The sequence below is a fragment of the Silene latifolia genome, chromosome 6 (genome assembly GCF_048544455.1).
Source record: "Silene latifolia isolate original U9 population chromosome 6, ASM4854445v1, whole genome shotgun sequence".
Classification (NCBI taxonomy): Eukaryota; Viridiplantae; Streptophyta; class Magnoliopsida; order Caryophyllales; family Caryophyllaceae; genus Silene; species Silene latifolia.
This window is the reverse complement of record NC_133531.1, coordinates 5,885,878-5,957,966: the sequence shown is the minus strand read 5'-3', so window position 1 is coordinate 5,957,966 and position 72,089 is coordinate 5,885,878. Positions and strand designations below refer to the sequence as shown.

General features: G+C 38.0%; 4 protein-coding genes and 2 long non-coding RNA genes across 6 annotated transcripts; 4 read left to right on the top strand and 2 right to left on the bottom strand.

Annotated features, from left to right (window-relative positions):
- The first annotated feature begins 13,569 nt into the window (after positions 1-13,569).
- Positions 13,570-16,050, top strand: LOC141586149 (uncharacterized). The gene is made up of 2 exons (XR_012519471.1): positions 13,570-13,713; positions 15,792-16,050. It is a non-coding gene; the product is annotated as an uncharacterized LOC141586149 (long non-coding RNA).
- Positions 16,051-20,643: 4,593 nt separating this feature from the next.
- LOC141587441 (uncharacterized) lies at positions 20,644-21,603 on the top strand. Its single transcript, XM_074408927.1, has one exon. It carries the CDS (start codon positions 20,644-20,646, stop codon positions 21,601-21,603), a length of 960 nt encoding a protein of 319 aa, XP_074265028.1.
- Positions 21,604-27,335: 5,732 nt separating this feature from the next.
- On the bottom strand, positions 27,336-31,792 carry LOC141586152 (uncharacterized). The gene is made up of 5 exons (XM_074407283.1): positions 31,340-31,792; positions 28,914-30,789; positions 28,759-28,819; positions 27,917-28,140; positions 27,336-27,694 (listed from the first exon to the last, which is right to left on the bottom strand). The coding sequence occupies exons 1-5, from the start codon at positions 31,452-31,454 to the stop codon at positions 27,640-27,642; spliced, it is 2,331 nt and encodes a 776-aa protein (XP_074263384.1). The 5' UTR covers positions 31,455-31,792; the 3' UTR covers positions 27,336-27,639.
- A 6,140-nt stretch (positions 31,793-37,932) lies between these two features.
- Positions 37,933-41,811, top strand: LOC141586148 (uncharacterized). The gene is made up of 3 exons (XM_074407280.1): positions 37,933-38,088; positions 38,712-40,401; positions 40,513-41,811. The coding sequence occupies exons 2-3, from the start codon at positions 38,719-38,721 to the stop codon at positions 41,482-41,484; spliced, it is 2,655 nt and encodes an 884-aa protein (XP_074263381.1). The 5' UTR covers positions 37,933-38,088; positions 38,712-38,718; the 3' UTR covers positions 41,485-41,811.
- Positions 41,812-46,357: 4,546 nt separating this feature from the next.
- LOC141586147 (uncharacterized) lies at positions 46,358-52,080 on the top strand. Its single transcript, XR_012519470.1, has 3 exons — positions 46,358-46,719; positions 47,913-47,983; positions 51,645-52,080. It is a non-coding gene; the product is annotated as an uncharacterized LOC141586147 (long non-coding RNA).
- A 3,398-nt stretch (positions 52,081-55,478) lies between these two features.
- LOC141587440 (F-box/kelch-repeat protein At1g57790-like) lies at positions 55,479-56,531 on the bottom strand. Its single transcript, XM_074408926.1, has one exon. It carries the CDS (start codon positions 56,529-56,531, stop codon positions 55,479-55,481), a length of 1,053 nt encoding a protein of 350 aa, XP_074265027.1.
- Between the last annotated feature and the right edge of the window lie 15,558 nt (positions 56,532-72,089).

The following is a 72,089-nucleotide window of genomic DNA, read 5'->3' as shown; positions in this document are numbered from 1 at the left end:
TCGCCTTATCATCAAGCTTAACATCAAACAACTCGTCAAATTTTTGCCATGGGAAGGAGCCTTCAGGAAAGAGCTCTCCGATCACTTCCCTGGCGGCTTCTTCGGCTAGGTCCCGGTATTGGGCGCACATGTTAGGGAGGACGACGCTTTGGAGCGTCTCAATGTCCAACTCCCTCTGGGCGATGATAGCCCTCGTGTTCCGATGCGCCTTCGCCTGGGCCGTATACAGGGACTTCCATTCCTCCCTCTTCTCAACGGCAAAAAAGAAGGCAGCCTGAAGCTTGTCACGCTCCTCCAACAGCTTAGCGGCATCAGCCTCTGCAGCCTCAACCTTGGCTCTCTCAGCAAGGACCGCCTTTTCAGCGTCTTCCCTAAGTTTTCGCTCAGCAAGGACCGCCTTTTCAGCCTCGACCTTGGCCCTCTCGGCTTCCTTTTTCGCAGCAGCGAGCTCAAGCTGAGAGCCGCTCAAGGCGTAGGGCCTTCGGCCATGACCTTTTCTTGCTCCATAATATGAGCACCGGCCATATCAGCCCACTTCGCCAGCATCTTCCTAATCTGGGCAGGGGAAGGCTTCGGGGAGGAGGAGACGACGGCGGCATTCTTATCACCCGTCTGCACAGACTGCTTCTCTGATCGTCGTTCGGAGGACCGGTGAACAAGGCGGTTGATCTACAAAAAATTCGGACAAAGCATCCATGTCAACGTTCATTGACATGCCGGAGAGCCTTTGTCATCGAACGCCTAATGAACCAGCTAAATCTGAGCCACAGGTTAGATCTGTACCAGGCTTGGCCTTCTTGGTTGGAGGACCCATTTCTTTGCCGGCCTCGGTAGCAGTAGCAGCGGCAGCAGGCCAGCAGCAGACGCTGTCTCTTTCCTCTTACGTAAAAAAGGAGATTCCTCTGCTACGGTGACCTCCTCATCGGTAATGTCGACGACCACCACCTTCTCCTTTTGGACCGCAGGGATTGAAGGTTGAACTGAAGTTGACGCCGTCGCCGCCATGGACGTCGCCTTTCGTTTACAGCGCGGCACTTTACTGGCAACCTTCGCCTGGGCCGTCGTAGCATCTAGGGCCTTCAACTGCTGATCCATGAGGTCGTTTGGCGCCGGTATGCGATCACGTGTCTCGGCCTTAGGATGCAAATCAACAACTTTCCCGTCCTTGTTGAGTCTCAACCTCTTGAGGATATCCTCAGACAGATCCGGGCCAAAACGGTCTGCAAAAGAAATGAAGCAGGAGTTAAACGAAAGAAGTGAAACCAAAGTTCAAGTACAGAAACATAAAAAGCAAAGGTGGGCCTCACACCGACCCTACTCACCCCGTTCGAGGGCCGGTATGACGCCGACGTGGCAGAGCAGCTCATCCTGAAGAACGATCTGCGTCGGGGGCATCCATCCCTTCGACGTGCCATCCTTCTCGGCCTCAAACAGCCTCATCGCCCGCTTCTCATCCTCATTAAGATAGACCTTGCTGGCGTCCATCTTGAGCTTACTCCGGGAGACATACTTTTCACGCTCCCCCCGATTCTCACACCGCAAATTGACACGGTGCTGAAAGGACCGGGGCAAAGGATAGTCCTCCGGAACCTCAACGTACACCCACCGCCCCTTCCAGTCCTTACAAGACGTCAGCTTGGAAACGGTGACGAAGCCCGGCTCGGTCTGTATGCTGTACCACCCCGAGCCGACTGCGGTGGACTGTCTAAGATGGTGAAGCCGGCGGAAGAGGTTCACCGTTGGGGCCTCCTTCTTAAAAAGACAGAGCCACACAAAGCCAACAATCGTCCTGATGGCCAACGGATGCAGTTGGGCCACGACGACGTTCATGGCTTTAATTATGGCCATAACGTATTCATTCAGAGGAAACCGGAGCCCATACTCCAGGTGTCTGATGTATACGCCGATACAGCCCTTGGGAGGGCAACAGACCGCCTGACCTTCCCCAGGAAGAACAATTTTATACTCCCTGCCAAATGAGTAATGGTGTTCAAAAAGCTCAGAACCGGAGCAGCTAGCAAACTTATTTGTCCAGGCACGACTAGGACCGATCGAGCAGGCATCACCGTGATGCAAAACTAGCGGTCTCTCTACGGCAGAAGGGGTCGCCTCATCATCAGTACCCTCGGAATGGGTCCCTTCATCATCATCCTCCTCAAAACTCTCCAAAAATTTTGGGTCAACCTCAGGAGAAGGAGACCTAGGGCCCCCGGACCTTATCGGGATGGCGGCCAGTGCCTCCTCTTCATCAAAACGCGACGGGGAGCCCCCCGACGCAGGATTACTAGGTCCGGCATCAGCAGAAGACATGACAACGAATATTTAACAAGAAAAAAGATTGAAGAATTTGTTTGATTACCTTGGAAGGAAATGTTACACCGAGTAACGATTCGAGAAATTAGAAAGAGAAAGGAACTCTGCGAAAGAAAAACTAAACAAGAGGAAATTTTTGAGAAAATGAAATTTGGAAGGCCAAAATGAGGGGGTAACTGCCCTATTTATAGAGCAAAGCCCACTCAATCCGACCAATCAGAGCAAAGCCCATGAGGCGTCAACCAATCAACGCCGAGCCACGTGTCAAGCATGCAGCAAGGGAATGTCAATCGACAAACAGTTACAAAACTTCTTCAACACGCTCCTTGACAGAATGCCAATCGACGTGTCTTCTTCAACACGATCTTACGTATCTACTTGCCAAACGGCCCGCTGTTCAACCAAACTTGGCAGCACCGGCTGGGGGCAATCAAAAGCTCTGGCACTCTCAACCCAGGTCTCAGCCAGGGCCATTTTCTTTTCCACATCTGATGTCCATTACACATCCATATGGAGGGGGGATATGGTATGATACGGCCTGAGCAGAACCAAGCCAAGGAAGAAGAAGCCGATGGAGAATTTCAACATGCGCAGAATATACGCTCAACACACATCGGAGCCCATACCACGGTATAGACTACGCTGGGGGCAAATTGATGGGGCATATTCTGCACCCGCTGACCGAGTCAACATATTGAGCAAGGTCAAGGCCAAAAGACAGCAAGTCAACGTATTAGACAGCCTAGCCGATGCAGCCTATCGGCCTGTCACTTGGGTCCCGGCCAGGACAACTAGCCAGCCGGGATACATATCCGCGTACTCATATCCAAGACCCCTCGGCCGGCCTGCCATGGGTCCATCGGCCGAGGGTAGAATGGTCTTTCCACCTGCTAGCCACTTGGCCACTTAGCCACTACGTGACAAAAGGTGAAAGTCTATAAATACTCCACTTCTCTCATTGAGAAGGGGATCCGAAATATAACATAAACCACTCATAATCTGGTATAAACTCCCTTATCTCTCTACAATATACTTTGCCAAGTATCACACAACTTAATCCCTTTAAGTTTACTGACTTGAGCGTCGGAGTGAGTACGCTCGGTACAAAGCCGAGCCCTCAGTTTGTTCATTGTTTCAGGAGAGGCCGAAAGGAAGAGTCAAGCAAAGTCATCATTCAATAAGCTCACGTGGTAACAACACTGCTCCGTAATCACACCCGGAACAGGTTGTATTTAAGCATTTAATACCTTTTCAAATTTGGTATTAATTTAGAAATTACAGAATCAATTACACATGAATCCATGCAATTAATGCATATATTAAGTGTTTATTTTCTTTTTTAGTTTTTTAAATATAACTCATTGGGTTGTATATAGCATTTTCCTATTTTTTATTGGTTCGAATCACATTAACATTAAACCTCTTGGTCATGACTTGATTGCATAATGTCGAAATTGAGTAATTGGGTAAACCAACACGACATCGTTTAAATTGAATAAGCCGCACCAATTTGTCCATCACACTATATGTTTGCGTCTCTGTCATAGCTGCATTCTAGTTTTATGTAGAGTTACAACTAATGAACACACTACCTTTGTTAATTAATTCAAGTACAAATTCACAAATTCTCATTTGTGACGCGTCATAATCCTGTGACAGAAAAATGTGATCAATTTATGATAATATACGACTATTATCTGATAAATAATAATTTGTTGATGATTACCTTTTATTATCAATGAGAATATTTCCTCCGTCACAAGAAAAACCAATTAAATTGCATATTATGGTATAGCCAATAGGCTGTTAGCAACATATTCAAAAACAGTAGATTCCGACTAATATGCTATCATATGACGTTTACCAAAAAGACAAGTTTTTTTGCCAATATCAATACATTATGTTTTTATCTAGGGTAAGATACTTGCTCCGTTTTAAGATTAAGTCCAATACACCGACCCGTCTTAATTGAGAATTTACGATCCCCTTATACTAAAAGAATAAGAAATCTTCAAAATTTTCCCGCCTAAATGAATATGATTATAATTTGATTATAATTTGACTGCGGCCATTGCTCTATACTCCGCTTCGGCAGTGGATTTGGCAACAGTAGGTTGCTTTCTAACTTTCCAGGAAATTGGCGTGACACCTAAAGAGACGAAATACCCGGTCAATGATCGTCGTGTCAGTGGGCAACGCGCATAGTCAGAATCCGAATAGCCATTGAGCTGGAAATCAGTGTCTCGATGCATAACTATTCCTTTCCCTAGATCTTTCTTCAAATACCGTATAACCCGGAGAGCAGCGTCCCAATGCTCCTTCCGTGGTGTTTGAACAAATTGTGACAGAGTATGAACGGCATATAGTAAATCTGGCCGGGTAATGGTAAGGTAAACCAGACGCCCTACCAACCTTCGATACGCTAATGGATCCTTCAATAAGGGACTTGTTGAGAGAGCCAACTCGTGATTCTGGGCAATTGGTGTGTTAATGGGTTTTGCTCCTTCCATTTTGGCTTCTTTGATAATTTCCATCGCGTACTTCCGTTGACAAAGAAATAAACCTGTCGATCCATGGGCTACTTCGATGCCTAAGAAATATTTTAATTGACCCAAATCCTTAATTCCAAACTCCATGTCGAGAAAATTTTTCAAATCATCACTGACCTTTATATTATTGCTTACTATGATCATATCGTCTACGTAAACCAAGATACCAAGAAAAATTCCGGCCTTTTTCATAGTAAACAGAGAGTAATCTGCTAGCGATTGTATGAACCCATATCCCTTTAAAGCATCCGTCAATATAGAGAACCAATTTCTCGACGCTTGTTTCAAGCCATACAAAGATTTTAAAAGGCGACATACTTTTCTCTTGCCAGTCGCTTCGAATCCCTGGGGCAATTTCATGTATACCTCTTCATTCAAATCCCCGTGAAGAAAAGCGTTGTTAACATCTAATTGAGCAATATTCCACTTTTTAGCTACTGCTACCGCCAGTAGAAGTCGAACACTAGTCATTTTTGCCACGGGTGCAAATGTCTCATGGTAATCCACTCCTTCGACTTGAGTGAAACCTTGAGCTACTAATCGTGCCTTGTACCGTTCTATGGTCCCATCTACCTTGTGCTTGATTTTATAGACCCATTTGCACCCAATTGGTCTTTTGTTATCTGGGAGATCAACAACTTTCCAGGTGCCATTATTTTCGAGAGCCTCAATTTCACTAGCCATTGCTGTTCGCCATTCTTTGTGCTTTACGGCTTCAAAATAGTTTCGAGGCTCCTTAATTGCATCGATGGCCCCAAGAAATTTCCTGTGACAAACGGAAAAACAACTACTTGTGACATAATTAATTATTGGATAACGAGTACCTTTCGAAGATGACGGAGCTTGAGACGGGTGAGCGGTCTTTGTATTAATGACACGAGTGGATTGACAAACATAGTCCTTTTTCCATGCCGGCTCAAATTTCTGCCTTGCACCTCGTCCAAGTGTCGTCTCTTCGGATTGACTCTCCCCCTCAACACCATGGCCAGTAGCCATTCCCTCATCTGGTTCATCACTAATCAGGCCATCATTAGGCTCCATGACAGAGTCGTGCTCCTGACCTGTCACATCCCCTGCAAAATTTTTCCCTGCTTCTCTTGACTCGGTTGGTGCACTCTCAATAATAGGGATTTGAATATTTAATTGAGGGATGTCTAAGGAAGGATTATCAAAGGAGTTTGATGCGTCAGTATTAGCTATCCTATTTTCAAGAGAGGCTTCATTATTTGTAATGACATACGGATAAATGTTTTCATAAAATTGCACATCCCTTGAAACAAATTGACGTTTGGTTTTCAAGTCATACATACACCACCCTTTTTGAGATTTCGGATAACCAATAAAAACGCATCGAGTCCCTCGTTCTTTAAATTTATCCTTTGGCCTTTGTTTATTGTGGGCATAAGCAAGACAACCTAGTACCCTCAAATTCTCAAGATTAGGAACGTGGCCATGTAAAAGCTCATAAGGTGTCCGTCCGTCTAGGAGTTTCGTAGGGGTCCGATTAATGAGGTAGGCTGCAGTCAAAACACATTCCCCCCAGAATTCGATAGGTAGATTAGCTTGGAAACGAAGGGCCCTCGCTTTCTCTAGGATATGTCTATGTTTCCGTTCTACCCATCCATTTTGTTGAGGGGTGTCAATGGTACTAGTTTGAAAAAGCATTCCATTCTCACTGTAAAAATGTTTTAATGGTCCCGAAAGAAACTCGGTGCCATTATTACTTTGGACAACTTTGACCTGTGCCCCAAATTGCGTATGCATCATTTTACAAAAATTTTGCATTAAGTCACAAACCTCCACTTTATCCTTCATGAGATGAACCCAGACACTACGACTATGATCGTCTACAACAGTCAAAAAATAATGTGCTCCTGATAAACTACGAACATGGTATGGTCCCCAGATATCGCAATGGATCAAATGAAACAAAATATCATGCCGTTTATTATTAAGCTTAAAACTCGAACGTGTTTGTTTGGCACGGCAACAAGGATCACAAACGAATTCCGAATCAAACAATAAAGGTTTCTTAATTAAAGTACTTAAAAATGGATAAATATGGCTTGAAGGGTGACCTAATCTCCGGTGCCATACTCGACCTTCATGAACAGCTACTCGAGCGACCACCTCTCCAACTCGTGTCATGTAATAAACACCGTCTCGCGGCTCACCCCGTCCAATCTCCGTCTTCGTAGATTGGTCCTGAATTATGCAATAATTAGAATTAAAAGTCACAAAGCAATTATTTTCACGAATGAGTTGAGGTATGGAAATTAAATGACAGGATAAATTTGGAACGTATAAGACGTCTGATAGTTCAAAATCTTTATTGAGAACAACACGTCCATGTTCCTGTGCTATGATTGTGGACCCATCCGGCAACCCAACTGTGGACGGCGCTCCTTTCCATGGGCTCACAAGCAATTCCCGACAACCTGTCATATGGTGCGAAGCACCGCTATCTAACATCCATTCATTTAGACTAACATGATGCATACCTTTCAATTTTTCGGTACCCGTAGTTTGAGCAGTAAGAAGAAGTCTTAACTGATCCATTTCATCAGACGTGAATTCCTTCTTGGAGGACTCTGCTTCACAGGTGCTAGTAGCATTAACAACCTGGTTGTTATTACCGGATCCTCTTCCACCACGGCCCCCACCTCGGCCTCCACGCCTGCCCCTGCCACGTCCTCTACCATTAATTCCGAGTTTCTCCCAGCAGTTCTCCTCTTTATGGTACCACTTGTTGCAATATGTGCACTTTGGTGGTTCGTACTCCTTGTGCTCTGACTGGGCAGAACTGTCACTGCCTCTCCCTGCTCCAGTGCGAGCACTCATGGCTACTTCAACAGCTGGTTCTTCTCGGATGCGGGTTACAGCCTTATGGCGCTCTTCTCGCAGAACCAGTCCGTATACACGATTGAGGGAGGTAAGATCATCGTCCATTAATAAGTTGGAACGAAGATTATCATACAAGGCATTATTGAGCCCCATGATAAATTGATGTACCTTCTCCTCCTCTTTTTCTTTGAGAAATTCAGCAGCTGCACCACAAGTACACGCAGGGACACGGCTATAGGTGGCTAACTCATCCTAGATTGATTTTAGATGAGTATAATAATCGACGACGGAACGATTTCCTTGTCTGCACTCCATTAAATCACTTTTGAGTTGATGAATTCGGGGTGCATTACCAGCGGCATACCGATCTTTAAGTTCTTTCCAGATTTCAAAGACAGGGACATTCCAAGCAATACTTGGATGGAGCTTTTCGTCTATCACTGCCCGTAACCAGGCCTTGATCATGGCGTTGCACTGACGCCAAGCGACCACTTCGTAATTATCTTCTTCTGATCCTTCGGGTTTCTTCACGATTCCTTCAACAAAGCCTAACTTATTCTTTGCGTCAAGCCCGTTCTTCACCGCATCAGCCCAGAGATCGTAATTTTCACCATTAAACATCGTGTGAGTCAATTTTAGACTCGGACTATCGGATGGATGTAAATATAGGGGCGATGACAGAGGTATAATTGTAGGCGTAGAACTACTGTCGTGCCCTTTGCTGTCTCCTCCAATTTTTGTCATTTGTTTTGTGTAAAAAAAAATAATAATATAAAATTAAGAATGACGGATGCAAGTTTCAAACCTGCTCCGATGATACCATGATAAACTGAGAATGATGCGTAAAAGCTTGGCTTATAGCCGTGTATTAATAATAATCAAAAACAATGTACAAGGCATCCTTATATACAGTTCTACCAACAACTAGGGTCAAAACTAGTCCTAGAAAAGATCCTACAAATAAGGAAACAGAATAACAAAAAACTAACAAATATATCATCCGAATATATCGAGAATATCCGCCACATATCTCTATATTACGGTTGATATATTTCCATAGCTATCATATGACGTTTACCAAAAAGACAAGTTTTTTTTGCCAATATCAATACATTATGTTTTTATCTAGGGTAAGATACTTGCTCCGTTTTAAGATTAAGTCCAATACACCGACCCGTCTTAATTGAGAATTTACGATCCCCTTATACTAAAAGAATAAGAAATCTTCAAAATTTTCCCGCCTAAATGAATTTGATTATAATTGGACTTTCATTATATCATATCTGTAGGGCTTTCATTATATTATATGTACAACTGGATAATAATGAACTTTTCTTTTTCCACCGATTAATACAAAACATTAATAATAATTAATTTTACAATTGAATTTCAAATTGGGTTAAATATCAGTTGTATAATTGTTATTTTTGTTAATATTCTTATTTAAAAAAAACGCGTATTCGTGCGGGATCTATACTAATTATGAAATAACACTTTCTTATTTTACCGTTTTAGGATTTAGGATCCTGAGAATAATAGGAATGACGGCGGGGTGACAGTATAGATGACGCAGTACACTTGTTAATATTATTGGATATTGATGCATCTGGATTTCTAGAGCATGACCTCAGAAATTTACCAGGTGTTACAATCAATGGTCTTGTACTTTCCAACTGTAATCATAACTTCATCAGTTCCCAATTTCCCATATTCTTCCTGCGAACTCACTCAGAAGTTGACTTCTCCACTATACAACATTTTATTTTCACCACACATATTATCGTCTAATGCAGACACTATTTATCTTAAGCTAAAAATTGTTTGGTTCAGACAATTAGAATGGCAATTAGTCTTGGGGAAGACGGGTCGGAGCAAGTGACAGATAATGTCACTCACAAAACGGATAGGGAGACAAGGTGGGGGTACCCTCATGTGCTTCTCTCTCTCCTCTGTTTGGGTCATTTGTGAGGGAAAATGGTATCCGTCACTCCAAAGTGACGGATACGTGCCGTCACAAATGAGATTTTGTGTTAGAATGTAATGAAATAGATTCTAATACTAATAACTCACAAAGAGGTATAGAGTTGTGGGGTGTTTGATTGACTCTCTTGATATTAGAATTCATTTCATTCCATTCCAATTGTTGTTGTTTGGTTTACATTTAAAATGGATTTCAAATCATTTTGTTTTTTTCATTATAGATAACATTAATAATTTTATTTATGATTAAAATTAACTATAACAAAAGCAAAAATCCAAATTACTCCATAAAAATCCATTGAACATTCATATAATACGACAAAAGCAAAAATATTCTAAAACCAAAAAAAATCCACATAAAATGTTTTGTGAAAAATACGATAGTCTAAACATTGCACGCATCAATTATTGTCATTTCGAGGCAAGTGTGGGTGGATGAGGTTAAAAATAAACTCCTTCCATGCATCATCCGGACTCTGGTAAAAGAGAGAGATCGCTTGGACTAGACGCCAATTTTTGTGAAGCTAATAACGCTTCATACCTAGTCAACCCTTGAACGCCAAGTAGCTCATTTACCAAATATTTCTTCTGATTTTCCAATTCTTGCTCACGAACCATAATATATAACATGTTCATGTTGTTGAGTGGTTGATAAAGCATTAACAATAGTAGACATATGAACATTTTTCCACTCATGAAATCAGATAAGTTTGAAGACATATCTTTGAACGAAGTAGTCAAAATGTCAAATCCACAACATCTGGCATCTTTCTCTTCTTTGTTTTTTTGTTTCTTACTCTCCATTGGAATTTTCAATGTCTTTGCTTTCTTACTCTCCATTGGAATTTTCACTGTCTTTGCTATCTTTCAATAACACTTCTGGCTTTAGATTGTCTCAATGTTAAAATACTCTTCTACACTTGAGGTGATATCTGTGACCTCTATATGGTGCTAAAAAACTCTCACAATTTGTATACCCCCGTCAACCAAGTAATAGGAACCTTCAATTTATTAAAAAAACAAAAAGTCATTTCAATTTACAATTGAATATATAATTATTCTTTTTTGTACTAGTATCATTATTTAGTTTAACTACCTTGGGGAACCTTTAAACCACGAGGCTTTCTAATAGCATCTCGAAGGACACGACCATCATGAGCAGATCCTTCCCAACCAGGTTAAGCATATATAAACTCCATAAATGAATTACATACACCTAACACATTCATAGCAATTGAACCCTTCCTCGTTCGATATCTTGGTATATCCCCACTTGGAACTTGTACACTAATGTATGTGCCATCTAAGGCTCCTAAACAGTTCTACAAAACAAGTATATGTGAACGGGCTTAATATTTACAATAATTATTAGTCTTGTAAAAAAAATAATGCATTTGATTAAATAAATTGCAATACCTGAAAATATTTCCAATTACCATCTTCGCATTCTTCCATTATAGGCTTTGGCTTTTTAAGTAAGTGACTATGTAATTTTAGTACAACAAGGAGACAACGATGAAAGTTTCTAGTCACACTTTCTCCACTTCTGAAGAAATGATTTCCTATCGTCCTATTTTTAAAATGATGTGCCAATGTATATAAAAACATGGCAACAATTTCCTCTAGTGACATATTTCGAGTTTCCTTCAACTCTCCAATAACTCTAACCATCTCACAAAGCACGTAAAATGTCCTTCGATTCACACGAAGTTCGTTCTTACAAATTATATCACTATGCTTAATTAGTGTATGCAAGTGTCTTTGCCTAAGACGCCTTTTTTCATCTTTAGTATATCGAGGATGGTCAATTATACGAATAGTCACGCCATCATACACAATACTAGATATAGAATAATGACTATATTAATCACAACCAAAATAGTCAATAACAATTCGATTTGCTTCTTCTTCCTTCTCCTTAATAAGGTCAATTGAGAGGGAGGCATTTCTGAAACATATATAGTAACTATAAGACAAATGAAAAAATTGAATTAATGATTATGTAACCATGAATTATAATTACCCATATATGAAAAAAATTATGATGCAGTTACCCATAAAAATTGTCAGAAGCATACACATTCAATCCAAGTATAAAGTTGTGTACAGAACAAATTATGCATAGTCATATTTTCGCTTAAAGAACAAATTATTAAAAAAAAAAAAAAGAAGGAAAACAAAAATTCATAATCAACAAGCAGTGCAACGTACATAGTATTAATCAAACAAAAAAACAAACAAAATTAAAGGATATGAATACCTGACGTACATATGCCTTAATCAAAGTAAATAAAAACGAAAATTGAAGGCAAATTAAGCATACCTAACAATGAAGTTTCAAGGAATATCAATGGAGAAGTACTTTTTTTTTTTCGCTCTAGGGTTTGGATGGGGTGGAATGGATTTAGAATCCTGAGATGAGACTTGGGTATGAAATTTCAAGGGGTTGGAATAGATTTAGAACCCCTTTGTATCAAACTCCATTCCAAAAGGGGCTGAAATCCATTTCAATCCATTCCAAATGCCCCAATTAAACACCCCCTTAAAATAAGTTAAATACATGGGTTATGATAAATACAACACTTAAGAATAAACACTTAAGATATGCATTAATTACATTGATTCATGTGTAATTTATTCTTTAATTTCTAAATTAATACCAAATTTGGAGGGTATTAAATGTTTAAATACAATCTATTGGGTTGTATATAGCATTTCCCTAAATATATATACTCTTTTTATTCCAATTATTTGTTGTGCTATTCCATGTTGGAGTGTCTCGGTCAATTGTTATTCTTTCTATTTTAAAAATGAATTTGATGAACGATTTAATCATTCATACTCAATTTATTTCACTTGTCATTTAGTAATTAGCCTCCTTCCATTTTCTTGGTCTTTGTGCCAAAACCGAAAGACAACAGCTGACCGGGACGGGGGAGAACCAAATTACCCTACTTATTGCCTAAGAAATGCCAAAATTTGTCTTTATTACTACCATATATGATATAACAATATTTGACCCATCTTAAATTTAAGACAGATTGTGTTCGTCCTAAGAAAGACTACTGTTTTCACAAATTAATACTCCTTCAATTCCATATTTTGTCGTTTAATAATATAAATTTTTTATTTTATATATCTTGTTACATTTCTTCACGTATTACATGTTATTTCATTTTTAAAGCACTAATAATTAGTAAAAGAGGTCTGCCATTAAATTTATGATTTTTTTTTTCAAAAAGCATTTACGACACCTCAATAATAATATCGCACCTTTCAATACTATCTTATTTCTTGTGCAATAATCTAAACGACTTATTAAAAAAATTGATGAGTATTCTATACTTAACAGATTGTCAAAATAAATTAAGATACAAAATGTATAATAATCATATTAAAGCCTTTTCCTATTGAACTAATCATATTTATAAAACCATCCTATATTGCCGATAGTTTTAATGAATAAGAATATTTTGGGTAATTCATTATAATTGTCTACGATTTAAAATAATTTGTCAACATCTTTAGTACTTCAGTGCTCCACCACAAATAGGATTATACATCTAGTTGTACTATAAGTATGGTACAACCATGGTATAAGAATACGAGCTTATATGTATTCTTTCTAAGCTACTTTAAAGTTATGTTTTTAATGTGTAAATGGATGAGTTCAATACTTTTTAATAAAGCTCATATTCTTTAACATAAAGCTCGGATACCTTATCACAAAGCTCAAATTCTACACCGTACAACATATACAACTGGTTGTATAGTCCTTGAATTGCTCGGGCTTGAAATAACAATCCAACAAAATAGGAAAAGTAGCAGCCCAAAACTGAGGCCCAGACATAAAACCATAATCATAATTCACATCAGTCGATTTACACATTCCGAAGAGAGAAAGTGCGAGAACGCGAATTGGGAAGAGAGAGAAACGATGATTTACAGAAAATGGAGTCTTTTAACCACCACCGCTGCCATCTCCGGCAGTATTATCGCCGCTGTCATCGCCGGAAACCTAATTGCCGTTAAGTCTCTCTTACTATAATCTTTATTTAAGCAATTGTTGTTCATGTTTTATTTGATTAATTCTAATTTGCGGTATTCGTTTTGCCTTTGATCGAATTTTTGTGTATTTGTTTAGTGATTGATTGATAATTGAGATTATACATGTTGAAGTATCATCCAATTTTAGTAATTGTTCGGATATGTGATTTTGTTTGTGATCGGACTCAAATTCCCTTAACTTGCCGGTAGGGTTTGTTGTCGGAATTTATACTCGCTCCGATACATATACCTTCCGTGTTTTTAATGCGAGAGGTAAAAAGTACTCCCTCCTTTCCGATCATTTGTTTACCTTTGCTTTTAGCACAAAGATTAAGGAGAGGAGAGGGGATCATTTGAGGGTAGTGTTATTAGATGACACAAGTCGAATAGGTAAACAAATGAATGAGACACCCTGGAATGGAATAGTTAAACAAATGACTGGGACGGAGGGAGTAGTGTACTAGTAGGCTAGTAGCAGTTAAAAGTATCAATACGACGGATATGATCATTTTAATACTACTTTGTAAGTTTCCTAGGGTGAAGAATTCGGTAGATATTTGTGAATTAGAGGGAGTATTTGTTTCTGTCAGGTGTTTTAGAGCTTAGACGGTGGGTTTCATGTTGAGGATATCCGAGGCTAAACGCTATGTTGCAATAATCTGTCGTGAATTGTGATGAAATAATAATATGAGTGGTCATTGCTAATGACCTTCTCTGCAGCCTTCTCGTTTAATACACCCAAAAAATGAGGTCTATATATTTTGGTTAAAAAGTGACAAACAATAGTAAAAAAATATACTCGTACTTTGTTAGAGGAGAAGGGTGAAAAGAGAGAGCCCGTGTATCGAATAGTTGAGTTCAAAGTTATTCTGGTGCCAATGGTTAGAGCCCATTTTGATAGGGTTTCAAGGATTACGTGAAAGGTTAGAAGGTGAAAACATTTATTGCCTGGAAACTGATTTGGGATAGGATGAAGGGAAACAGGGGGAGGGATTGGGATAAGGGGACGGCTGTTTAGATGCCATCGCCTGCTCGTGAACCCGAGTCTGCACTGCATGATCTTTCCCCTTTTGCTTCCCCCTCTTATATCTGCTAAGAGAGGCGCATTACATTGGGGTGAAAAATTATGTGCAGCAAAACTTGCTCATAGTCTAGTTTAAACAGAGTTCGTGGATGTTCAATCATAGCATCCTAGTACTTGCAATGTGATTGAGATTTCTTCTGCTTTGTGTTATTGTGTATAATCTGGTAGTCTAACCGTCGGATTTTGACATGAGTTGGGTTCTTATGTGTCTACTTTGCGAAGTGGTTTGCTTGTTAAATACCCACTCGGTCCCGGTCGTTTGTTTAACTTTTCTTTTAGAACAAAGATGAAGAAAAGAGGAGGGAACCATTTGTGTTTCTTGTTATTGAATGACAAGCGGACAATAGTCGATGTGGTAGATTAAAGTACCCAATAGAAGCACTCCTAATATAGAAAGGTAAACAAATGAATGAGACGCACAAAAATGGAATAGATAAACAAATGACCGGGATGGAGGGTAGTGGGTTTGACCTATTGATATTTACTTTGGTATGTGGTTTATTTCTTTTTGAGATATTTTAATGTGTTTTTAAGATAGTGTTGGGGGTAATCAGAACATTTTATCTCAGTGCTCCATAGTAGTCAGTACAGTAGAGTAGTAGACAATGTTATCAAAACTGAGTAGAAGTGTGCAAGTGTTAAAGACGGAATATCTTAACAATGTTATTCATTACTTGCCATTGCTTATCATCGAAGCTAATCATCCGCCAGTTAGATGTCCTATTCCTAACTTCGTCAAGATATTGCTGTCGTTTTGACTCCTAGACTAAGGATAGTAGCCATATTTGTATTAGTTTGCTTGCTGGAATGAATAGTTTGCCTTAAACTTTCTGGAATAATGCCTCATCGAGTCATCGTTGCATGCTTTTACACCGATTTTGATATTACTTTAGTGGAGCTTTAACAAAATGGCAACACTTGGTCTCCCTGTAAGCATAACGTCGTTTTTTCCCCCATGGTTTCACCACTTGCAGGACCCCTTTCTGAAACAAGACCAGAAGATGAAGATTGAAGCTTCGTCGAAGTAAAAGATTGTAGGAAATTGTGATTTCTGTTGATGGTTTTTTGGGGCCTCATGTAAGTTGGGAACATCTAAAGATGTGATTTAATTGTCAAATAAATTTGCTGTTTTTACTGTACTTTGTACGGAATTGTTGGTCTTCATACCTGATTACTAGCTGATATTGGAAACGAGAGATGTTTTTTTCTTTTAAAAATTATTGGATTTTTCTACATAGTGCCCCTGTGTTTTTTAGTTTTTCCACGGTACCCGTCCACTTTTACTACTTCCATGGTACCCCTAACTTTCACAAATAAAAACCTAACATAATCCTAACCCTTGTATCTAATCAAAGGGCTCAGTTAAAGCGATAACATGGATGTATATGTTGTTTATCTTATACTGAAACTATTAACTATGATTAACTGTTAAATTCAACAACGGGCCTGGGCCGCACCCAAACTGAGGAGAAAGAGTCCACAACTTAGGCCCAAGAGTGTTCCACTCTAAAACCAATTGGCGATAGAGGGAGTAGCCCCTTGCCTTATAAAGTGGTAATTATTCTCCTCTTTTCACACAGACTGGACAAATTCATTCAACTGAGCAACTTTGCTCGTCCAGCTGCAAACATGGCCCAGTATTAACTTAGACCGGACAAATTCAACTGAGCAATTTTTTGCTCGTCCGACTGCAAACTTTGGCCCATGAAACCCAGGTCTTTAGCCATGGGCTCTGATACCATGTTAAATTCAACAACGGGCCTGGGCCGCACCCAAACTGACGAGAAAGAGTCCACAACTTAAACCCAAGAGGGTTCCACTCTAAAACCAATTGGCGATATATAGAGTAGCCCCTTGCCTTATAAAGTGGTAATTATTCTCCTCTTTTATCAATGTGGGACAACCCTCACATGTGGGAACTTCGGATTTCTTCACATTAACTAACTCTAATTTCACCTAATCTACCTCATTATCTTCTTCAATCTATTTCTTAACCTCCATTATCAAGGCTTCAATAATCCAATTCACCACCAGTCCACCACCCATTACTCATCCACTCCATTTTCAACCGATGATCAACATCTTAGTAACCAAACTCCAACTCACTCTTCCACCAACCTCCTCTAAACCTTTCGCTTTTAATCCTAAAAAGCACCACAAAAACCTTAATTAGCAACCCCAATCAATCATTAAACCATAGGATTGCTAAAAAATACTTTTTCTCTCTCTAAAAAATCTAGGGAGCTGTAACTCTCTTTGGAGAGCTTTCAAATGTACCTACGCTAGCTACCTTCATCGTCTCTATTACCAAAATCAATCTTTTTCTATCCCTCAAAATACTCTTTCTTCTCATTGGGCGTCCTATAGCCCTGCAAATTCCTTTTGCTTTGAGATTCTTGCAGGTATCTATTAAGTTGGTAATCATTTTATTTTGGGGGCATTAATTGGGGCTCCTAACCCTAATTTTTTGTCAGAAATTAAATCAGCTGCTATTAACCAAAAATCTTTCCATATTCCTCTCCATCATTAAGTGCAGCTGATCTTTATTGGCCTCTAATTAATTTGGTCAGCTCGAGGTTGTATTCTCCGTTAATTGGCTCTTCGTTAGTTGCTAATTGACAAACGGTGGAGATTCCTCTTTTGAGTCTTTTTCGAGGGGTTTTATCAATCTATTTAAACAACGAGTATGGTCATTGGTTGTTCATACTCATCTTCACACTTTATTAATCTTGTTAATCCAAAAAAGAAAACACGACATAAATTCCAAAAAAACGAGTTTGTTAACTGTAATACTTCTAGCTTTTCTTGTTCAAAAAAACCCATCAAACAAGAGGATGGAAGCTGAAAATCAAGTTGGGGGTTTTGGTCATGGCATTGATGAACCCGGATATGAAATACAGAATAATGTTGTTGATCATCATGGATACAATCAGGAACACGCAACACCTGAGTTCAATCCAGCGAATCCTCTTCACGCTAACATTTGGAGATATCCCAGGTCTGGTGGGGTCATTAATATTGACCTGTTTGAATCGAGTCGACCCGAGACTTCGGGGTTGTTGCGTGTTGGGGTTCTTGGTGGACTACAGGTTGTTTGAAGCACCACTGATCAATGACGTGATCGGAAAAAGTGGACCACCAAGGGAGTTTGAAACGCTTTTAGAATGGGTGAGGTATATGTCTTCCACTGTACCGAACCAGAAGACATGGAAGCTTTGTTGCAGAGGACGACAGCAACGATTGATGGTGCGGTTATGGTTTTTTCGAAATGGTTTGCTGATACGGTTCCACGCACAGTAAGATTCCCATATGCAGAAGTCTGGGTTAGAGTTTGTGGGCTCCCTTTCGAGTATCTGGCCATGCAGGTTGCACACATTGCTGGTAAGTTGCTGAGTCACAACTATAAAGTGGAACCCTTTCATTTTGTTCCTGACAATGATTACTTAAGGATTAAGGTTCACATTCAATTGAATGAACCTTTGATGCCCGGATTTTTCTTGGCAATGGCGGGGGGGTACCTCTTATGGATTCAATTTCGATGCGAGGAGGTTTTTAAATACTGCATAAAATGTGGTAAAATTGGTCACAAGAGGGCTCAATGTAGGGAGTCTATAATGACGGTGATGTCAGGGATTAATGGTATGCTAGATAAATCAGTGGAGAATGGTTTTCCTGTCTTTCAAGCTAACAGTACACATACAATTGTTCAACTTGGACTTACGTGCTACCCCATCCACCACGAAGTACTTGTCTTCCAAAGTCAGGTTAGGAAATGCTAGGGGAACTCAGAGGAGAAGAAGGAGGTGGGAATCTCCTGAGAGGGCTGTAGATTTCGACCTAGGCATAACTCCTGGAGGGAGAGTACTTCCGGGGATGGCCTTTGCTGTCACTGCCCAACCCTTTGCAGGACCTGTCGTGTTTCATGGTGGTAATGAGGTGGGTGGTCAAGGTACAGGAATGGGTCAGGCTGTAAATGGGGAGAGAGAGGCTGCTGCTAATACAGTGACTAATGTGCAAAATACCCATGGGGCTGGTGGGTTAAATGGGAGCAGAGTTCAGAATGATGTGGCTATGACTGATGCACAAGTGGTAACAGGGGAAGGAAATCAGGGACAAACACAAGATAATCAGATTCAGGATACTGTGATGGGCAATGAAAATCAACTACCCCCTGGGGCTGGTGGGTGGTTAGAGGAGGGGGATGCCAATACTGAGGTTTTCCATAGTGTAGGGGAGGAGTTGGAGACTCGGGGAGAATTTAACATTCTGCAGCAAGGTGTCTTTGAACAGGTACAGGCTGAGGATCCTTATGTGCTGTATACTAACCACAACAGTCTGATTGGGGCTCTAGACCGTGATCAGAGAAACCAAGCACCATCCCGAGCGGGTGAAGATGATCCGGGGCGGGCACACATAGAGGATGAGCACAGGGGCTACAATCAAACCTTTGACCCACCTATGGAGGGGTGGCCCACGGTGTATCATTATGTCGATGGGTCCACCGGCGGGTGGGACAGGGATCGAGTCGACTACACGAAAATGAAGAAGGCAATGAAGATTTTCTAATGGCTGCAATGGAGGAAGATAATGCTGGAATGATAAATCAAGGAAATGGTAACAATGAAAATGATGCTGCAATCAATGAACATGAGGCTCTGCCAATTGCTGATCCCTCTTTATCAGAGAACATGCTTGCATCTGAGTCCTTGGCATCAGAATTCTACTCTGATGGAAGGGAAGGGGATGAGGTCATTATCATCTCATCGATGATAATACGAGGTGAATACTTGAGAATTTGTTGTGGGTGGAGGTTCGAGATGGGACCTCTTATCACCACTTCTCATGAAGCAACCGGGAATGACATGCAAATTCAAAATCGGCAGTATCCACCCCTTTCTTTTCAACGGCCATTATCGGTAAAGGTAGGGAACTGGATGAGGGTCTTCTAACCTGATCCTTGGGAGAAATTGGTTGAGGCCGAGAAAAACAAGACGAAATCGAGGTAAGGGAAAGGAGCCAATCGGTGATACTTTGGGGTGAAGTTGTTTGATATACCCGAGGTAGGGGCCAAGTCTAAATTGTTCGCTGCATTGCCTGTTGGCAATTCTTCTGATGGTTGTATGGGGTTGTTGGATGTATATCATATTTCTGAGATGAAGGATGAGTACAGGGAGGAAATCAGAGGGGCAAGGAAACGAAGATGTTGTTCTGATGCTGGGGAGTATATTATACCAGAATCTGCGAAAAAATCAATGGAGGCAGCTAAGGAATACTTACGCATGATGGCGAAGAGGAGATGCTGGAGTCCAGAGCTTGAACAACACAAACAGGAGCAGCAGCAACCCACTTGGGGTTTCAGGGTTCATGTGGAGGATGTGGTGATGATTGAGTCTAGTGATTCATCCTTGCCCTCTGTTAATGGGGGAGGTGTTGAGGTCGACTTTGATGGCTTTGCGGGGTTGGGCCTTCACAACCCCTCTCACCATGAGGGGCTTGGTTTGGAATTGTAGGGGTCTCAATAACACGCTCGCCCCTACAATTCCTAAAATAAGAGCGTTGGTAGGTAGTAAGTTTTATGATTTTCTTTTTTTAATCAAAACTAAATGTAATGCTAGTAGAATTTTCCCTATGTTTAGATCGGTAGGCTTTGACAAGTGTTTTGGGGTGGATGCCGTGGGGGCATCGGGTGGGCTTTGGGTTGGATGGCGGAAAGAGTCTCGTATGACTTTGGTTAAGGCATGTAATCACTTCATCATCCTTTTAGTCAAAAAATATAACGGATTAGTGTGGTATCTTGTGCTCTTTTATGGCGCTCCGAGTGTCCATATGCGTGCTTCCGTACTTCAAGAGGTGGAGGAATGGATTGGCACTTGTAATGCTCCCTTTCTTATGGTAGGGGATTTTAATCAAGTCGAATATCGATGTGACAAATTAAGTTTGAATCATAGGCCCATCGGGGGAATGGATGAATTTTGTTTGTGGAAAATTCGCAATGAGCTCTTGGACATACCTTTTAAGGGACCATGTTTTACGTGGTGTAACAATCGGAAGGGGGAGAAGCGGGTTTATGAACGAATTGATAAAGCTTTTGGATCGAAGGATTGGTTTACGATCTTCCCACATACTGGACTCAAACACTACCCCATCCAAATATCGGATCACGCGCCTATTGAAATTGATTTGAATCTTATAGCCATGTCTGGAAATCGACCATACAAGATCGATGCGTGGGTGCTTGACCATGAAGAATGTATGGAAAAGATCCGAGTAGACTGGAAAAGAAGTGATAGGGGTTCGGCGGCGTATCAAGTGACTCGGAAACTATCAAGAATCCGTATGGGTGTTAAGCGTTGGGCACTTGATAAACGGGCCGAATGGAGAATGAAATGGGATGAGTTTGATCAAAGATTGGAACATGGTATGACTCTGGCTATCACGGGGAATGGAGATGAGGAATACACAAGAGTAAATGAGGAAGTGACAGAATTTGCAAGAGCGACGGCGGCTTTTTGGCGACAACGAGCAAAGATGAAATGGACGGTTGATGGAGATACGTGTACAAAATTCTTCTTCAATTGGGTAAAGGGCCGGGCAGGAAGAAATCATATCCATGGGATTAAAGATCTGGATGGAGTTTGGCACTATGAAGAGGACCTAATTCGAAATGAATTCCAGCAAACTTTTATGGAGCTCTATTTGTCCTCCAACGACAACCTGGAGTGGCGAGAAAACTCCGAGTTTGATCCAATCCTCAATCACCTGGAATACTCTTTTTTCACAGGATGAGTTAGACCGGCTATGTAGACCTTTCTCCGCTAAGGAAGTCCGCACGCCTGTTTTTCAAATGGGAGCGCTCAAAGCTCCGGGTCCTGATGGCATACCTGCTATCTTCTTCCAAAGGTGCTGGTCTATAGGGGAGAGTATGGATCAGATATCCGATCCGAAACCGACTTTCGGTTCGGATATCCGATCCGAAAATCCAAAATTTCATTATCCATTATCTGATCCGAAATGATCGGATATCCGATTTTTACTATCCGGAAATATCGGATCAGGTATCCGATTATCCAATATTGATCCGAAAAATCCAAAATTTCATTGTTTACCCGCAAAATCTAACATAACTTGCTTCATTATCAAATTTGTGAAACACAAAAAATCGAAATCAATGCATTCAATAGACAAACAATAAAGAAAAAATATCTTACATAAAATTAGTATAAGATCTGAATTTTAATATATGAAATAAGGGGAAAAAAATATGTAGTGGTGGTTGTTGCGTCGTCGGTGGTGATGCAGGTGGTGATAGAGTGAAGAGGTGGATGAGTGAAGCAGATGGAGTTTGGGAGAAATATGTAGCGGTGGTGTTCGATCGACGAATAAATGATGGACGAATGAAGCGGTGGTATGTGGCCGTTGTTGGCGTTCTCACATGCGGCGGCGTCGTTGCGGTCGTCATGAGTGAAGGAGTCAGATCCGGCGTCGCCGAGTTGACTCGCTGGTGTTGATGGGTCAAAAGTAACTAGTGGTTGATGGAGTGATTTTGTAATGCTCTTTCTTCATTATTCTTCAAACTTGATTTAAGAGATTTGGGTAAAATAGAAGGAGAAGATGAGGAAGACGCACATGGTTGATGGAGTGATGTATAAAAATGAAAGGGGATTTTAGGGCTTGCACTAATGTGTGTTATTTATATGGTAGACTATTTTGTTAAAAGGGCCCAACGTAGAAAAACTAGGAAAATCACTTGTATTTGAAGGCCCAAATGTGATGGGTAAAATATTATTTTCTAGAAAAAAAAGTTAAAGGTTAAGTTTGGATCGGATACGGATATCCGAAAATTTTTGGACTACTATCCGATATCTGATTCGTATCCGAAATTTTCGGATCGGATATCCGATCCAAATGTATTTTCGGATCAGATATCCGCTTTTTCGGATCAGATACGGATCGGATCTCGGATTAGTTCGGATAATCGGATTTTTTGCTCTGCCCTACTGGTCTATGCTCAAGGGTGAATTTACAAAGGCTATTCTATCGATTCTAAATTCTGGGAGAGTGTTTCGGGAACTCAATAGAACTTTTATCACGCTTATCCATAGTCCGGAGGGGGTTACGGACTATCGGCCTATTAGCCTTTGTAACGTGATGATGAGAATTGTGACAAAGTGCATAGCAAATCGGTTGGCCAAAGTGATGAGTGCACTCGTCAGTGAAACACAAAATGCTTTTGTCCCAGGAAGGAACATTAGTGACAATATACTGGTGGCTCATGAGGCCATCAATAAAATCTCGAGCCATGGAAAGGGGAGACAAGCATTATGTGCCTTCAAAGCAGATATGAGCAAGGCGTATGACAGAGTCAGATGAGATTTTTTGGAAGCGGTATTGGTAAAATACGGTTTCCCTCCGCATTTGATTTCACTTATGATGAGTTGTGTCACGACGGTGAGTTATGAAATTCTGGTAAATGGTGTTCCTTTACCACAATTCAGGCCTAGATGTGGTTTAAGGCAAGGGGACCCGCTATCCCCTTACCTTTTCATTCTGTGTATGGAGGTACTGTCCCGAAATGTTAGACACGCACACGAGCTTGGATTGGTACATGGTATTCAATTGGTTAAGGAAGTTAGCCCTATTACACACCTCTTTTTCGCAGATGATTCAATCTTCCTCTTCAAGGATAAGGGGAATTCGGTAACCCATTTAGTGCAAATCATCAAGGAGTACTGCGACGCGTCGGGTCAAAGGTTGAAAGTGGATAAGTCAGGGATTACATTCAGGTCAGAGTACTACTTTAGCCAAAGCCCAGAGGATTATGAAGGCTTTTGATATCAAGAAGAACAATGGTATTGGGAAGTATCTGGGTATCCCTGCTGAATTTAAAGACTCAAAACAAGGCATTTTTAACGCTCTTATTGAACATGTCACCAGACGCATTTCTTCATGGAATGAGATTTTTCTTTCACCAGCTGGACGACTTACTCTAATCTCATCGGTTCTATCAAATCTTTCAAATTACTTTCTATCGGTCTTCAAAATACCGGTAAGTGTGGCAAAAAAGATTAACTCTATTTTGGCACAATTTTGGTGGACGGGATGTAGGATGGGGCATAATATCCACTGGTGTAGCAAAAAATTTTTGAGCCTACCAAAAAGTGGGGGTGGCTTGGGCATTCGAAATGTGAAATGTCTTAATCAAGCATTATTCGCTAAACATGGGTGGAGAATCGTTTCTGGAGAATCATCTCTTTTCTGCAAGATTTTCAGGCAAAAGATTTTTGGCACACAGGTGATCCAGCAAGGTATGACCCCCCTTAGGGGCACCAGGTGTTCATGGGGTACACGTAGCATCCTATATGGGTTATCTGTCATCATGGAGAATATGGGGTGGAAGCCTGGTTTTAACTCGAAGATCAATGTCTGGACTGCAAGATGGGTGGGGGGAGAGAGACCGGAGCCCAAAGAAGACTGGCTAAACCTTAGCAATGGATTCCTTGCTAATATGCAGGTACGGAACCTGTTCCAATCTAATGGTAGGTGGAATAAGGTCTTCATTGAAGGGTTGTTCACTGAGGAGTGGGCTACACGGATCCTTGCTATACCAAGGTGCGAAGTGAGAAGCGAAGATAAGGTTTTTTGGCCGCTCACAACAACAGGCAATTATACGGTAAAGAGTGGATATGGTTTAATATTTACCGACTACATAGACAAAGTTGGGACGGATAAGGACAACTGTAGACTCAGCGATCGAGGACGACTGTTCTGTCGGAAAGTGCTATGGAGGTTGCCTATTCCACAGATGTGGAAACTCCTACTCTAGAAGATTATTACAAATGTGCTTCCGACCGGGAATGAGATCATGAAGCGGAAGATTGATGCGGATCCGTTCTGTGACATGTGCAGAGGAGACCAGCACATTATGGAAACACCTGAACACCTTTTCAGGGACTGTGGTCTCTCAGGAAGGATCTGGGCTGGATCGGTTCTAGGCATTCGGGTCGATGGTGCAGGAGGCATTCCAATTTCAAATTGGATTTGCGACTGGATACACTATTTACAAAAAAAGGATGAGGGGATGAACCAGGTGATCCATGTTGTGGCAACTTTGTGGGGCTTATGGACAATGAGGAACAAAATTAAACCAAGATCAAGCGGTCAATTCGCATGTGATCACGAATATGGTCTACAAGGTTATTGGGGAGAAAGTACACATCTTGTGTAATTCCATGAACTTGAGGCAAAATCGGAGTGATCTGCGATGTGAGGAAGAAGGATCCCTCCAAAGGGATGTGGTCGATATTCGCAACGGCCATCCTGTGTGTGTTGTAGGCAAGTCATCCGGGTGTACGGTGGTACGCGTAAAAGTGGATGCTAGCTGGAACCAGACTTTTGAGGCGGCTTTCGGGTGGATTGCTTATGATGGCATGGGGCAGGAATTAGGTCGTGAGAGTGCACGCACCGTGAATCACCACCGCAAGTCAAGCCCTGGGGTTCGGGATATCGTGGAGTGGGCACGTGAAGAGCAGATTTTACATCTTGATATCTCGTCGGATTGCTTGCAACTTATCAGCCAAATAGCAGGAGTGGACAAGGATAATCACAGGATTGCAGGGCTCTTGGAGGACCTTAGGGGTTCTTTTAGTTTCTTTCACTGTATGTTTCAATTTTATTCCGAGGCAGATGAATGGCATTGCGCATAGCCTTGCTAAGCAAGCCATGAAACTGTAGAACCTTCTTTTACAGCTGACAAAAAAAAAAAAAAAAAAAAAAAAAAAAAAAAAAATCAATCATTAAACCACCACGGTCATATTCGTGCTCGGGTCGTGCTTGGTCCATAGGCTTTTCGTGCATTGTCCGTGGGTCGGCCCATGTGCTTTAATATTTTTTTATTTTAAAAAAAAATGTTATATAACTGCTTTTTGTTTAATAAATGATGATTAATGGTTTAAATATATATATTTTATTAAATATTAATGGACTTTTTGTTTAATAAATGATGATCAACGGGTTATTTTTCGGGTCGGACCGTGCCAGGCCCGCCGTGCTTGGGCCGTGCCGTGCCTGGGCACGGATTTCTGAAGAAAATCGTGCTAGAGCCCATCTCAAGCCCAGTCGTGCCGTGCCCGTGCTTCTTCGATTTTCTCACCGGGCCGGGTCGTACCGTGCTATGCACAGTGCCGCCCACCAGCCCGCGACCCTTTATGCCGACTCTAGTCACTGCTCCGCAAATACATGTAGGAATGCGAATATGATTGGCAACTTCATCCCACATAGTTTGGGCCCGTCATTTAACCCCGGCCCGGCCCAATCATTGCACGCGTGCTGGTTTCTTAGAGCTGGGCCGGACCAAACCCGACCTAGCCCGGCCTCTTATATATACTCGTATATATATTTGAAGGATTGAAATTGAAATTGAAATTGAAATTGATATTGCGAGAGAGTAAATTGAGAAGAGAAAGAAGAGATGCATAGCGGAGCAGCGATGTGGGTCTTCGAATGTGCTGCCGTCATGGCTGCCGCCACCATAATCGCTGCCCCTGTCTCTATTTCCGCCACCTGGTTTGCCGCCTTGTATACCCTTACCGTTAAGTTTCTCTTAATCAATTTACGCAATTGTAGATCATATTTTATTCGATTAATTATAGTTTGCGGTATTCGTTTTGCCTTGAATCACGTTTTTATGTTTTACTCCGTATTATTTAGTGTTTAATGATTGAGATTAACATGTTAGAGTATCATCCGATTTTAGTTATTGTTCGCCGTTAGTATTTGTTTAGGGTGTCAATTTACGGAATTTCTACTTATTAGAATCGGAGAGGGGGAGAATTGCATAAGCGTAATTGTATTATTGATTCACCTATTACCTTCTTAATACCTAGTTCACAATAGAAAGAAAGCGGATCCACTTTATACGATGAATATGATTATTTTTATACTTTTCTTATTTAGGTTAAGAACTCGGAAGATATTTATTCCATATTTCTTAGTTTGCTCTCCGATATGAATAATTCAATTCATGAACTATACAATTAGTTGTGTATGTTGTATTGTGGAGAATTTGAGTTTTGTGATAAAGTATTGAGTTTATCCATTTACACATTAAAAACATGAAGTTTGAATTAACTCAGAAAGAATACATATAAGCTCAGATTCTTATATCTTGGTTGTACAATGTTTATGGTACAATTGGATGTATAATCCTATTTGTGTGAATAATTTGGTTTACAATTTGTGGGATTATGCCTCATTGTTGCATACTTTGTTGATTTGGTTAATGTTTGTATTCGCTGGGAGCTTAACATTATTTTTTTCCCGTGGCTTCATCGCATGCAGAAAGGGCGATCCCAATCCCAGAGGCCCATAAGAAGAAGAAGAAGCAGACCGCGGTCCAAATAGATAATTGTAGAAAATTGTGGTTTTATTTTGGTGTCGCCTGTTAGTTACTGTACTTAGTCGGGAACTTTTAAAGATGTTATTTGTCGGCGAATAAATCTTCCTGTTTCACTCTGTTTGAATTTGTAGGAAATCAGAGTCAATCTTCCAAATTATTTTGTTATCCTTGTGTTTTTTCACAAGTTACAAAAAAAATCGAAAATAAACGGAGGGTAATTATTTACCTTCCATCATCTTAACAAATTGCAGCATCTGATGAAATAGTTTTTCATATAAATAAATAGACAAGATGAAATCTAAAAGAAAACAGACGTTTAACAAAATTTCAGGTTCTCGGCGACAGTGCTCACATTCTTGCCTGTACGGCTGTACATGATCCTTCTGTTGGACGTGGTATTTCCGCGAATGTTCAAGAATAACAACACCCTAAGGAACTGCTTTCGGTGCTCTCATCCCGAACCCATGTTTCACCTTCTCAACCCTGAACAAAATTTACCATCAGATAAAATTGATCTGGGATACTTAGACTCCGACTCAGCTAACTAATGTCATGCACAACTTTTGATGCTGACGGTTTTCAAACCTAGGTCGTGGTCTCATCAATGACTGTACAAGCTACGCTAACTGTACTATCATCTGTGGCTAGCATGTTAGTAATTCAGAGATACTGACAGGTAGATAGATGGAAGAAGATAAAACATACGTCGGAGCAAGTTTGCCGAGGTTGACAACCTCTTTACCGGTGTCTTCATCAGTAACTTTGCCAGTGATGTCGACAATGTAAGATCTATCTTTTGAAGCTGGAAGTCCTCTGGTTGAAAGTAATTCTAAATCTTTCTGATGAAGTTCTCTCCCATTTATAAACACACCTGTATTTCCAGCACCACATTTGTCCGGCATTGGATAGTTGAACTCTTCAATCAACGGCTGCAATTGTCGGAAATTTCCTAGTCATTAGATCTCTCAAATTCCGACCCGACCCGACCCGTTTTTTCAAGGTCAAGACCCGAGAATTTCAACCCGGCGACCCGTTATTTTAGGTTCAAGACCCGACCCGAACGGCTCGACCCGTTTGGTTAAAGGTAAAAATTTTATATTATATTTGAAAAAATAATTAAAAAAATTATTTTTTTATATTGCTTAAAAATACAAACACAATTAAAAAGTCAATTTTATATAACTTTTATAATATTTAATACTAAAATAATTATTAAAAAAAACTTTATTTTAATAATTATGTCAATGACTCGGTATAATTAATGTAAACATTGATTTTAAATATGTTGTACATTTTTTTAAAAAAAAAATTTTGATAAAAAAAATCATTAAAAAAAGGCGTTAGAAATTATTTCTTGACCCATATTCTGACCCTAACCCAACTAGTAACCCAGATAACCGACCTGTCTCTGGCCCGCTCGTATTCTAACCCGACCCGTATGACCGACCCGCCCGACCCATTTGACAGGTCTACTATTCATGCAATCTGAGCAAAATGGAACTACAAAACCACTAAGAAGATCGTAGCCAAAAAGACTGTAAACTTACAGGAATGATCCCGAGACATGGCCCACCAATCGCACCCCAAAATCCAGCGCGGTAGTCATACCTAGCGAATTACAAGTTTAAGAAACCATGTTAATCAAAATGTAAGCCTCTGCAAGAGAAATGGGATAAATAAGTACGACTGTACGAGTAATTACCAGTATTGGCCGGAATATACTGGACCAGCCAGCTTTTCCGCCTTCTTGATCAATCTATCGGGTATGAGATGCCCATTAACCACGACATTCTTTTTTACACTTTCAACGGTCTGGTTTGATCGGAAGCTCTTTTTCAAAATTCCTGCAAAGAACGAATCTCCTTTCTTAACTTTCACCTGATCATCTTCTTGGGATTTATCAGATGCAACAGTTGATAAACTTCTGTTTGGATACTCATTAGACGGTACTTCCATTTCAGTTGCCAATGACTCCTTAAGAGAATAATCGCGCAAGGCGTTCTTGATTGTCAGAACCCGCTCTTGTTCAGACCGACTAGTTGCCAAGTCGTCTGCTGATAAACGTTCATCCTCGGAAGTAGTAGCAGAAACTGAGTGAATGCTATGTGTTTCTTCAGACTTTATAGAACTTAAACTATGACAAGTAGATGAGAACGAAGGATCTCGATCCATAGCTTGAAAATCATAACCCGAGTTGGCATAATCTTCGGAGCAATAACTACCATTATCCCGCTTCAAAAGTTCAGGGAGTTCCTCATTAACATTGTCCGGAGTTTCAGTATGTGTTTGTTTCACAGATAAATCAACAGAAACAAGTTTTTCATCGACAATGGCGAAAGAGATCACAGAAGAGCATGCAGCACACGACATTCGCCACTCGCTCATCTTGGTAATCGCCTTTTTGGGTAGTTTTAACAACTCAAAGCAATTCCTACATGTTACAAATGGAGCCCCACTAGCTACAGGACGGTATCGGTGTCCCTTAGCTAGGAACCCCCTTTGAGGGCGAACAAGACCATTTTTTTCAAATTTAGGGTCACTTGACCATCTTTTATGAGGCGGCTTAGGTTCACAAGAACTCCCTAAAGTAGGCATATTAACAGGCTTAGAATTATACCCTTGTGATCCAAAAGCACCACGACGTTCACGGTTGTATGGGACTTGTGGTGGAAGTTGATGTTGTTGGTCATAACATCTATAACATGAACAAGAAAAGTGATGACGAGTCGTATCATATGGGTTTGACTCAAAGTAGTCTTGCTCAGGATTCATATAATGATGGTGATTCGAGACCCTTTGTGGAGGAGGTCTCCTCGACATTTGAGATTCATAAGGATCTTCATATCTAGGAGAATAACCTTGACCGTGGGTCGGGTTATGGTAACCGTGAGTAACCATATCAGATCTCTGGTGCAGCGGAAATGGCTCACCAGAAAACTGCTGATTAGGAGCAAAACCCCGTCTTGGGATCCTGCTATATGTAGATGGATGATCATTAAAATAATCCTCTGATTCGACATAAGTTTCAAGAGGCGCGATCCTGTGTTCTATAGGACGTTTTCCATGGAAATTGTTATTGCCAGTCTGGACTCTACTCAGCTGATCCTGCAATTCCTCCAATTTCCGTAACAGCTCCTCTCGTTCAGGTTCGACATCCTCAACTCTAGTAGCTCTACGCGCTTCTCTTTCATAACTAGAATCTAGACCGTAATTGGATGATGTTTGACCGACATAGTTTGAGCTCGAAGGCCTCATTTCTTCAAAATAGCCGCGTCTACTCCCAAACCGATCTCTCTCCCTTATATCACTCGAACCCCCCTCAAAAATCCGACTAGGTTTCCTCACAACATTGCCATTTTCGACATGGGCTTCCAATTTATTGACCTTAGAGCTTAAAACCCTATTATCAAGTTCAGTTTCGCCTACATTCACATTTTGAATCATGATTTCTCGTTTCGAGATATCATTCTTATAATCATTCCGATCAAACTCAGTTACAGCATTACTTATACTACTCTCACAATCCTCTGACTTTTCGAACCCTTTACTACTACCTTCCATATTTCCCTTCTTTTTTGCTGCATATTCACAAAAACCCACCAAAAACAAGGCAAATTATAATTAATTACAAATCAATCACTCCTAGATCATACAATTCATCATGAATTTATAAGCTAACACAGAAATTCAATTCAATTTCAACCGTAAATCGGAGGTTTCAGGAGGGTCAGATGTACGCAGCCTTACATTTAGCTATTATTATCTTCTCCCTCTGTCTCAATCATTTATTTACATTTTCTTATTCTTGGTCGGGGTATTTTAATCAAATGTAAATAAATGATCGGGACAAAGGGAGTAAATAATACATTTACTCATTTTAGTACAAATGATCATATACAAATTCTTATTTGAAGGTAATGAAAATTTACCCTACTAGAGATAATGTCTTTGGATCGGTTTCACACTTAAGACGGTTTTAAGAGAGACTTACTAAAGATCTAGTCTCTACTAGAAAATCAACGAAAAATATAGAAAATCCATACTCTTTTCGTCTCAGGTATTTGTTTACTTTTTATATTCAGTATGAAATATTTTAATAAAAGGTAAACAAATGATCGGAAAATTTACCTCGGAGAAAAACACCACAGGCACCACACTGATAAACAGAGTAATCTGGGAGCTCAGGAAGAAGTTTTTCACATTTTGGACAACGTACTAACCTCACTTTTGAGGTTTCCTCCATTTTCTATGATCTCTTTAATCCTAAATTAATACAAATCTTTATTGTGAGTATATGAAAATGATGATCATTAATTAGTGATCAATAAAACTTTATAAAAAAATAAATTAATGTGATTGTAGAGAGAAATGTTGGGTTTTTTTCTAGAGGGAAAATGTGAACACTTTAATTGAAAATTGACTTAACAAACATTAAATTTGGCTTCAAGCTAAAGTTTAGAATTGAAGGTTACATAATTTTGAAATTATGGTACAACTGCCAATTTTTGTACTTGTACTAATACTGCCAATTTTTTGAAGAAAAATATGCACAGTTTCATGCTGATATTTTAATGTTTTTATGACACTAGATTTATAAAAGCGCTTACACCATTTATTGTTTAAGATGGATATAGCTGTTTTATAGTTAAATTAATGCCGAATTTAATAACCAAAATTGTTTGGGTATTATTAGATTAAAGAGCCTTATTTTTTTCGACGAAATTTTAGTTCATTAAATTCAGTTAAGTTCAATTTATTAGTTCATTTTAGATCAAGTTTCCAAGCACATTTCATTTTTACTCTAGTTCAATTTAATTTAGTTTAGTGTAGTTCAATTTAGAGAGTTTTAGTCTGAGACCTAAATAGTCTAGAGTATAAGACAATTTTATGAATGTTTAAGTTAATATAAGACGGTTTTATAATATGAGACGGTTTTGTAATCGATTAATTAGTTGGATAGGTAGTAGGGTCATCTCCGTGATACATGACCTACCCACAAGGCCACAAGGCCACCACCATTTGTTTTTGAGGAGTATACCTTCTTTTGAGTATTGACCATGCAATTAATTCTCTCAAAATCCAACCAGAATACGGTGTTCATTCTATTTGTGTTCTAAATAATACTGCTCCGCTTAATGCAAAGTTATGGCTAATTATTGTTGGGAAATGATAAATACAATTCAGTCGGTTGTATTTAAGCATTTAATATCCTTTCAAATTTGGTATTAATTTAGAAATTAGAGAATAAATTACACATGAATCAGTTTTTAATTAATGCATATATTATGTATTTTTTTTCCTTTTTTAGTTGCTTAAATAGAACTCACCGAGTTGTATTTATCATTTCCCATTATTGTTTAGCTTCTTTCAATTGTACATAATTCATTCGGTTAGTCTTCTGTAGGGCTGTTTTATATATTAGTATTGTGTAAACGGATTCCAACTATCTAGAATATAGCTCGTGAATGTTCAAAAGTACTCCGTAGTTAAAAAAAATACAGTATCATGTACTTGTGTAACACCACTTTACATGAATATTTGTGTTGTTCATTTCGTAACTGGTTATAAAAATTTTCTAAAGCACTGAAAAAAACTTAGCATAATTTAGTCAAATAAATTCAGTCCAATTCGATAATAGTTCTTTTCTATTCGTAATTATTAATTAATATATTTTTATACAATTTTCTCCTTTGGATGTCAACAAAACATAATTAACATAGACCGGTTTGGCAATTAGTAGAAGCAAATTTTAAATTATAGATAACATTAGTATTTAGAATACGGTCGGCAGATTTAAATAGCGTGTTTAACTAGCATATATCGTTACCAGAATCATCATTAAGTGTTTGGTAAATAGCAGATTATACATAACAATTTAATTTTTCTGAGTTAAATAAATGTACAAGTGAATTTACTAATTACAGCAATATGCTAGCATATTCATTGGTCAATTTACTAGTTAATGTGTACCTTAAAACACACGTTAAAAAAAACCGATTTTTTAATATGTTATTGATTAAACGGGGCCTTCATATTTTTTTCATACAATTTCTATGAGTAGATGGATTGCATTCATGTGGGACAATCAGTAGGTTTTATTTGGTAGCTTTTCTAAAAAAATCTTGTATTGTCGCTTATATTTGGATTCTAGCTTAAGAAAAATGAATTAATAAAACTAGTACGTTAATTGATTTACAATTAAATGATTTAAGAAATTAATATTAGGACAATTATTAGAAGTTTGGTGGCAGCAAGCCAGGTTGTCCTCATGTCGGTTTGATGTACATCACTATATTTACTCCAAGTGGAATATTATTCAAATGCTTATACAAGATTCTGGAGATTAGATAGCAAGTAGACGGAGTTGTCACAACTCATAATGGTTATAGAATTAGTTAGTTTTATGTAAGACGATTTGAGACGGTTTTATCAACGTAATAATGAAATGGGTTGGTGAAAGCAAGACTTTTATGGGCTAACAGGCAGGCCTTTGCTTGCAGACCATTACAGACTTACAGTCCTCCGGGCGCATGGGCCATTGTATGATGACAAACTTTGCAAAACAATTTTTTCATTATTTTTTGTTACCTTCGTCTTAACTAACTTCGCATCATATTCAAAATTAACAAGAAAAAGCCTTTTTTTTTTTTTTAAAATCAGAATTTGAGTTTATGGATGAATTATATCAAAGTAGTAGTGAGTTTTATATCGAGTTTTTTTAGTGTCAAATGAGTCATAAGGGCAATACAATATCGAAAGTAGGGGGATTTAAATCAGATACCGTCCACTATGCCTCTTCTTAGTGATGATGTCTTATTATACAAGCATTTGAACGAAATTAGAGGCGATTGTGATTTTTTTAAGTTGGTAAGTCTGTCTCATCTCCTTTTTCAGACGACCTGTAATAGTTGATATTCCTTATAAATTTATAATCATGTTCTTGATCAGTGGCAGATTTAGGGGAGTTAGCAGGGACGCTCGTCCTCGCTGGAAAATAAAAATCGCGCAAGTTTCATTAAAATTTTCGTTTTTTTGTTCGAGTTTGTCTTATAGCATTACTTATCTGCCACGCTCTCATTATCTTTACTCTAGGAATCCAAATTGAAGATGAAATAGGCCGTCGTGAAATTAGGTGTAAGGTTGCTGCTACCCAAACCGTTTTTACATAAATGCACCAACTATGAGTCCATGACGTCTATACCGTTTATAGTTCTATATCTATATGACATGCAATAATTTTTTTTTTTTTTTTTTGTAAGGTAGCTAGAATGGTCTGTTTAATTTGCCAAATTTGCACTTCCTTGATTAAGGTTTTACTATTAGCTGATGTAAACTAAACAAGTTGTTAATAAAAAATCTGACACGTAATTTCGCGGTTTATAGCTTTATATTACCGAACTTATTATGCAAAAATGCGAAAAATGTTTTATTTTTGATGGAGGTCCAGTTTAATACGGAGTATATCTGTATATGTAATTTTAATCATATGTTGTCGCAACTAAATCTTAATTGCAACACACACAAGATTTGATAAGTAAATCGAACAATGCCGTTACATCCAACAAGTAATCTTAACAAAGAAACTAGAAGATACTCCGTTTTAGAAACTTAAACCTTAGTAGTATAACAACTACTACAAAACATTTAATATAAAGTTTTCAATAAGTCTTGCTTGCGACGGGTCGGATCTTGCGACGGGTATTATGTGAGTGGAAATGGGTAGAGGGGACAAGGTGGGCACCCACCCACCCCATGTGCTTTGTCTCTCACCCTTATGGGTTGTGTGTGAGACAATATGGTACCCGTCTCTTGTTTGTGACGGATACCTCCGTCGCAAATAAGAATTTGTGTAAAGTTTTAGCATTACACTCGCTTTAATTTAAATCGTCCAAGATCCGCCACTGATTAAATAAAGCACTTAATAGCCTTAAACTTGTTAATAGACTTAATTTTCTTAACTCCTTCACCTCTATTCTTCCTCCTTGTGAAGTAATTTTCCATGCACCCACTAAACCTGCTTCCGGACACCACACCATTTCCAGAACCCGTTCCCTTCGACGTTGTTACCGCGGCCGTGGGTCCATGCTGATACATTTTGAAGCGCTTTGATGCTCCTAAAAGTGCCGGGTGCTTCATTAGATGACGTTCGATCAAATGACTTACAGAAGCAAGTTCATAAGAGTCATACAATGGACTTCCACAATCCCATACTTTCAAACTCTTCTCACTCACACTATTTCTTGCCATTTTGTATAAATAAAAGTACAAACCTTAAAATGAAATGTAATCAGTGGTGGAGTTAGGAGGGGCTAGCAAAGGCGCTTGTCCTCGCTGAAGGATGAAAATTTTAAAGTTTTAGTTCAAATCTTTGAACTTTTTCGAGTTTTCCTTTTATCATAGTCTGTGCAACTCTGCTGCAGAGTTCAAATGATAACTCCGACACTGATTATAATTATAATGATATGATATAAATCATATAATATATGATATGATATTACATGATGAGGGACACCAAGACATAGTTTGTCTTGTGTGTGTCACAACAAAGAGGGAGTCTCATGTGAAGGTGATTTCTTCAATTTATAGAGTTAAGTAAAATGTTATAGTAACATGCATGTAAGAATGATATAATGCAAAATGTGCAAAGATGCTATTAAATTTGGGAATCAATAATTCGTTGCAGAAAAAGACAGATCTAAGTTAAGTCTGTGATTTTGTTGTTAATGTAGATGATTTAGTACCAAATTTTGTAAGACTACTGTCTATACCTTGATTTGCATACATTTATGAATCGTATTACATGGTATGTCTCTTTTGGGAACTTATCGCATGTGATGCCTTTTCATTTTTGAGATATTTGCTCGTTATACGTACATGTATGGTCGTTGTATACGTTTTTAATGCGGGGAAGTGGTGATTAACCCCCATAACTCTTTGCAATTGTGAAATTAGGCCCCATAACTTTTAATTGGAGTAATTTGACCCCATAACTTTCACATAAAGTGAATATCAACCCCATCCAAAATCTCACCAAAATCTCATCAAAATCTCATGGTATAACAACAAGGTATACGTATATTAACAGATATACGTATATTAGAAACATACAAAATACGTACAATCTAATATACACCTTATCATTTTGCAAAAATAAAAAAACAATAAAAAAAATAATACACTTTATTTCCTCGTCTCTCTGTAACTTTACTCTTTGTATTTCCAACTTAATTACATCATTTCAATTCCTATCTATTCTTCAATCACTAAGATTCCAAGCTCTTATATACTCCATTAATGGCTTCCTTTGTGTATTCTTAGCTCTCTCCTTCTTCTCTTTCAATCACTGATTGTGTTTGTAGATTTGGTAACCCTAATTACATACAAATCAAGTGAACAGGGGAGCAATTATTGGTCGATTATAGGAATACTCAACAAGACAAAAAACTTAATTGGATTACCTTTGCTAAGATTTGTCAACATGGGAGGGTTTGCTGCTGCCGGCTGCTTGCTGCTTGTTGCTGCTTTGATTTTTTTTTTTTTTTTTGAAGAATGTGTATCGTTTAAGAAGAAATAGCATATATGAAAAATGTGTATTTCTAATACGTATATGGCGTGTATAAGTTTTTTTCTCTCTTATTTTTGTAGTGGGAAATTGAGGAGAAATTGAGGAGATATTGATGAGATATTGATTTCAAGGGGGATATTAGATACAATTTAAATTGGGGTTGATATTCACTTTATGTGAAAGTTATGGGGTCAAATTACTCCAATTAAAAGTTATGGGGAATAATTTCACAATTGCAAAGAGTTAAGGGGGTCAATCACCACTTCCCCGGTTTTCTAATGTTGTAAAATCTCTATTTCTCTATATGTGAAATTAATATGGAAGAATCATATGCTTGCGATGTGCAAATCATGGACAATACCGTACCATCATGATGGTGAAGAATCTGAGCTTATAATAAAGTTTATGAGTGTTGTCTTAAAAATTATGAGCTACTCCCTCTGTCCCGGTCATTTGTTGTCATTTTCCATATTGGGGTGTCTCAGTGGATTGTTGTCCTTTCTATTTTAAGAATGAATTTTATGAGCAATTTGATCATTCACACTCTATTTGTTCCACTTGTTATTTTGTAATTGGCTCCTTCCTTTTTCCTTGGTTTTTGTGCCAAAATCAAAGGACAACAATTGACCGGGACGAAGGGAGTATATTGTAGAGTTTCCAGGCTCATCTAATCTATTTAAATAAAAAAAAATAAACTTTAGAAAACCTTAAGAAAAATAAATATAAGCTCAGGCAGATATAGGCTGGTTGCACAATGCTAATTTATGGGATATTCTACATAGTACCCCTCAATTTTTCGATTTTCTACATGGTAACCTTACACTTTTTAAAACATACATGGTAGTTGATACCCCTAATTGTTGTCATTATCACTAAGTATGCCCCTAAACTTTATTTTTCATCAATTAAACACGATTTTAGGCGTTAGGTATTGACTTGGACGTGTAACCAAACTTGACATTTATCATCCCATGACATAAGAACTTTTGGTGAAACTTAAGAGGCTTAATTATTCTAAATAAAATTTAAGGGACTTAATTTCATAATTAAACAAAGTTAAGAGCTTAATTACCACTTTCACATATTTCTAAAATAAAAAATAAACAATTAAGCGAGACAATTCAAAATAAAGAAGGGTAACAAATTCCGGAACCGAGGGAGTAATGATATTTTGAAAAAAATTACCACAACACTTCCGTCCTAAAGTTTAGGGTCAAAATTACCTTCGGCAAACCCTAGTTCTACAGTATTCGTTCTACACTTCTACCCCATTAGTAATTTTCTTTTACCATTCTTCCTCTTTCCACTTCAGGTACGATTTTTACCCCTAAAGTTTCTTACTTTACAAATTATATGTACTTTATTGTTAATCATGCTTAATATTACTATTTAATCAAATTGCTTTTGTTGTTGGTATGTGAAATCTAATTAGGATTTGGTTGTATGTTGATATTTCTGCTGTTCAATTGATTTCTAATTTTAAGATTAGTTAATTCAATTAGAATAATTAAAAATCGGGGGTTTCGATATAGTATGGAACTAACTACGGTAATTCTTGTGTGAGACGGTCCCATTATATTTTTATTTTGATATTTCTGCTGTTAAATTGATTTGTTAATTGAGATTTGTTAATTGAGATTAGTTAATTCAATTAGAATAATTAAAAATCGGGGGTTTCGAGATAATATGGAACTAACTACGGTAATTCTTCTGTGAGACGGTCCCATTATATTTTCATTTTGATATTTGGTGCTGTTAAATTGATCTGCTAATTGAGATTAGTTAATTCAGTTAGAATAATTAAAAATCAAGGGTTTCGAGATAGTATGGAACTCAACTAACTACAGTAATTCTTGTGTGAGACGGTCCCATTGTAATTTTATTTTATTTCAATTTGGTTTTGTGTGACAAGAAATAATTAAATCCATTTTGTAGGGTGATCATGGAAATAGTAACTTTAAAAATTTGGCATGGAGGGATATTTAGCAAGACTCCTAAGCTGTCATATGTAGGTGGTGAGTTTAAGCTTTATGAAAAAATCCGCGTCGATGAACTTTATATGTTTCGGATAAGGGAGATGGCTGAAAAATGTGGTAACTACTCAAATATAGATGGAATTTATTACCTAGTTCCGTTGTTATCAATGGATAAAGGGCTTAGGAGGGTTTACGATGATACAGACGTGTTGGAGATGGCTAAATACTTGAGATTGCATGGCATTATTGAATTGTTTGTGTTACATCGTGTTGATGAACCAGATGTGTTAAATGGTGTTGATGGGCGGGAAATATCAACGGAGCTGTTTCAAATTGAACAAAATTCGACAACCTATATTAGAAAGAAGCTTAGTCCTAAAAGAACCCCTTATAACTCAAGCGCATTTGAAAAAAACAAAGTCTTTGATGATGGGATTGGTAATAGACCAGAGAGTCTTTTAATGTGGGAAGATGAGGAGTCGGATTGTGAAAATGAGTTGGATGATCTAGTTAATGAGGATGTTTTAGACGATGATAATGAGGAATCAGAAGATACAACATTAGGAAGTGACAGTGACACCGATGACGAAGAGTTTAGAGCTGCAAAAGAAAGTGTAAACAAGTGGAAAGAAAACGTCCGAAATATTGCATTGCAGTTACAAAAGGAGGCGGAAGAAGGGAAAAAACCTATGGAGAGAAAAGAAGCAAACAATGGTAAAGGTGAGGATGAGGTACTTACCACAGGTGAAAGTGAAGAAGATGACATTTTAGGAAGGAAAAGGAGAGGTAGTGGTATTCTGGTTAACGAGTTTACAGATTTGTCTAAACTTGAATGGAAAGTGGGAATGAGATTTGAGAACAGAACGGCGTTTAGGGAATGTGTGATTAGGTATGCTGTTTTGCAAGGTAGACATATAACCTTTAGGATTAGTGATAAAAATAGGCAACAACGATTAGGCGTGCGTTGTAAAGCGGGCTGTCCTTTTAGGTTGTATGCATCTTGGGATTCAACCGGATCTTTCTATGTTGTGAAATCTGTTGATGGGATACATAACTGTAGTAGGGACATGGAATCAAACAAGCAAATGAAGTCAACGTGGTTAGCTGAACAATTTCTCGAGGTTTTTAAGGGTAGACCTCATTGGCCAGCTTCTGAAATTGTGGAGACAGCAAGGAGAGCGTATAACGTAATAATCAGCAAGTCTTTTGCCTATAAGGTTAAATACTTTGCGCATAGAAATTTGCATGGATCTATGAAAGACCACTACAATAAGGTGGGGAGGTATATGGAAGCTGTTAAGCAACTAAATCCTGATAGTTGCTTCAAACTTGAGACTGATCCTCCGAGAAATTTAGGTCCCCCAATCTTTAAGCGACTATTTGTTTGCTTTGACGCTCTTTCTGCTGGATGGTTGATTGGCTGTAGGAGGGTTATATGTCTGGATGGTTATTTCCTAAAAACGTTCCTCGGAGGGATGTTGCTGGCTGCCATAGGTAGGGATGCAAATGACCAAATGTTTCCTATAGCATATGCAGTTGTTGAGGGCGAAAATAATGATTCTTGGAATTGGTTCTTACTACAGTTACGACAATGTTTGAAGGAGACAAATGACGGGAATCAATGGACATTCATTTCTGATCAGCAGAAGGTAATAACAGTTTTACACGCTAGTTTCATTTCTTAACCTGTGTATGATGTCATTTGAACTTACCAACCGACTTTCATTTCTTAACATGTATACGATTTCAATTTAATGTAGGGAATTTTGAACGCGGTGGCAAATGTTTTTGGTAAGGCGGAGCATAGAAAATGTGCAAGGCATGTCTTTGCTAATTGGCACAAGACTTACAAGGGCGATGAGTTTAAAGGATTATTTTGGAGGGCAGCTCGAGCATATAATGAGGCTGATTATGTTGATGCAATGAAAGAGATGGAAAGCCTTAATCCTTTTGCTGCTCTTTCTTTTAAGGCACAAAATCCCAAAACATTTTGCAGATCCTTCGTGAGCACTAATACAAGATGTGATGTGATTGTAAATAATATGGCAGAGACTTTTAACGGGTACATTATTAATGCAAGATCAAAGCATTTGGTAGATATGTTGGAGGAAATAAGGACTGCACTTATGCAGAGATTGGTGAAGAAAAAGGCAGAAATAGAGAAGAGCGAATCATTACTGTGTCCGAGAATAGCAGCACGGTTAGAGAAAGAGAAACAAGAAATGGGAAACTGTAACCCCGTGCGCTCTAGTGATATGGAATTTCAAGTTATCCACAAGTTGGATAAATTATATGTGGATCTACAAGAGAAGACTTGTACTTGCAGAAAGTGGCAGCTAACAGGCATACCATGCTGTCATGCAATAGCATGCATATACTTCAAGGGGTTGGAAGTCGGGCCGTTTGTGGATGAATGCTATCTTAGGGTCACTAACTTAAAAGCATACTCTAAAACCATTAAACCTTGTGTGGGTGAGAGACATTGGCCAATGGTTGACATGGAAATTGATCCTCCTCAAATTAAAATTGGTCCCCGTCGACCTACTACGAAGAACAGAAGAAAAGAACCCCATGAAAACCCCAAGAAGCCAGGAAGATTGACAAAACACGGTACTACTCTCAGATGTAGTGTTTGTAGGTCTGAAAAACACAATAAGAGGAAGTGTCCGGACAAAGATAATGTGGTTGAACCTCAACCTAAGAAAGGTATTGGAAGGCCGAGGAAGGCCTAGGTTGTCTGATGAAGTAAACAACACATCATTCCGTCACTGCTGAACCAACAAGAACCGGTAGAGGGGGTAGGATTATTATTCTAGACATCCAATCAAGCCTCAGCCTCAACAACCAACTAACTTCACAACTGATGTACAATGGTTGCTAGTATGTATGCTATAATGCTATTAATTAGATAGATTTGGTCGACAGTGACCCATTAGATTAGTCGATATTAATGAAGCCTTATTCTAGTGGTTAAGACAATCTACAATCAAGTCGATTGTTTTTTAACTAAAATGAATTCGAACATAATTTGCCGAAGTAATTTGTTTTCTCTTCTATCACCCTTTTTTTCATCTTGATAAGTTTTTTTTTCTTTTTTCTTTTTAGTTAAAATTTACTCTGTACTTGATAGATTATTGGCCTTTGTAACTCTCGTTGACAGTCCGGGCAGTGTGGTTTTTTTTATGCTTGCTGTCAATTTCCCTCCTTTTTGTTTTCCTGCATAGTATCTAGTAAATAGTTCTCATGTGATAATTCTTGTTGTCACCAATTGATGTCTAAAAATTATTAGTACTCCAATGATTATTTCTGTTTTACATGATTCAAGTTGATTGGTTGCAGTGTTCCTAATCGTCTATATGTCTTATACAAAGAATTTGATAAATTAGCCTGATTTTACAGTGATTTAAATCCTTGTGAAGAATGGCTGGTGATTACATCCTCTCTAAATGAATCTTCTGCAAAGGTGATACGCCTGATACTCTCGTTGGATTCCATTCCCACGGAAGTACCTGCTGATGATATCGGCGTGCTGGTTGTAGCTAGAGAAACTGCCTGTGGATGTAAGTTCATTGTCTGTTAAATTTGTTTTGTGTTCAGTTTCAAATGCTTTGGCTGTTTCTCTGTAGAATTTATACCGCTTCTGGACCTGCCAAATGCCCTTTAACGCCTCAAATGACTCTATTTGTTAATGTAGATTACTAAATTACTGTTTAAGAAAAACTGAAAAGTAATTTCTTGACATCATTTCAATTCTTCTTCTTTGCTACTCTATTTCGTCCATTATGTCATTGATCTCTCTTCCTTTTCTATGCTTCTCTATTTTTTTTTTATTTCGACAATCAAAGGTAATTTTTCATACACGACGTGATCAATTTGTTAAGGTTTTTAAATTTGGAAAAAAAATTAGGATTATCAATTTAGTGGTAGACTTACTGTTTGTCCCTTTCATAATCCTTCCCTTCCCCGGCCATGTTCTTTATCTGCTTCAATTGATTAGACGTTGAAAAAGTGGAACATAAAAATAATTTTTCAGTTCGTCTAATTATGCAATTATAACTAAGTAAACTAGACGAGGTATGAGCATCAACATAATTATGTAATTGAAGTACTTGACCGTATAATTTATGTACAACACTTGCTGCAGTCATCTCTAAAACAAAAGCAATTCAAAGAAGAAAATAGTTATATCCAACAGCAAAATGATTGTGTCCGCGTGCCATATAAATCATCCATAGGATCGTCTTTTCCCAACGTGTGATATTTGCGTGTGTTAAATGAATAGTAGACAATTCCGTTACCTATACGTCTTGGTAGATAGATTCTATTCCTCATTGTGCTGTCTTTTACCGATTCTGAAAATGATGATGCAGGACTAAGGAATAGAACATGATCCCCCAAATCGGTTAATTCAACCCAACACTCTTTCGAAATTTCAAACTTGAACACTTGAACCTTCTTCCCAACTTGTTGAATAAAAACAGATATAAGTTCGCCATCAAGTTCGACTAAATAGCACGAATTTAGTGATAAACTTGCCTCTTCTGTCAACGGACAATCGTAAACCTTCCAACTCCATTCTCCTTCTACCATTTCAAAAACCCCGAGGTTACCTTTTAACCCGATAAAATAAAACGCCCCATTGTGATACTTAGGACTAGAATTATAATTAGCTAGAAACTCAGTGTCCGCAAAATAATGGAGGTCCCATTTTTTGCTTGAAGCTTGAAAACAACTGATAAATATCTGGTAATAGCCTGCAATTCCGACAGTTATGCAATCAGAAGAGTTGGGACATGTAGAAAATGCATGGCTTGCTTTGGCAAGTGTCCCCTGGCAAGAAGGGTATGTTCCTTTATCCCCAGTGAACGGATTGAAATATTGCAAGGACCCTCCCTCAGTTCGAAGAAGTAGCCATCCATCCTTGCAAAACTCGATGTTTGATTGAAGAGATGGTGAATGGGGTGTGTTGATGGTATGAGAAATATCTTGACATGGATCCCGAAGCTCACATATCCCTTTGTTATTCTTGATGGACATGAACAAAGGAAACGAACAACCAAATCGCCATTTGGCTGTAGGGATTGTAGAGCGAAGAGTTTTGCAAGTGGCGCGTAGATTCATGTAATCAAATAAATGGACACAGTTTGCTATTGATTGCAGAATGTCTGCAGGAAGTTGGGAAATTAAAGTTGTCGACATTTTCATGTCCATCTCTTCGTTCATATCATCTACATGCTTCATTTCTTCGGCATACTCTAATTTCTCTTCCTGAATGGGCAATAACCTGTCAATTGTCATTTAGAAATTAGATTAGCTTTTATATCTTCGTTTGTCTGAAACAAAATAACAAATTTAAAATTGTTAAGTACCGTTACATATGTTATGTATTCAAAATGTTATGCAGCTTGTAATGTAGATGATTAAATGAAGAGGTTCAACTCGTAACCATGTACTCCGTATAATTTGTGAATTTGTATTGTAGTAAATATTGTGTATATATAATAGTTACTTTTTCGTAATTTAATCATCTTTCTTGATTCTTGTGCAGAAAGCAAACGTATGGAATCAAACCAAAAGGAGGAAGTAATATAAAATTATAAATTGTGTACCTGTTGCGATTATTGGGCATGAACCAAGTCGGACCATCAAAATTCCGAAGGAAGGAAGGATGAGGTAACAAAAAAGTGCAACTATTGTCTTGTAGGCGGTATAAATGCACGGTTCGACATCCCGACCTAGCCAAATATATACAATCCCCTTCAATCAGAGTTCCTGGCGCATTAGAGTGGTATGTACCTGCCCAACACCAAGTCGAACTTGTTTCATCTAATAAAAATGCACGATCTCCGAGTGACTCAACCTGAATCCACTTCATTTGAGATAAATCTAACCTCCAAACAAATACCTTATAGATATCGTAATTATCCATCTCATCGCGGTGGCGGATCATTATATGTACAAAATATAAGATGCCACTAACTTCAACCAAATAACTATCTGTTGCTTGATAAACCCCAAATAGACTATAAGTTGGAATTTCTACGGGTAAGGGTTCCAAAATAAGTGAATTTGAGACATCGTCTGTGATTTTAATGCGACCAAACATCGTACCCTGATGGTCTTCGGAATCACACGTACCATAAACATATATCTCTCCATTAAGTGTCGCGACACATGTCACTTCTAAAGTTTTATCCTCGAAGCTTTGTTTGACCCACCTACAATCTTCCCCGAGACCAGGCCTACAAAAAAACACCTCGTCTTGATAAAACAAGAAAAGAACACATGCACGGTCACTAATACTATCATCATCGGGTGCTGAAGTAAAGACACACATTGGTCGCTCTTCATCAGGAGCATCAACCAACTCGGGGAGAAGTAATGACTGTAAGGTGACGGGATTCCAAAGAGAATACATTGTCGGGTTTTCCCGTTCTGTTAATATTAACCAGCCTAAACTTGAAGCGAGTATGTTTTTGCCATCTAACTCAACTATTGTTTTGACGTAGGCGGTTTTCTTAGGAGACATGGTACAAAATGTCTGTTTCTCAATTGCTCTATTATCATTTTCATGAGTAACAATCAACCACGGAGCTTCCTCCACCGATGGTGGTCTATATTTATCCTCACCCATCGATCTCGTCGCTAAATGCTGTCGCTTAACGTTCGTTTATTTTGTAAAATAAGTTAATCCCTTATAAGTATGAAGAAGTATCTTATCTTATGTCTTATGTGATTATGTCTTATGTCTTATGTCTTGTGTATATTCTCTTATATATATACACACACACCAACACGAACCATAATCCATATAGGAGAAGACTAGGATTTGATTTTTGGAAAACGTGTTCCAAAGTTTTTAGGAATAGGAAATTAGTAAAAGATTGTATAACAAGGCTCGTTGGGCTAAATTCCTTAGTCTGAGTGTTGATTGGTTTCCTTATTTTTAAATATCAAAATTAAGGAAATTAATTTGGACCACATAAAACACCCTATTTTACATGAAATTAAATTTGGATTACACAAAATTTACCAAAAGGGGAATCAACACCCAACTAGCATGAAAATGAAAAGGAGAAACAACACTCAGACTAAGAGGGAGTATATTATTTCATATTTGTAGAGTTGGGACGTCCGCCGAACCAGGTGACTCGATTTGAACCCGAGTAAACCTGATCCAATAGAACCCGTAACCTAACATGATCACTTGGTCAACATCCGAATTCGACCCGATCCATATTGACCCGATCCGAGATTGATCTGACTAAATTGATAACCCAACCATTATTAAACTTAATATTGATCAAAATGAAAACGATTTGAGTGTTTAGATTGATATGTTTCACCTAATATTAAAGTAATTAAACTAAATAATGGTTAAAAATCTAAATTTAATGATAAAAAAATAAATTATTGTGATAAAGTAACCGGACCAAATAATAACCAAAGTATCAAACACACAATTTGAACCGAAATGGTCTCGACCTGAACATGACTCGACCAAAAAGGGTAGATTAACCCGGCGTGACCCGAACTGACGTTTCGCATCAGACTTATTTGTCTCGAGATGTAAACAGGTAAGACAAACATAAACATAAAGAGTTGGGAGTTTACTCCGCAAGTTAAACGGATAATAAATGGGAACCGCAATCACCCTTTTTTCTCTCTTTCTCTCGATCATCAAATAAACCTAATATATCCTGTCAAAAAAAAAAAAAAAACTTATTTACGCCGCATGGCTCTTGAAGCAGCCGACTGTCGGAGGCTCCGATTCCTTTTTTTTTTTTTTTTTTTTTTTTTTTTGCGGTTTCATAATCCAGTTAGTCTCCCTACGGTGGAATCTATTCGGCGGCTCCGTTGACTTTTTTATTTAAGATCCTCCGTCGGGTGGAAGTCAACCTTTTCTGTTTTGCGGTGGCGGTAGATCGGGCTGTTGTTATCTTTATTATCGATTTGCGGATTGCAAGGTATGAATTTTTGACTTGAACAATAACAAGATCCAAACTTTTATTTAATTTTTTCTCGTAATTTACCGTTTTTTTTATCCGTTTCATCAAAATCACCATTCAATTCGATTGAATTTGCTTGATTTTTTCATGTGTTGTGACTTGTGGTGGATGTTGATAGAATTTCATCTTTAATTTATGGATTGTTTTTTTTAAAAATAATTGTAGATCTGCGATTTTCCAAAGTTCCAAACTTTGGAAACTTTTGATTCTTAAGAAGAAACATTTTTTTAGGCAGTTGCAGAATTAAGCAGAACTAGCTAGGGGCTCGTTTCTGGACAATCAAAAGTTCAAAATCTTTTGTTTTTTAGGCAGTTGCAGAATTAAGCAGAACTAGATAGGGGCTCATCTCTCGACCATCAAAAGTTCCAAAACTTTGGAAACTTTTGTGTTTAGGTAGTTGCGGAATTAAGCAGAGTTAGCCTTGGGGCTCGTCTCTGGACAATCAAAAGTTCGAAACTTTGGAAACTTTTGTTTCTAGGTAGTTGCGAAATTAAGCAGAATGAGCCTCGAGCTCCGAACAATCAAAAGTTCAAAAACTTTGGAAACTTTTGTTTCTAGGTAGTTGCGGAATTAAGCAGAGTTAGCCTTGGAGCTCGTCTCTCGACAATAAAAAGTTCAAAACTTTGGAAACTTTGTTTTTAGGCAGTGGTGGAAGAGCTCGTCTTTGGACAATAAAAAGTTAAAAACTTTGGAAACTTTTGAATCTTAAAAGAATCAATTTTTAGCCAGTGGCGGAGCTAGCTAGGGAGCTCGTCTATAGACAATAAAAAGTTCAAAACGGAGGAACTAAGTGGACTTAGCCAAGGTTCTCGTCCCTGAACAATAAAAGTTCAAAACTTTAGTTGAAATTTCCGTTTTTCACATAAATTTTAACTAGTTACGCCACTGTTCTAGCTCAAATTCAATTTAGTGTCACTTATGTTTGTTCTTGTTCTTGTTAACACTATGCTTAATCCTACTTCAAGTATAAAATGAATAATCCGGAATCCTAAACATTACTATCGTTTTTTTAGTGCCTAAGACAGTATGCTAAGAGCCTAAGGCCGTGAAAAGATATGTTAGATTGATTTCATCTTGTTGTGTTTGCTACAAGTTTTTATTTTCTTGTAGGAGTTTGGAATACTAATTTAAATTTGACTCATTTTTTTCAGATGAATTCGATCGATGTAGAAGGACGACTTAGTTGTGGTGCTGTTGAGTTTTGGTTCAGCAATTAGCTTCGGTAATTGTCTTCTCCTTTCTAATGCATTTTTTTTAATTAATGTTGCATTTGACTTTGTGACCGTGAGGTCACGGGTTCAAGTCCTCGGAACGGCCTCTTGCCAAAATGGCAAGGGAAGGCTTGCCCCAATTACACCCTTGTGGTGGGACCCTTCCCCGGACCCTCGCCTAGCGGGGACGCCATCGTGCACCGGGCTGCCCTTTAATGTTGCATTTGACTTGCCTCTCTTTGTTAGCTATAATTATTGATGCAATTCACATTTTATGCTATCCTTTTACTATGGTGCGTTTGAGCTTTGCTAATTCCTTCTTATGTTGTGGAACTTGTAAGAGTCTCCAATTGGATTGAATGAATTTACAAATTTATAGATGGGGGGTTGCATCATTCACCATTATAGTACTCCGTATTTGAGACTAGATTTGATGATCAAATTCATCTCATTTGACTTTAAGCTGTTTATTTCATGCACTGTGTGTTTTGCCATAAGGCGTTGTTAGACAATATCATCAATTGAAGTTTGAAATGTTTTTTCGTCACTAAGGGTGTGCTTGTATTAGGGAGGGCAGGGATGAAAAATCATTTGTTTGGCTAGCAAAGTAGAGGTGGAGGGATTTAAAGAGGAAGAAAATTGTATCCCTCCATTTCCCTCCTTCAAGCATATACCTGGAGGAAACACCTGGAGGAAACATATACCTCCCAGGCTCCTCCATTCCCCTTCCCCTTTCCTTCCCTTCTTCCCCTCACATCCCTTTCCCTCCTATTTTGGTGTCCAAATAAACACCACTATATCTATAAAACATGGTATTTTTAGGGTGTGTTTGGATAGCAAAAGTGGAGGGAAAGGGAGGGGAGCGGGAATGAGGGAAGGGAAAGGGAGAGAGGGAAGGGGAGGGGGAATGGAGTGTGGGTGTTTGAATACGATTTCCTTCCAAATCTTGCCTATTGTGTAGAGATTTTGATTAGGCTTGGAGGAGGGAAGTTGGATCTCTCCAAATCTCTCCCCCTCCATTTCCATCCACCCTATTTGCTATCCAGACAAGGGATTTTAATTCCCTAATTTTCCCTCTTCCCAAATCCTTCAATCCAAACACACTCTTATTAACAAATAATGAGCCTTCTTTTCCTTGAAAGTAACTATGTAATGAGCCACTGAACCAGGGGATTAAGAAAGAGACTTCACACATGACATAATCCACCTGAACCTGTTTTCCAAACTTACTTAAGTCCATACTTAAGTCTTCATACTAATAGACCATATACATCCAAATAATGCTCAAATTATTACAATTCTACCCAAAAGATATCAAATTACATTTTCAAACAAAATCAATACTTGTCCGTAATCGTAATTCTAAGCAAAACAAAAAAACATGCATCCTTCAGAGTGCCTCATCCATCCTCTCATCCATCTCTGATCTGTCTCATCAATAATCACCTAAACATTCAAAGAAAAATAAACACGATTTAGAAGTGATTTCATATAAACACAGTAGCTTTTTTTGCATTCATAAAATCATCATTAAGAAGTTTGTTTCCACATCTCTATGATTGAAAGAATTAAACTAACACAAGCATGAGAAAATGATCTGATGCAGCTATGTATTACCTGTGTCAATAATTTGTTTACTTTTGATTAACATACTACTCACAAAGAATAAAAAAGGTAAACAAATAAATGGCACGGACGGAGTACTTATTATGGGTCGTCTTAAAACATCATTAGAAAAAGGGTTGTTTTATGAGAATAATCCAAACTATGCCTCCCTTTCTCATATTAATCCAAACTGAAGTATTGTTTAAGTCAGAATAATTTGAATTGTGGCCTCATTTTTCTTATATTGAACTTATGCAACTTTTGACTGGGAACAATAGGTAATCTAACAGGTAAAAGGGATATGGGTCATTCTTCATCTTCTTCCTTGTTCTGTACTAAACCCAGAAACAGTTCCTTCTCCCCTTTACTGCCACCACCGCCATTCACTTCTTACCCTATACTCCCCCACCCATTTTCCACATAAACAATTTCCATTGATTAGTGCCCAAAAGGATTGCCTTCCCAAAATTCTATCAACTTCATATCCACAAAAATTGGTATTCTGTAATGCTACTGCCGCTTCAGTTAATGAATAAAGCGTCATATGAGGCTATGAGCAGCTAGTTTGTCAATTACTGTAACAGATCAAAGCTATAAAAACTACGCACTACTTGTAACCGAATGCAAAAAGAAACTCAATAACCAAATACAATTCAATTTAACAATAATTAGAGTTCCAGACCATCAATAAACTATACATATCAACAAAACAAACTCACCTCCATATCCATCTACATCTACTAACTACTTCATAAGAACAACAGCAGCACCATTAACTAAACTAAGCTCGATCAACAACTGCCTCTAACAATAATCACTGCAACTTAATTAGTTCTTTACTGCCAAACAAACTGATAATTCCTCTATTCCATTTAGTCGTATACGTTTGAAATAATATCCATCTCCGACCATATTTGCCGCCTACTACCTTCGTCAACCAGGCAACTACCACATTTTGAGATGAAGCCCCAACTTGATTAAGCCCCTTTTTCAATTTCAATCAATTTCACAGTTGGGATTGGTCGGATATTCAAATTGGCTAGCTAACTCTGGCCGTGGTGGTCGGATCTGGGATTGGTGGATGTAAAGGGGTGTTTGTGGTGGTTCATTTTTAGTGGTGTTAATGGTGTTGCAATGGAGAAAATTTGGGGATTAATAGAATGAAGGTTAAGTGATTATGACTATTAGAAAAGATGAGCAATACTTAGGATTATTCCCATCAAAATAACTGTTAGAAAAAAGGTAGTGCAATGTCTGCTCCCTGCCCCCCATAGGCAAGACTCAAGAGCTCCTTGTAGATTGAAACATACCTGGTTTTTAACTAATATGGGTTTTTATGGCAAATAAACCAGATGACCCGATCAGAACCCAAAATGGTCTGATCCACAATTACCCGACCTGAAAATGACCCTATCTGACTCTCAATGGGCAAATGGCCTGAAAGACTCTTGAATAGAAAATCATTTGACTCAAGTTGACCCGTACCCAAAATGACTCGATAACAGCACATTTGAAAATGGCCTGATACTTTGGTCAAAGTGACCCGACTGATAACAGCACACTGGGGCAATGGGAATTCAACACGCTAAATGGCCAATATATCTTGATCACATGTATCACTTCTCATATATACTTTGGTGTGTATCATGATCTATCTAAAGAGACGTTCAGGTTACACCCACCAGTTCCCTATTTCTCAATTATCACATATTTTCAGAATAATAATGTTAACATCAACACATAGATGAATTTTAATCGCGTTTTTGTTGCACATACCCTGTACTCTATGGCAAATAAACCAGATGACCTAATCCGAACCCGAAATGGTCCGATCTACAATTACCCGATCTGACTCTAAATGGCCTGAAAGAGTCGAATAGAAAATGAGTTGACTCAAGTTGACCTGTACCCGATTACAGCACATTTGTTTGAAGACGGCCTGACACTTCGACTCAAAGTGACCCGGCTCATAACAGCACATTGGGTCAATGGGCATTGAACATGCTAAATGGCCAATATATCTTGATCGCATGTATCACTTCTCATATATACTTTGTTGTGTATCAGGATAAAGACAGAAAGTCGGGCACAGTAGAATGGGCTACGACAGAAATCAGAATTACTGCGCAACCCATAAAAGATGGCTGCGAAAGCTCAAGAAGAACTAGACCAAATAACTGGCAAAAATACAACAATTCAAGAATCTTGCCACATTTTCAGAATATTGTCTTAACGTCAACACATACATGCATTTAATTGCATTTTGTAGCAACAGCACGGCAACACACACACACACAGAGACAGACATACACTACACAAAATCATCATTACGATTTACGTCACCGATTTTCTGAGAAATGGTGTTGTGCGTGTGGGTTTATTTTCCCCTATTTCTTATCTGTAAAATAATCCCATTTTCATCAAATTTACATAATCCTTTTCATGTATCAAATTCTTTTTCGTTTCCTTTCCTGGGTATTCAAGATTTTGATTTTGGACATTATTTTGTGAAATTAAACAGAGAAACCATTAAGATAGCTTGCATTATTTCTAGTCTAATTTCAGATGCTAAGAATTAACATCGTAAACCCTAATTGAACTTGAAAATTAGGGGTTTTAATTAAAGACTGTTTTGATTAGCTAATAACACATTTATTTCAATTTTTTTTACTTCAATCTTAACTAGTTTGGCCGAGATTGTGGCTAATTTGGACAAAACTATGATTAATTCAATTGGCATTTTGACTTATTTGTCGTAATTTTAGTTAATTTGGAAAAAAAATTGTCGAATTTGCTCATTACTTTCAATTTGGTAGTTTTCGATAAAAGTAAAACAATATTAGGTAGTTTCTCGCAAAATTTAAAACTTTAGGTAGTATTTATGAAAATGAGGTAAATATTAGGTAGTTTTTGACAAAAAATTCAACACATACCGTAAATCTTACGGAGTACTTTGTAGTATGTAAAGTTTTACCATTGCACTTATTTAATTAACTCTGTCTAAGATCTTCGATTAATTAATTAAAGCACTTAATTAATAGCCTTAAACTTCTTAATAGACTTAATTTTCTTAACTCCAGCTTCACCTCTCTTCTTCTTCCTTGTGAAGTAATTCGCCATGCACCCACTAAACCTGCCTCCCGACACCACACCATCACCTGAATCCAGTGCCTTCGACGACAAAACAGTGGCCGTCGATCATCACAATCCCATACTTTTAAACTCTTCTCACTCACACTATTTCTTGCCATTTTGTAGTATTTTTAGAATCTAAGACAAAGAAAAAATGTGCATAAAAATAAGTACAAACCTTAAAATAAATATAACCAGTGGTGTAGCCTATGATTATTGTCTCTCTCTAAAAAATTCTCTCCCTTCTCACTAAAAACCAAATCCTAAAAACCTAATTTTCTTTGCCTCCGCCGCCGCCTCCTTCCACCCTCTGTCCCCTCACTGTCTGTGACTCTGCCGCCGGAGATGGGCTCATCCCTTGGCCCATCTCCGGCGACCGATCGTCTCATCCTCCGATCACTTTTCCAATTTCTGATTCTGCTCGTTCCTGGGTCCTTTTGGCTGCTCACATGAGTTTCCTTCCTCCGGTGGTGTTCTGTGGTCGTTGGTTTCGTTTTTTGTGGGTTGTCGGATCGGTGTGCCCCATCTGTCACGGACGCTCTTTTGGTTCCCAGTTGCTTCGGTCTTGCATGTGTGTTCCGGGTGTGTTCCCCGGCTCCTGGTCCTTTCCCCCGTCCCCGGTTAGGCTTTTTGGCCCGGGTTTGTGTGATGTTCGTCGGTTTCGGCGATGGGTTTAACCCTTTTGTTTGTGTCTTGGTGGTTATGTTGGTTTTCTTTGGGTCGATATGGTGTTCCCCTTCCCCTCGCCCCTTCCCCCACCTATCGTGTCCTTGGGATGGACATAATCCATCTTTCTGTCATCGTCTGGTGTTGCATTTGGAGTGATGGTGTTCCCCTTCCCCTCGCCCCTTTCCCCACTTATCTGCTCCATTTTGCATTTTGAAAGGTTTTCGTCTGGGTTTCCGTTGCTTAGTGTGGTTGCATGCAAAAGATCGGTTGTGTTGGTGTTGGGATTTCGTTCGGGTGTTATCTGTGGTTGTCGATGGTGGCCACGTCCGTTAGTGATGGCGGATTGTGTTCTTTTTGTTTTGGTTGGTGTGGTGGGTTTGCCTTGGTCCTAGAACGGAGTGGTTCAGTGTTGGTGTTGTGTAGTTGGGGTGTGATCGGGTGGTCTGAGTTGGGGTGTGACGAGGTGTTTGGTTTGGATGGCTTCGGTGGTCTTATTTTTAATTATGTGGATTTCCGCTTTTTTCTGTTTTTTGTCTTTTCAAATAATAAGCTCTGATGGATGGTTTGGGGTGTCCCGTCCCCTTACCCCCGGAGTAATTAGGATTAATGGTACTTTGCATCGGGACAGTGTTGAGCCCAACTCACTATGGTCTCCGGAGTTGGTTTTGGATAGGGGGATGTTTATATGGTTTCCCCCTATGTTTTCTACCTTTTTTCTCGCTCCTCTTGGTTACGAGGGTCTGGTCAGCGGGGGTTGTGTCCTAAAGTGTAGGAGTTTGCTCTCCACTGGAGACAGATTTTTGTGGTCTGTTTTCCGCCTTTTCTTTCTACGTCCTTGGGGCGTAAGTGCACTTTGTTCTCTCTCGTTGGGTCAAGAGGTTTGTTGGTTTCCAGACAAGGTGTATAACATCCAAGGAGATGAATCTCCGAGACGCTCTATTAGGTCTTGTTGCAGGTATTTCTCCGAAGATGTATCAATAAAGACGAGTAACAATGAGTTTGTGGAGGCACATTGGCTTTCTGAGGAAGATTTTCACAGCCTAGGAGATGAATCTCCGAGACCCTTTCTTGGGTTTTGTTGCAGGTATTTCTCCGACGCTACATCAATCAAGATAAACAAAGATGGGTATTTTCCTTGGGCCGGTATTGCTCATCCACTAGCGATTGGGGTAGATTTGGATTTTGAAGAGCGTGTTCAGACTTCCGTCTTACGCCATCAGCACTATGTTCTTAACCGATGCAATTGTTACCTTGTTTTAGTTTATGTATTTAGTAGTTCTCTAGTGTTTTATGTTGTAGTCTATAGGTATGGTTTAGTAAGCCGTACCACTATAATGTAAAACTCTTTCTTCACAGCTGCCAAAAAAAAAAAAAAAAAAAAAAAAAAAAAAAAAATATAACCAGTGGTGAATTTAGGGGAGAACTAGCTAGCAATGGCGCTAGCCTTTGCTAGAGGATGAAAACTTTAAAGTTTCTGAAATAATTTTCAGTTCGTCTAATTATGCAATTATAACTGAATAAAACTTACGAGGTTTGAAAATCAACATGATTATATTAATAGGAATAATTATAATAGTTGGGCTTCAAACATCACCTTGAGGTTTTGGTTGAAATGATTCATCTATTATGACATCAGAAAGAAATGGTTCATCTATCATATATATCTGAAATTATGATTTCGTTATTGAAGTACTTGAATGATACTCCCTCCATACCACACCAATGGTAACATTGACTTTTTCACACTTATCGAGACACGTTTTGCAACGTGAATATCTTTAGTTACACATTATTAAAAAATTATAAAAATTTGATATTCTTATAGCATTCATGACGATAAATCAAACAAGATCTCACATGACTATGTTCTATCTTATAGATTAAGAATAATATCGAAGATTCCCTACGAATATAAATAGTGGCAAGATTCTCAATGTTACCATTGGTATGGTATGGAGGGACCCGAGGGAGTATAATATAAAGACATAAATACATCAACAAAAGAAGTAAGATACTTATAAATGTGCCACATAGCTAGCAAATTCTCATTTAGGATGGGTATATTAATCTTAAGCTTAAGATAAGTCGAATATGCTGGAGTTATATCCAACAGCAAAATGATTGTGTCCACGTGCCATATAAATCATCCATAGGATCGTCTTTTCCCAACGTGTGATATTTGCGTGTTTTAAGTGAATAGTAGACAATTCCGTTACCTATACGTCTTGGTAGATAAATTCTATTCCTCATTGTGCTGTCTTTTACCGATTCTGAAAATGATGATGCAGGACTAAGGAATAGAACATGATCCCCCAAATCGGTTAATTCAACCCAACACTCCTTCGAAATTTCAAACTTGAACACTTGAACCTTCTTCCCAACTTGTTGAATAAAAACAGATACAAGTTCGCCATCAAGTTCGACTAAATAACACGAGTTTAGTGATAAACTTGCCTCTTCTGTCAACGGACAATCGTAAACCTTCCAACTACATTCTCCTTCTACTATTTCAAAAACCCCGAGGTTACCTTTTAACCCTATAAAATAAAACGCCCCATTGTGATACTTAGGACTAGAATTATAATTAGCTGTAAAAACCGTGTCCGCAAAGCAAACACTGTCCCATGTTTTACTTGAAGCTTGAAAACAACTGATATATGTCTCAATATAGCCTGTAATTCCGACGGTTATGCAATCTGAAGAATCAGGACATGTAGAAAATGCATAGCTTGCTTGGAGAACTGCCCCATCGAAAGAAGGGTATGTTCCTTTATCCCCAGTGAACGGATTAAAATACTGCAATGTGCCTCCCTCAGTTCGAAGAAGTAGCCATCCATCCTTGCAAAACTCGATGTTTGAAGGTGAATGGGGTGTGTTGACTGTATGAGTAATATCTTGACATGGATCCCGAAGCTCACATATCCCTTTGTTATTCTTGATGGACATGAACAAAGGAAACGAACAACCAAATCGCCATTTGGCTGTAGGGATCGTAGAGCGAAGAGTTTTGCAAGTGGCGCGTAGATTCATGTAATCAAATAAATGGACACAGTTTGCTATTGATTGCAGAATGTCTGCAGGAAGTTGGGAAATTGAAGTTGTCGTCGACATTTTCATGTCCGTCTCCTCGTTCATATCGTCTGCATGCTTCATTTTTTCGTCATACTCTAATTTCTCTTCCTGAATAGGCAGTAACCTGTCAATTGTCAATTAGAAATTAGATTAGCTTTTATATCTTCCTTTTTTCGAAGCAAAATAACAAATTTAAAATCGTTGTACCATAGTCTACGACAAACTCAAATAAATGGTATGTACTCAAAATGCTGGATTTTTTTTATGCCAAATAGCAATGTTGTTAAAATCGGGATTCTACTTTGAATCGATGGGGAAGATAGGATCGAATCGGTAGAATCGGATCGTAAAATCTTAAGATTATACAAATTCACTAAATATAGTTTTTTATTTGGTAAAAATATTTATACACAAAATATTGACAGTTAGTGACTTTTGTATCATTTCGTGTACATATTTCTACAAAGTACACCAAATTTGGGTTTTAAATGTCATTATATAAAAATATATTTTAATATGTTTATTATGGAGTTGGATCGTAAGATCGAATTATAATCCTACCTCTAGGAAATTTTAAATTAATAGGATCGTAAGATTCTACAAACATGATAGAATCGTAAGGATCGAATCGGGATTCTAACAACAATGCCAAATAGGTTGCATGACATCTGCTATGTACTCAAAATGATGCAATATATCGATAATAAAAACGATCAATATTTTTTTGGATGATGTATTAGGTTGTATACTTGTATTGCTAAATTGCATTCACTTGCAGCCAGTTGCAGGAGAAAATTTGTAACATGCCAAACCGGAAAATTTGGTTGATGTATTTAAGGTTGTATAACTAGATTTTTCAGAAGCACAGCGCTAACATGGACGGATGGACATGACTTTGTAACATGCCAAACCGGAAAATTGGTTGTGACGATGATTCAGTTTAAGATACAGTTTAAAATCATCTATTTTAAAAGAGCAAATCCAGACAATAAATACTATTCATCTCGCCGTCTATTGCGGTAGTCATCGGGGGTATTCTAGACATCATGGTGTTCTAGGCTCCGGGAGCTGCTGCGGTAGATGGTATGGGGTGGCCTGACGGATTCTGGAAAGATTGGGGGACCGGCGGACGTCCACGATACTACTCAAATCGCAATAGGAGATGGAATCATTACTCTCGATGGAGACAAAGGGGAGGATTCAGAAGTGGACACCGAGGAAGTAAGGAATGGAGGCAGAAAGATGAAGTAATTACGATCTTTGTCGATAATTTAGATCCGAGGGCATCAATGGAAACGATTAAGGAGCTTTTTACACCATTTGGGGAGGTGAGTGATATCTACATATCCAGAAAATATAGGGGAACAAATCCGAACCATTTTGGGTTTGTGAAGATGAAAGGACCAGCAAGAGCATTTAGAGCTATTAGGATTTTGAGGGGAAAATGGATCTACAATTCCAAAATCTTCGTTAAAGAGGCCAGATTCAAGAAGGAGTCAAAGGACCGTGTTGGGGAAAGGATACTTGATGTATGGAAGAGCTTTCGGGAACCGTCCATTAGACGGGGATTGGCGGGCTAGAAGGCACCAGCAAAATGCAGTAGAGGATGAATTAAAACCAATTGATGAGGATAAATTCATAAAAGCCAAAATTAATCCGTCTATCCTCGAGGAATTGGAAAGAAGCCTAGTTGGTGAAAGCGATGAACCAAGATCGGTGGAGGTTCTTTCTCAAGCCTTGACGTCTCAATGGTTTTCAATAACTAAGGTAAGAGATTTGGGTCCTTATAAATTCATTGTTACGTTTTCTAGCAAAGATGATATGGAGCATGCTGTTGAATCGAAAAATCCTTTACTGTTGCAACATTTTAGCCATATTAGCCCATGGGACATTTACCAACGAGGGGATACTAGGAGAATTTGGGTAGAAGTGATGGGTATTCCGCCTCAAGTTTGGTCAAGAGAGACGTGTGAGTTGATTGCGTCTAAATTCGGGACGCTAGTTTGCTTAGATTCTAGCTCGGAGAACCCTGACAGCTTTGTGTCATGTCGAATGATGGTTGATACAAACGTCATGTCCTATATTTCGGAGGTATTGTATATAAGCATTGAGGAGCAATGTATTGGAAAGTCCATCTATGTAAGGGAAGGGTCCAATCTTACTACCTGTTTCATTAAACAACCGGAGTCAATCGTATTTCGTCATCGTTCCGATGGGATGATAGTTTGTTTGCGGTAATGTTAACATAGTTGATCCTTATGAGGAAGGGGATGCGAGAGGGGTGGATAATGTGGCGAAAGTGGGGTCGGTGTTCAAGTTTCCCACTGTGAGCGGGGATTGTATTGCGTAAATCAAGAGTCGATTACCCATATTGGTAATGTGATGTATGATATTAATGAGGAGCAAGAATTAATTGCAATGCGTAAGTCTAATACAAGTTTTGACAACTCTTTCGTACCCTTGAGTAGTGAGGAGGACCGCCTCCTGGATTCCAAAGAGTTGTTAGAAATAAGGGAAGAAACGAGGAGTCGACCATCAATTGTTAAAAAACAATGAATTAATTGTTAGGAAAAGATGGTGAAATCAAAGGCAAGAAACCAGCTTTTATTAAATGAGATTACTGAAGGAGTGGAGTTGGGATCAAATGACAGCATTGAGCCATGGTCTGAGGATGATTATGATGCTGATCCTGAAGTGGAAAGTCGAAAGTCAAGAGAAGTTGGAGTATTGTTGGGATTCGGCGGGGGTAAAAAGCTTAGTATTGAGGAGCTATTAAACTAGAAGTGTACTAGATGAGATGCGTTGCTTGGAATATAAGGAGCATTAGGAGTCGGGGTAAATCTACACCTATTAAGAAATAGCTTCTGGTTCTTTTGTGGGTGGCTAATAATCTTAGACGAGTACGTGGTGTATGGGGGGACAAATGGAGTTTGATATCTGGAAGGTAAGGTGATTTGGAGAATCTTGTTTCAATTATCCTTGGTTTTTGTCTTTACAGTTATGAAATAGGAGGAGAGTTCTTGTCGAGTTGATTGGGTAAGATCATAGTGTAATGGCTTATTCTATTTTTTTGGGGATTTTAAGGAAATTCCGAGTCCTCTCGAAAATTACTACAGCAGCATGGAAGTCGAGTATGGAGGAGTCTTGACGACAATTATTACGAAAATTATCACAGCAATAAGGCACCCCATTTATGTTCTGGAACCTTTGGTCAAGTTTGTGTGGTGATTGATAGATGACTCGGTACTACCCGGGTGAGTTCGAGGAGGCTGTATTGGAATGGTGTGACTTTCTTTTTGTGGGTGGTCATTTATGGGAGCAATGAAAGGAAGATAATTTCGAGAGGCTTGAAAAGAGGTGCTTTTACGAGTTGGAATGGGGTGCAAAGATTGGAAAGAACGGTTGCCATACGCTATGGAAGAATGACTACAACACTGAAAATCTTGTAGAACTTGGAAGGAAAAGAATAGGCTTTTGACATTTACAAAGTGGATTAAGGGTGAGATGAGAATGCTTGTGTTTGGTGTTTTTGTGTCTTTTTGTGTTGGGTTGTTTTGCTTGTTTGGGACCCTACTCTCTGTAGGTCTCGGGTTTTATACCCTCTTTTTAATCAAAAAAAAAAAAAAAAAAAAAAAAAGTTTAAGATACAGTTCCGGCTTCAAAATGCAGCTTGTAATGTAGATGAAGAGGTTCAACTCATAACCATAGTGCAAGCAAGTTTATATTAGGACCCTTTATATTACGTTAAATATTGTTTATACTCTCTTTTAGTCTCTATTTTCTTCCCTTTGTTTGTTTGTGGACACGTGTATTAAGACGATAAATAAAATAAGAATAAAAGGTTAAGTGAGGTTTGGTAATAGGAAAAAAAAAATGAATAATTAGGAGTTAAATAATGAATTGTAGGGCCAAAATATTAAGGAAAGTAATAAAATATGGGTAGAAGTGTTGGGTGGGGTTTGGTAATAGGAGAGAGGGTTAAATAAAATAACATTAAAAGTTTCCAAAATAAAAAAGGTGAAGAAAAACTGAATAATCTGTTTTAGAAAATAAGGAAAAAAATAATGAATATGAGGGAGTATAAAATAATTATGAATTACTTTTTCCCTACTTTTTTTTTTCTAGTTTAATCATATTTCTTAATTGTTGTGCATAAAGCAAAACGGAGGAAGTTGTATAAATTACGTACCTGTTGCGATTATTGGGCATGAACCAAGTCGGGCCATCGAAATCCCCAAGGAAGGAGGGATGGGGTAACAAAAGAGTGCAACTATTGTCTTGTAGGCGGTATAAATGCATGGCGTGACATCTCGACATACCCAAATATATACAATTCCCTTCAATGAGAGTTCCGGGCGCATCATCAGAGTCGTATGTACCTGCCCAACACCAAGTCGAACTTGTTTTCTCTAATAAAAATGCACGATCTCCGAGCGACTCAACCTGAATCCACTTCATTTCAGATAAATCTAACCTCCAAACAAATACCTTATAGATATCGTAATTATTCATCTCATCTCCGTGGCGGATCATTATATGTACAAAATATAAGATGCCGCTAACTTCAACCAAATAATCATCTACTTTTAGATATACCCCAAATAGCTTATTATCTGGATTGTCTACAGGTAAGGGTTCGAAAATAAATGAATTTGTGGCATCGTCTGTGATTTTAATGCGACCAAATATTGAACCACGGTAGTCTTTGAACTCACGCGTACCATAAACATATATGTCTCCATTAAGTGTCGCAACGCGCTTTACGTCTAAAGTTTTATCCTCGAAGCTTTGTTTGACCCACCTACAATTTTCTCCGAGACAAGGCCTACAGAAAAACACCGCGTCCTGAAAAAACAAGAAAAGAACACATGCACGGTCAGTAATACTATCATCATCGGGTGCTGAAGTAAAGACGCACATTGGTCGCTCTTCATCAGGAGCATCAACCACAGGAGCATCAACCAACTCGGGGAGAAGTAATGACTGTAAGGTGACGGGATTCCAAAGAGAATACATTGTCGGGTTTTCCCGTTCTTGTAATATTAACCAACCTAAGCTTGAAGCGAGTATGTTTTTGCCATCTAACTCAACAATTGTTTTGACGTAGGCGGTTTTCTTAGGAGACATAGTACAAAACGTCTGTTTCTCAATTGCTCTATAACTATTTTCATGAGAAACAATCAACCACGGAGCTTCCTCTACCAATGGCGGCCTATATTTATCATTACCCATCGATCTCGTCCCTTATAAGTATGAAGAAGTATCTTGTCTTATGTGAGATTATGTCTTTATGTCTTGTGTATATTCTTATATATATATATATATATACACACACAACAACACGAACCCTAAGCCATATAGGAGAACACTAGGATTTGATTTTTGGAAAACGTGTTCCAAAGTTTTTAGGAATAGGAAATTAGTAAAAGATTCTAGAACAAGGCTCGTTGGGCTAAATTTGTGAAATTCCTTAGTATTAGCCGATAGTTATTAGACGAATCAAAAAAATATAAAAGTTAGGTATTTGCAAAAAAAATATTGCTAACTACGTATTTGGAAAAAAAATATAAAACTTAATATATTTTTAATGTACTCGTAAGGACGAATCAAACAAGATCACACATGATTCATGAATATCTTTTTCACCTATGTATTGAGAGAAAATCAAAATTGAAAATCAAAATTGAATGTTCACTTGTGAATAATGTAAAAGACTAGTTTTGTGACCCGTGAAATTCACGGGATCTTTTGTTTTTTACTATGATATTTTTAGTGAATCAAATCATAACATTCTACAATATGATTTCATGTTTTAAGACTTCTATAAAATCAAGACAAATTAGTTTTTTTGTACAATAGTTTTATGTAAAATCAGAAACTAAAGTGTTATATAGTAAATACTTTTATCAAAACCATGTCATTATTTGACGTTCTTTTATGAGGGTTTTAAATGGTAAGCGGTGTTACTCAAATCCTTTTACGTGCTTTGTGATATGTCAAATAATATGCGCAAATGGAAGCTGATTAAAATCAATTAATAATACAGGCATTCGCATAATCGAAAACTGAAGTAACTCAATGGAAGCTGATTAAAATCAATTAATAATACAGGTATTCGCATAATCACATTACATGAAACCATAATATTATCAAACAAAGATTGTCAAACATGCAACACCCTCACTAATTAGATATTAAAATTTTATCAACAAATCCGAAATTAATATTGTTCCGGGTGTAATTCCGAAGCAAGTATTGTTACCACTCGTGGCTTGTAGAATGATGTCTTTGACTAAATCCTCCTTTTGGCCTCTCCTGAAACAATGAACAAACTGAGGGCTCGGCTTTGGCCGAGCGTAGTCACTCCGACGCCCAAGTAAGTGAACTTAAAGAGATCAGTTATATGTTACTTGGCTAAGTATATCTTGTAGAGAGATAAGGAAGATATTACCAGATTATGGGGTATTTAGGTTATGATTTTGGGATCCTTTCCTCAATGAGGGTTGAGGAGTATTTATAGACTTTCACCTTTTGTCACGTAGTGCCAAGTGGCTAAGCGGTGGAAAGACCGATCTACCCTCGGCCGAGGGACCCATGGCAGGCCGGCGGGCCCCGTTGACTCGCCGCCGAGGGTCTTGGATTTGAGTACGCGGATATGTGCCCCGGTAGGGCATTGCGGCGGGACCAGTGACAAAGCCGACGTGGGCCGAGTCGGCTAGGCTTTCCAAGGTGTTGACTTCTTTGTGGATATCTTTGACCTTGCTTAATATGTTGACTCGGTCGGCGGGTGCGAGAATATGCCCCATCAATTTGCCCCAGGCGTAGTCTATGCCGTGGTATGGGCTCCGTGTGTGTTGAGCGATATTTCTGCGCAAGTAGAAATTCCCTTTCCCGGCTTCTTCTATCTCGGCTTGGTTCTGCTTAGGCCGTACCATATCCCCCCTCCACGTGGATGTGTGAAGGGCATCCGATGTGGAAAGGAAAGTGACGCTGACCGAGACCAGGGTTGAGAGTGCCGGTTGTTTTTGATTGCCCTCGGCCGGTGCTACCTAGCTTGGTTGATCATGTGGCCGGCGGATAACAGATACTTAGGAATTTGTTGAGGAAGATGAATAGGCAAAGAGATATGAAGGGGCGTGTTGAAGACGCTTGGTTACTGTTGCGTTGATTGACGTTCAATCGTGCAACGATTGACATTCCGTGGTTGCATGTCCGACACGTGTCCGCTTCTTGATTGGGCGACGTTTCATGGGTCAGTACCACTGATTGGTCCTTCTTCATGGGCTTTCCCCTATAAATAGGGCAGTTAGTCCCTGAAATTGGCCACCAATTTCATTTCCTCTAAAATTTTCTTCTCTCTAAACTTTCAAGGGCTTCTTTCTCTTCTAGTCTTCAGAGTCGCTACTTTGGCTAGTGCTTTTCTTCAAGGTAAACAAACAAATTTTTCTCAATCTCTTATTTTGTTAAGTAATTGTTGCTACCATGTCTTCTGCTGATGCCGGACCTAGTAACCGTGCGCCGGGGGGTTCCCCGTCGCGTCTTGATGAGGAGGAGGTACTAGCCGCCGTCCCGCTAAGGTCCGGGGGTCCTAGGTCTCCTTCTCCTGTCGTTGATCCACAAGCTCTAGAGGATTGGGAGGATGATGATGATTTTGATGATGATGATGATGATGATGATGAGGAAAGGGCTCATCCTAATGAGGGGAGGTCGTACGTCTTGGATCTGTTAGGTTCATATACCTATTATTAGACTCCTCTAATAATGAACAAATTAACTTGTTAATTAATTTATTCTTTAGATCTAGTGCATGCATAACAAAATAAGATTTATAAGAAAAAACAATGTCCCTTACATTGTTGATTTCGGTTTTATAGGCACAAGTAAGGTCTCCTACCTTCACTTGTTCTTGAGCTATGATGAGTATTAGGATGATCCTCCAAAGACCTCAAGTATAGAAGTCACTCCTCTTGATTGCACCCAAGATTATCCCTTATCCCCACTAAATAATATTTGCTAGATATTTGTTTAGTAGTTTACCTTAAAATTGATTATTAATACTCATATATTACACTAATAATATTAGTAATCTTTATGAACAAATTGAATCAAAACTCATATTTTGATAGAGAGAAAACTATGAACAAGAGAGAGGTTTTTGCATGTTGTGTTTTTGAGAATATGAGAGAGGGAAAAATAAGCACAAAAGCTCTTCTTACCACAAAAGTGGTCCGGCCCCTATGTCTTAATAAGACCAATTTTTCTTCTCAAAAACTCTCTCACAAATGCTTTATTGATAGTCTCTTATATGGTAGAGTGAGCATGACAAGTGTTGTGGTTGTCATAAGCTTTTTAGACAAAATAGAAGACTTAGGACAAGTGTCCTATGACCTCCAAAAATCGGTGCATATGCACTAATTATGGTCCATTTTTGTCTTATAAAATTTGTCCCACAAATGCTTATAAGTCATATGTTTAATTATCTTACATAATTAAATATTAATTTGATCATACAACAATTATGACACAAATTAATAAACATATATTCACTCAACTTATTGAGTAATATGTTATCATTATATCAACATATAATGGGTCCCATAATAGCTAGTTAGTTAAATTTACAACCTCTTGTAAATGTAAATAACTAATTACCTCTACCTTGAAACATTTATAAAACCTCAACATAATTTAGTGAATTAACATATTAATCCACTAAATGTGATCTTATTTAATCACATTAACATAAGATACATATTTCCTCTTATAAAAATAAATTGTTCATTTTTAAGGAATTAATCAACTTGTATCGACATACAATTAATTAACTTTATAGACAAGGGCATCATCCTTTAGGTGTGACCTTAAGGGATCAATCGACCACCACCGTCTCACGTGAACGTCAAACTCTAGCAAGCCAATCGTTACCGATTAATGTTGATCAGTTGACTATATAATTGAATCATCCCTTACGTATTCTTTATATGAGATTTAATAATGATATTTAAATCTTGTGATCGCACTATTGTTGAGGACACATTTCCCAACAATCTCCCACTTGTCCTCGACAAGTGTGCGTCACCAATTCTCTTGTCCTATTACAATCTCCCACTCAATGCAAGGTGTCTTGCAGGTCGTACTTACATTTGATCATATCTTGAGTGGTTTTCTCGATCTGGAGATTAACTGTCTGACCGGATTTATCTATCATAGATACCTTCCGAGCGTGGCCACGCATTTCCAGTTAACTACTCCTCGAGTGGCCTTGAGATTTCAAACAACCCTGACAAGGGGTGGACAATTCCTATCGCCCTATTCCCTTCGTTCAGCCACATTCCATCATAACCCAAAATATACCCAGTTTGACCTCGTTTAAGAAATCGTAGAGTATAAATCAAAGCTAATCAGAAGTTGTGCCAACTTGGGCGAATAGTCTCTAGTCAAAAGAATTGACTCATAAGAATACTATAGTAGCTCTTGCCACGACCAGGCTTTATGAATTACCAGAACTCTATAAGCGGTCACTGCCCGACAGATTGTCCCATACATTCTGTCTATGTGATCGACTAGTCATCCCATATGACTCTATGGCACTTGAACTTGCCATCAATCGCATCACACTCTAGTCACTTCGAGACGTCACCTCATATAAGTAACTAGGGGCGAATACCATGTCAATCCAGTTCACTTTAATGGGGTTCAATTTGTCTCTACAACCCATTCGGATACGACAAGGTACCGGGTGAGTTTAATTAAAAACTCAAACGATAAATGTGATTATCACATATGAATAGTCAATACACTATTACTACTTCATATTCTATAATCTCTAGTGTTATAAAAACACTAGTTAAAATGCAATACAAGCTTGGCAAGTGGATATACCCGATATCCATATATTCCAATTTAATTAATTGCTATTTCCTTCCATTCAATGTCATCTCTTAATGACATGAATTTCTCCAAGTATATGTCTAGACTTCATACTAGACTTGGGCTCTTTAACTTGAAAGACGCTCCCACTGTTATCGCATAACTTGTGATAAAGTCACTTGTAGAGGGATTCACCCTTAATCCCTACGTTGACTATTTTATCACAACTTGGATTCCTTTTGTAGATATTTGCAATGCGCGAAACTAAAACGCCTTTCTTAGTCTCTTACTCCTTAGTCAACAAGTCACCCTAGGATTTCAACAAATCCCTTATAGTTTGGAAACTAAAGTTTGTGCAACCCTTCAACACTTAATTTAGTTTATCATCCAAACATGTGAATGAATCCTTAACTCTTCTCAAGAATTTCAAGGATGTTCTTTAAGGCTCTCACAAGCCATATGATGGGAGTTATCTTGTTATTGACTTATAATGCCCTAGGCATATTTTTCATCACAGCAGGTGCGTCTGTTGGCATACATAATCGTTCTAATGGCGGAAACATTAGTAATCGATTTCATGTAATCAACAATTTAATGGGTTCAGTGAACGACTATGATTCCATCATAGTAATTCCACTTTCATCATCATGAATAAGCCATTCAACCTTGTTGATGTTACAACAGATACAAAAGATCTTATTCTAATAAGACTCTCAACTCAATGCCAATATACTCTCACATAGATTCGGTAATCTAAAGTATATTGCACCTCTTTCCAAGTCTCCCAATCACTCTTGCCAGAAGAGAGCATTGGTACATTATTCTCAATAATTAATATGTCATCAACATATAAGACATGGAAAAATAATTCTAGCTCCCACTTAACTTCATGTATATCATGATTCTTCAATCATGTGAATGAAACAATTCACTATAATCACATGAATGAAAAGTATAATCCTTTAATGCTAGCTTAAAACCAACTTGTGATCACTTAAGATAGCTACGCATAATATGTTAGGATTCTTAGATCTTAATCTAAAGTTTTGTGTTTGAAACACTTCCTTCTCTAAATTCCCATTTTAGAAAAGCGAATTTTTATTTGCCATTCTTCATTAAAATGAAATGCGGCAATTCCTAACACAATTTGTCTTGATCAACATCTTTATGTAAATCTTATGCATTTGTGTATTTTAAAGCTCTATTTCCCTTTAAAGAGACCCTCACTTTAAAGTAAATCTACTCATGAGCAACAATTTTTGGATTGTAATGCTTCGGCTCAAATGTAACATGGTCATGTTCGGCTCAAATGTAACATGGTCATAATATTATCACTTTATATCACTTTCACAAAGTAACATTTTTAAACAATAAAGACATGTGCGATAAACTCCCACTGAACTATACTCTCAATCTATCTTCATAGACTATAGTTCAATACCAACTCCCACTCTATAATTCTATTACTTTCACAAAGTAACATTTCAACTATAGGAGATGTTTGTGACTTCAATACCAACTCCCACTCTATAATTCTATTACTTTCACAAAGTAACATTTCAACTATAGGAGATGTTTGTGACGATTAAATTTACTCCCACTCTATCTCTCAGAAATACACCTAATTTCTCGAGAGATAGCTTTGTGAGGCACAAACATATATATATATTTAACGGAGTATTAGGAGTTTATCTAGACTATGTATTAGCTTTAAAAGGGCCATCCTTACATGGCAGCTATACAATATGGCAGTCTGATTCATGTCATATGGTTTAATAGACTCTCTATTCTAGGTATCTCATGGTTGACCATCCGATTAGAATTACTTGTCCGTTTTGGATTGCAAATTCCCAAAATTGAGTTCATCAACTCAAACCGACTCATATTAGTTTGATCTTATGGGTAGTGACGCTAGGTCATAATTCATCTTTAATAAATCAAATTTATTACTTAGATCTTTGCCACTACGATTGGGTCGTAATGCTTAGAACTTTATTCAATTGGTTCTCTACGTCATTTTAGAAATTTCTCAAATCTCTCAAATGCTTCACCTTTTATTAGATTAAGTAAATATACCCTTATCTACTTGAATCATTGGTAAAAGTGACGAAGTAGTCATAAATTCCCCTTGCGTTGATGCTCATTAGAACACATACATCGGCATGTATTAGTCTCAACAAATCACTTGCTTGTGTCCCTTTACCACTAAAGGAAGTACAAATTATATTGCAAAGGAGACAAGATTCGCATATTCCATATGATTGAAAATCAAATGGTTCAATAATTCTAGTCAACACTAGCGTTTAATGCGTTTCTCATTTTATGTAACCTAATTGAAAAATCAAATGTACAAATCATTTGGATTACCAGTTATGAGTCTTTTGGATCGTATTATATAGATATCTTTACATGAGTTGGAACTGTCTAAAACTTGTGTATCATAAAGATAAGTGACATGGCTCACATCCATGTCTATTTTCATTAAAATACAACAATTGTCTTTGATGACAAAATATAGATCCTTTCATGTCTCACATGGAAATAATGTTTTAGACTAAGTGAGAACATAATAAGAATTATGTAAATCATAACTCAAAGCTATTAGCAAAAACAAGTATATAAATTTCTCTTGAAGTGGCGGCTACCCGAGCTCCCTTTCATTATCGGAGATTCATATCACTCTTGTTTAGCTTTTACACATTTCCAAGTCCCACTTGGAGTAACAAGCCCAACTTTGATATCTTCTAAATACTTGGGGCAATTTCGCTTCCAATGGCCCATGACATTACAATAATGACATTCCTCATAGGATTTGGCACCCTTCTTGGTCTTGGTAGTCCCACTATCCATTTCCAATTTATAATCAGGTTTGGGTTTCTCGCCCATTTTTGCCTTCCCTTTATTAATACCAAAACTCCTTTCATTTGCAAGGACACTCTTGCTAGAACTCCCACTCAATTTGATATTCCTCATTGTTTCTTCAAACAAGGATTCCTTAGGCTTTGTAAGATTTTCTTCACAAGAATTTCTTTTCAAGGTGGTGGGCAATAATATTGGAGTGGGTGGAGTGGAGGTGGTAAAGAAGCAAAAATTTCCATCCTGACCAATGCCAATGCGTAATTCTCTAATCGTTTCATTGTCATAATCGGAGCATTTGTCATCGTATGATTGGAGCCATGTTTCAACGGTGATTGGTGTAGGAGTATTAGATGAATTCATTGCGTATAATTAACTACAAAAACGGAAATAAAGGAAATAATTATCATCTATCGTTTTAATAATACTCGTAAATTTAACTACAAGCATTGCATTTATATAGTGACCTCCACCCAACTACATAAATGATTCCGAGATCCAAATTCATATCAAGTCGGGCACGGTGAGCCGATTCATCCCTTATTAATATAACTCGGTGGATTAACTCTTTAATCGATTCTACTTTTAGAACTCTCGGTCGATAAAAATTACTCTAATTCTCATCTTTAGCCCGGAACACATGCGACTACGGTCAACAATACTTCCGTTGAGCTCAATCCAAATTTCGATGTAATAACATTTTATTACCCCACTTCGCCAACGTAACAAGGTTTGTATTACGGTGAAGCCGGATTAACTCCCTCATGAAATTGGTACTTCATGGGTTTCTACTATTTGGTAAGGCTTTATCTCAATTATTATATGTGAGAGGTCTTGTCAATTTATTATCTATCACGTTTTAAGTGAACTAAAGCGGTGAACTACGATAATTATAATTGACACGGTCGATGACTCGATATGATATGCATGTGTTGTTATGGCGATTTGGCAATGCATGCAACATATTAAAAGAAATGCAAAGCAATAAATAAAATTCCTAGTATGGCCTTCCTAAAAATAGAAAATCAAATAATCTATTACATATTCGGAAACCAACTCCTTTGGTCCCTTGATTCTTCAAATGGCATGCCTCCCAAGACACCGTCTTTGTCGGATCACCTTTCCGAATGGCACCGTCTTTGAAGATGCTCCATGATTACAAATAATAATAAAAATACAAAGCTATTCCTATTATACATTTGTAAAATGAAAAAAAATAATAAAAATAAAATAAAAGTGATACGAGATCACATTAAATTACAACCGAATCAATATTCCCTTTCATTACGGGTAATATTGATAAAAACTAAGGCCATACTAAGATAAAATTACATAATTCAAAATTATATAAATAAAAGACATTCAACAATTGAAATATGCAGCATTATAATATGTATCTATCATGCCAAATGATGTGCCAAATCGCCCTATTTAACTTACGTCATATATAACCCGCTTTCATGGAAATGCGTGATAATAACCTTTTAAAATCACTAATTAACACTTAAATCACATCTAAGCTCAAGTTAATTATCCTAACACATTTTAGGACTCAAAAATCAGTCATCACTAAATTTTTGACAATAATTCAACTTGATTTAATTTTATGCTCATTTTTGACCTTAAAATCATTATTTATATGAAATAAATCCAAATTAAATCATAAAAGTTTCAAAATTTGATTTTTAAATTTTTGAACATTCTGGAATAAATCCATGACACTCATAATGTCAAAAAACATGGTTAAAATTTTCGAATTAATTTTGAGAAAATATAGTTGCATTTTATCGGTTTTATCTCATAAAATACATAAAGTATCCGAAAATTAAACCAATAATTTTTACAACTTTAGATCTGATTAGTGGGATATTTATGCAACTTAAAATAATTTTCTCAAGCCATGCAATATGTTTTAGCTAATTTTTGCTAAAATAGTCACTATTTATGCCATTTTTACTCAAAAATCCATAAATCATGCTAAAGAAGATATTTAAATCTAGAAATTTACATACTCTCTGTAAATCTTGCATGTGACATCATATTAAAAGATCATGGCTTAATTCGAAATTTAACTAATTTTAACCATTTTACCTCTTTTAATCCATTTTTATCTCATAAAAATCATAAATCATGCAAAATTAATCAAATTAACTCGTCATTTTACATACAACTTGTAAAATATGCATGTGAGGTCATATAAATTTTTCAAGGTCAGAAACGAAATTTAACTATTTTTAGCATTTTAATTCCCATTTTAGTCATAAAAATGTAATAAAATGACCAAAAATCCTTAAAATGAGCAATAAATTTCCATGAATCATAAAAATGACCTAAAAACACTTTAGGACCAGAATATATAACATGCATGGTGATTTCGTGGCTTATACTTATAAATCACAAATTTTTAGTTTTATATGTTAACCTTTTAACTCGGAAAAACAATAACCGATTATGCATGCAACATCCTTATGCTCTGATACCACTTGTTAGGTTCATATACCTATTATTAGACTCCTCTAATAATGAACAAATTAACTTGTTAATTAATTTATTCTTTAGATCTAGTGCATGCATAACAAAATAAGATTTATAAGAAAAAACAATGTCCCTTACATTGTTGATTTCGGTTTTATGGGCACAAGTAAGGTCTCCTACCTTCACTTGTTCTTGAGCTATGATGAGTATTAGGATGATCCTCCAAAGACCTCAAGTATAGAAGTCACTCCTCTTGATTGCACCCAAGATTATCCCTTATCCCCACTAAATAATATTTGCTAGATATTTGTTTAGTAGTTTACCTTAAAATTGATTACTAATACTCATATATTACACTAATAATATTAGTAATCTTTATGAACAAATTGAATCAAAACTCATATTTTGATAGAGAGAAAACTATGAACAAGAGAGAGG

Coding starts and splice junctions, on each gene's coding strand:
- LOC141586148 (XM_074407280.1), top strand. CDS start 38,719: ATGGAAATAGTAACTTTAAAAATTTGGCATGGAGGGATATTTAGCAAG. Junction 40,402..40,512: donor TCATTTCTGATCAGCAGAAG/GTAATAACAGTT, acceptor AATTTAATGTAG/GGAATTTTGAACGCGGTGGC.
- LOC141587440 (XM_074408926.1), bottom strand. CDS start 56,531: ATGAAGCATGCAGACGATATGAACGAGGAGACGGACATGAAAATGTCG.
- LOC141586152 (XM_074407283.1), bottom strand. CDS start 31,454: ATGGAGGAAACCTCAAAAGTGAGGTTAGTACGTTGTCCAAAATGTGAA. Junction 30,790..31,339: donor CTGTGGTGTTTTTCTCCGAG/GTAAATTTTCCG, acceptor GTGAATATGCAG/CAAAAAAGAAGGGAAATATG. Junction 27,695..27,916: donor CTCGGCAAACTTGCTCCGAC/GTATGTTTTATC, acceptor AATTTTGTTCAG/GGTTGAGAAGGTGAAACATG.
- LOC141587441 (XM_074408927.1), top strand. CDS start 20,644: ATGCGTGCTTCCGTACTTCAAGAGGTGGAGGAATGGATTGGCACTTGT.